Here is a 62,508-nt window from a genome sequence, read left to right as displayed (position 1 = left end):
CTCAGAAAAAAATTGGAGACCTGCACAAGTCTAGTTCATCCTTGGGAGCCATTTCCAAACGCCTAAAAGTACCAGGTTCATCTGTACAAACAATAGTATGCAAGTATAAACACCATAGGACAACGCAGCCGTCATACTACTCAGGAAGGAGACGCATTTTGTCTCCTAGAGATGAACGTACTTTGGTGCGAAAAGTGCAAATCAATCCCAGAACAACAGCAAAGGACCTTGTGAAGATGCTGGAGGAAACAGGTACAAAAGTATCTATATCCACAGAAGAACGAGTCCTATATCGACAGAACCTGAAAGGCCGCTCAGCAAGGAAGAAGCCACTGCTCCAAAACCGCCTTAAAAAAGCCAGACTACGGTTTGCAACTGCACATGGGGACAAAGATCGTACTTTTTGGAGAAATGTCCTCTGGTCTGATGAAACAAAAATAGAACTGTTTGGCCATAATGACCATCATTATGTTTGGAGGAAAAAGGGGGAGGCTTGCAAGCCGAAGAACACCATCCCAACCGTGAAGCACGGGGGTGGCAGCATCATGTTGTGGGGGTGCTTTGCTGCAGGAGGGACTGGTGCACTTCACAAAATAGATGGCATCATGAGGGAGGACAATTATGTGGATATATTGAAGCAACATCTCAAGACATCAGTCAGGAAGTTAAAGCTTGGTCACAAATGGATCTTCCAAATGGACAATGACCCCAAGCATTCTTCCAACGTTGTGGCAAAATGGCTTAAGGACAACACAGTCAAGGTATTGGAGTGGCCATCACAAAGCCCTGACCTCAAACCTATAGAAAATTTGTGGGCAGAACTGAAAAAGTGTGTGTGAGCAAGGAGACCTAAAAACCTGACTCAGTTACACCAGCTCTGTCAGGAGGAATAGGCCAAAATTCACCCAACTTATTGTGGGAAGCTTGTGGAAGGCTACCCGAAATGTTTGACCCAAGTTAAACAATTTAAAGGCAATGCTACCAAATACTAATTGAGTGTATGTAAACTTCTGACCCACTGGGAATGTGATGAAAGAATAAAAGCTGAAATAAATCATTTTCTCTACAATTATTCTGACATTTCACTTTCTTAAAATAAAGTGGTGATCCAAACTGACCTAAGACAGGGAATTTTTACTAGGATTAAATGTCAGGAATTGTGAAAAACTGAGTTTAAATGTATTTCGCTAAGGTGTATGTAAACTTCCGACTTCAACTGTATATTCTAGGTACTAGGTCTCCCTCTTTCCCTATTTGACACTCATCATACTGGTGCACACTCACTGTACTTCATTTAGGCCTACAGTATGTTTTTAAAATGTTTTTTAAAAGGCATTGTTCGTCTGTAAAATAAACCGTGTATATATAGCGCTGTTAAGGTCATCAATGGATTATAAAAGTATGGATCAGCAGCTCAGACATCTTTTTAAAAAAACTAGCTGTAATCCAGGCCCTAAGAATATGTTGTGGAGCACTCAGGACCTCTCCAGGACAAGTGATGCTGGGAGAGAAGCTGTTAAAGTGAAGAAGACAACATCCAGCCATTATCATATTGGGTAAATCTACAAGGACATGAGGTTACACATGCTACATCAAAGGTGTCACACCCTGATCTGTTTGATCTGACCTTGTGATTGTCTCCACACCCTCCATGGATTTGCTCATCTTCCCCGTTATTTATACCTCTTTATGTTCTCGGTTTGTCTGTTACCAGTTCGTCTTGTTTGTCAAGTCAACCAGCATTTTGTCTCCGCTCCTGCTTTTCCCCAGTCTCTCTTTTTCTGCCCCTTGTTGCCGTAATAAACAATATTACTTCAACACAGTCTGCATTTTAGGTCTTACCTGAAACGTTATACTTGCAGTGCTTCTGCCATTAAGTCTTGGAGGCCCAAAAAACTTCTCGGCTGCAGATATAACGATGTCCAGCTTCTTGGACTTCTTGGACACTTGTACTTAATAACTGTGACTATAAATGTTACAAAATCCAACTTCTACACAATAAGTGTATCCAGATCACTTGATTGACGTATAACATTTGCAACTTGTTGTGGTACATCCAGTGCCATATCTTCTCCTGAACTGTGACCTCTTTCCCCTTCAATGCTCTTCACCAGGACATATACAGGATGCTACCCTCCACAACACTATGTCACCAGGACATATACAGGATACTACCCTCCACAACATAACCTTCACTATGTCACCAGGACATATACAGGATACTACCCTCCACAACATAACCTTCACTATGTCACCAGGACATATACAGGATGCTACCCTCCACAACACTATGCCACCAGGACATATACAGGATGCTACCCTCTACAACACTATGTCACCAGGACATAAACAGGATGCTACCCTCTACAACACTATGTCACCAGGACATATACAGGATGCTACCCTCCACAACACTATGTCACGAGGACATATACAGGATACTACCCTCCACAACATAACCTTCACTATGTCACCAGGACATATACAGGATACTACCCTCTACAACACTATGTCACCAGGACATATACAGGATGCTACCCTCCACAACACTATGTCACCAGGACATATACAGGATACTACCCTCCACAACATAACCTTCACTATGTCACCAGGACATATACAGGATACTACCCTCTACAACACTATGTCACCAGGACATATACAGGATACTACCCTCCACAACATAACCTTCACTATGTCACCAGGACATATACAGGATGCTACCCTCTACAACATAACCTTCACTCCAAAGCAAAACTACAAACCTACAACCTGATTATGGACGGAATTACCAAGAATGTTTCCTACACCCAAGGATTTTTCTTCCGAAGCTATGCAGCAAATGCTCTGGGAAACAAACCGAAACCTGAAAACAACCTGGACCTGAGTGAGTAATGTTTAGTCTAAAGCTCTTCTTTTTTTATTACTTTCAAAAGCTAAGAAGAAAAATACATTACAATGATATATTTTACTTTAGAAGGACTGAATGCTAAGGCTACCAAGCTATGCTAAGACAAAGAGATACAACTTCAATTAGCACTGACGTGTGAAGCGAAAGGTGTCGAAGCCTTTGAGCCCAACAAATGGACAGGCAACCCCACCCAGATCCAGAGGCCTTGAAGCCCCCTCCTGCTGTTCAGTCCATCCACTGGCATTGTCTACAAGAAATCTGCCTCCAGAAATAAAAGCTTCTCCCAAGTGGGTGTGACACCTATTCCCGTTGCACTGCTGCACTGCTGCTTGGATCCACCTGGTGATCTTTTCACCGTCTTCTCTGGTTGTCTTCCTACCTCTCACTGGCTTTGTATTCATGTTACCTGATGAAATTGCTGTACAATATGATCTTGCTGCCATCTGATGCACATTCAGATGTCATAAATCAGCACTGCAGAGCTCTCCCTGTCCTCTGCCGTGCCCTGATTGTATTACTGCTGATGATATCTGGAAATGTGCATGAACACCCTGGCACATCTACTGTTGCTAGCCCCAATTCTGACTTTGTGCTCTGATATCTGCTTCACTGATTTCTGCTCTCGTAAAAGCCTGGGTTTTCTGCTGGTTAACTCTAAAAGCTTATTACCTAAAATGGATCAATGGAAAGTGTGGGTTCACAGCTCCAATCCAGATGTGTTGGTCATTACTGACACCTGGTTAAGGAAGAGTGTTTTGAATACTGATGTTAACCTTTCTGGTTATAACCTTTTTCAGCAAGACAGATCTTCCAAAGGTGGTGGAGTGGCAATCTTTACCAAGGATCACCTTCAGTGCTCAGTTGTCTCCACCAAGTCTGTCCCCAAACAATTTGATTTGCTGGTTTTAAGTATTAAACTTTCAAATAGCTCTTTGTTGACTGTTGCTGGGTGCTATCGTCCTCCATCAGCACTGGCCTGTACCCTACCTGCCCTAAGCTCTCTCCTGGCTCCTTACACTAAGTCTGAATTTGTCCTGCTAGGTGATCTAAACTGGGACATGCTTAAACCACCTGACCAAGTCCTAAAGCAATGGGACTCCCTAAATCTTTCTCAGATTATCACCAATCCCACAAGGTATGACTCCAAACACCCAGAAAAGACTACTCTCTGTGGTGTTATCCTCACAAATAATCCTGATAGGTATCAGTCTGGTGTTTTCTGTAATGACCTGTTTTGATGATGTAATGTTAATGATCACTGTTTTACAGCCTGTGTTCGTAATGGCTGCTCAGTGAAACGTCCTGTCCTGATTTGTCATAGACAAGCTGATCTTAACCGTTATAGGCCTATTTCTATTTTTCCCTGTTTATCAAAAGGGTTGGGAAAATGTGTCAATAATCAACTGACTGGCTTTCTTGATGTCTACAGTATTCTCTCTGGTATGCAATCTGGGTTCCTGTTCAGGTTATGGATGTGTCACTGCAACCTTAAAGGTCCTCAATGATGTCACCATTGCCCTTGACTCTAAACAATGTTGTGCTGCTGTTTTTATTGACTTGGCCAAAGTTTTTGATATGGTAGACCGTTCCATTCTTGTGGGCCGGCTAAGGAATATTGGTGTCTCTGAGGGGTCCTTGGCCTGGTTTGCTAACTACCTCTGTCAAAGAGTGCAGTGTATAAAGTCAGAACATCTGCTGTCTCAGCCACTGCCTGTCACCAAGGGAGAACCCCAAGGCTCGATCCTAGGCCCAACGCTCTTCTCAATTTACAACAATAACATAGCTCAGGCAGTAGGAAGCGCTCTCATCCATTTATATGCAGATGACACAGTCTTATCTCAGCTGGCCCCTCCCCGGATTTTGTGTTAAACGCTCTACAACTAAGCTTTCTTAGTGTCCAACATGCTTTCTCTGCCCTTAACCCTGTTCTGAACACCTCCAAAACAAAGGTCATGTGGTTTGGTAAGAAGAATGCCCCTCTCCCCACAGGTGTGATTACTACCTCTGAGGGTTTAGAGCTTGAGGTAGTCACCTCATACAAGTACTTAGGAGTATGGCTAGACGGTACACTGTCCTTCTCTCAGCACATATCAAAGCTGCAGGCTAAGGTTAAATCTAGACTTGGTTTCATCTATCGTAAATCGCTCCTCTTTCAGCCCAGCTGCCAAACTAACCCTGATTCAGATGACCATCCTACCCATGCTAGATTACGGAGACATCATTTATAGATCGACAGGTAAGTGGGCTCTTGAGCGGCTAGATGTTCTTTACCATTCGGCTATCAGATTTTCCACCAATGCTCCTTACAGGACACATCACTGCACTCAATACTCCTCTGTAAACTGGTCGTCTCTGTTTACCCGTCACAAGACCCACTGGTTGATGCTTATTTATAAAACCCTCTTAGGCCTCACTCCCCCCTATCTGAGATATCTACTGCAGCCCTCATCCTCCACATACAACATCCGTTCTGCCAGTCACATTCTGTTAAAGGTCACCAAAGCACACACATCCCTGGGTCGCTCCTCTTTTCAGTTCGCTGCAGCTAGCGACTGGAACGATCTGCAACAAAACACTCAAACTGGATAATTTTATCACAATCTCTTCATTCAAAGACTCAATCATGGACACTCTTACTGACAGTTGTGGCTGCTTTGTGTGATGTATTGTTGTCTCTACCTTCTTGCGCTTTGTGCTGTTGCCTGTGCCCAATAATGTTTGTACCCTGTGTTGTGTTGCTGCCATGTTGTGTTGCCGCCATGTTGTTGTCGTCATGTTGTGTTGCTACCATGCTGTGTTGTCACGTGCTGCTGCCATGCTGTGTTGTCGTCTTAGGTCTCTCTTTATGTAGTGTAGTGTCGTCTCTCTTGTCGTGATGTGTGTTTTGTCCTATATTTTTATTCTATTTATTTTTAATCCCCTGTCCCCGCAGGAGGCCTGTTGGTAGGCCGTCATTGTAAATAACACTTTGTTCTTAACTGACTAATTCAATGCAAAATCAACCAATCAGCGCATATTATGCAATTTCGACCAATTACTGCACTGTTACCGTGGAAAATGGCCCAATTCAACCACACATCAACAACGTTTTTCCCCCTGGCCTGTGAGGGGGGGGGGAAACATCGCAAAATGTATCGCAGAATTTCATAAAAGCTGCCGCAAAAATCAAGCATTTTTGGCTGCAGAAATCACAAAAACTTTTTTGCGAAATCCTGGAGGGACTGCCTTTTGTTCTTTAGATACACACGATATCAACACCATACCACTCCTGGTTACAATTTATTTTATTTATTTTCATTTAACCTTTATTTAAACAGGAAGGGCTCATTGAGATTTAAAATCTCTTTTTCAAGAGCGTCCTGGCCAAGATAGGCAGCACCAAGTCATTACAAAAATTACAGACAAACAACATGAAAAACCACAAGTAATCTAGTAAAAACCATAGAATTCACAAGAGTATAACAAAATCATAAAACAGCAAATTAAAAACATTGACAGGTCAGGGAATCAGTCACAAGATCATTCATCAGTGATTTAAAAACATCAATCGGGACGAGTTCTTCCAGTTTAACAGTATTTTGTAAGGCGTTCCAAGCCGATGGCGCAGAGTAAATAAAATCCCTTTTGCCAAATTCAGTTCGGACATTTGGAACAGCTAGCAGGATAAAGTCCAGCGAACGAAGAGACTACCCACCACATGTCTGAACAATAAAAATGCCCAAATAAAAAGGTAGTAAACCCAAAATGGCTTTGTAAATAAAAGTATACCAGTGACTGAGCCTACGAGTGACTAGACTATGCCTACACGATATCAACGCCATACCACTCCTGGTTACTATGCCTACACGATATCAACGCCATACCACTCCTGGTTACTATGACTACACGATATCAACGCCATACCACTCCTGGTTACTATGACTACACGATATCAACGCCATACCACTCCTGGTTACTATGACTACACGATATCAACGCCATACCACTCCTGGTTACTATGACTACACGATATCAACGCCATACCACTCCTGGTTACTATGACTACACGATATCAACGCCATACCACTCCTGGTTACTATGACTGCATCCACTTTCCCCAACGCCTTCTTCACCATCCTCGTGACTTTATAAGGGTTTCCCAAATAAACATCCCACACGCCGCCATACACGTGGCCTCCGGTTGTGAGGCAGGTTGGACGTTGGAGGTGGCTTATAGTAGAGAAATTAACATTACATTATTTGGAAACAGCTCTGGTGGACATTCCTGCACTCAGCATGACAATTACGTGCTCCAACAACTTGAGAAATCTGTGGCATTGTGTTGTGTGACAAAGCTGCACATTTTAGAGTGGCCTTTTATTTGTCCCCAGTACAAGGTGCACCTGTGTAATGACCATGCTGTTTAATCTGCTTCTTGATATGCCACACCTGTCAGGTGGATGGATTATCTTGGCAAAGGATAAATGCTCACTAACAGGGATGTAAACAAATTTGGGTACATAATTTGAGAGAAGTTTTTTTGTGGGTATGGAAAATGTCTGGGATAATTTATTTCAGCTCATGAAACATGGGACCAACACTTTACACGTTGTGTTTATATTTTGTGCAGTATAGTTAACGTAAGTTCAATCACAAAGGCTGATCTGAGTGCATCTCCTCAGTTTCATTCAGTAGTACAATACAATTCACATTGCTTTTTTTTTTTTTCGTTGGCACAGTGCAAATTTCTATCTGTGATGTTTAAATGTTTTCGAGAGCGAGTACATCGTCTCCTTCCTGAGAGTGGCGTTGATCATGAACTACTTCTCCTGGGGTGAGCCTGATGTTCCGCATGCCACGCCTCATCTCTAAAACAATGGGGAAAAGATAGACATATTTGATGAGTTTACTGACCTGTCTGTCCACAGGCTTGATTGTGCTGTAACCTTCTACAACTGGATTACACTGGCACCGGATGTTCTGAGGGATGCACTGCTGTTGGACTGGAAAAACCCAAATAGACATTTCATCAGTACTGTATCACAGCCTTTTTTTTTATCTAGACAGAAAAAAAGCATTTGGACAATGTGACAACTGGTCACTCAACATCCAATCTTCATGCCTTATTGTTTGTTCTTGCTTCCCAATCAACAGTCCGGGATCTTCCTCTTCTGACACGGTGGATGAATTGGCTTTTCTGGTAAATACAGGGTCATTTCTCTTTTCCCACCGGAGACTGAAAGCTGCAGATCCGAATGTTGTAACTGGGTTTCCGGTCCACCCATCTGAAAAGACACATTTGTTATTTACTTTTACTAGCTAGCTAAGTTGATTAATAAAATGGTAACATCTATATTAAAAAAATACCATAACCCACAGATTTGACTTGAGTGACAGTAAAATAGACAGAGTTTTGGTCTATCTGCACATCTAAAATCTTACTATGTGGATTGGGACATTTCTACTGGGACGGAGGAATGTTCTGGAATACTCAACCAGATGATCAGGACCAGTCTGTTACTATTTGCCCGAAAAGAGGTTTAGTATTTCTATTGAGCTATGCGACTGTACTTATAATTCTCAAGAGGAAAGTTAAAACCCTCAGCCGTGAGGTCACTGAGGAGGACCAACAGTGTTTAAAGGGGGATCATATGAATGGGACTGACATGCAGGGATGTAACAAAGGATTTTGGGCCACTGGCCAGCAGACAACGATTTCTACATTCAGGTCATAAATCTGTGGCATGCGATGTTTGTAAAAGCAAAATATCACAGCTGTGTCAGGCTAGTTTGGCACATTGTCTACTATCCAGTCTGAAAAGTACTAGCCTCGGGCTAGATTCATTTCCATCCCTGTTGACATTTCGATCTGACTGAACAGGTCATTTGATTAGTCATGTACAACAGATGCAGCCGTGGAACAAAACCATTTATTTTGTGAGCTAGCTAGTCAACTTTAGCTAATGTAGCTAACTAGCCAACCAAGGTGCCTAACTACCTAGCCTTCCAGGCGATATTTAGTTAGCTAACTAGTTAACATTAGCTCACCATTCGTGTAGTCAGACTTTTCTAAGTGGTGACATACTAGCTAACCAACTAACCTTGCCATGGTGCCGGCCTAAAGTTAGTTAGCAAGTCTGACTACACGAACGGTGAGTTAACGTTAACTAGCTAGTTAAATATCCCTTCTGTGGTGGGCTAACGCTAGCTAGCATTTCACCATGTGAAAGAGTAGCTGGCTAGCTCACTGAAGACTTGTCAATAAAAATGTCCCAACTGTCATTCTTCTGGCCTATTCTGGTTTTCTTTTTACTTGTAAAAAGAAGGTAATGTGAGTTGTACACGTAAATGCAGTTGGTGGCTATTTAGCCAATTTTCACCTAGTTAACCACAGATCTTTGACCTAACTAAAATGCCTTTTTTAGTAGCTAGCAAACAGGGATTACCTTAATCACACAGCTCCAGCGATGCCTCTCACTTACAGAGGTTGGGGAAAAAAACGATAAAATCGGAGTTGATAGCACAGTACCATCCTTGCTTCTGATCGACGGAGAGACCTAAGGTTAACTAGTTCGCTACAAAGGCAGAAGGTAATTAAAAATATGTAAAACATGTTAAGATAGCTAGCTAGGTCATTTGAAAAATGCTCAAAACAACACCACACAAGAAACACGATATCAATTATTTACAGGAGAAACTAAAAAGGATATAATACCTACGCTACTTGCTAGGATACATGATACTTTATCGATGAGTTTGCTTGGAGAAATTTGTCTTGAGGGATGACATCAAATCTTGTGACAAGAAGTGTAGTTCTGTGTTAGCCACATTAGCAGCTAATTAGTCTTGTTTTGGGGGGGGGGGGTTAATTACAGGTGAATATATTAAATTACTTTGTCCGATAGAGATTTTCGCGGTTATCAAAACGTCACGCCGGGGGTAAGCCTACACGAAACACAGACCTTATATGAAGTAGTACTAAAATCCCCTATGGGAAAATGAATGGTGAAAAAAAAAAACGATTGGAACCATTTCCGGGTTTGACCACTAGGTTTTATTGGTAGTATGATTCATACTGTGGTACTCAATTGGCTACGAGGTAGTGAGACGATAATATTGGATAGGATTTATACCTTCCCTTTCTCTGGTCCACACTCCAGTCCAGTTGATGGCGCTAATGCACCTTAAAGTTGGTTGCCAACCACCATAAAAAACAAATCCACAGAATAAGACGACAAGGTAGATACTTCCAACTCCGGTTACTGGATAGTAGTGCTGTCAAGCGGGTGTGAAGGGCACGGTGTCTCGGTGTTGTGGCAGTTCAGCCCTCCACGTTGAGTAGTAGACTGTATGTGTCAAGGTGACATCTGGACGGTGATCAATATGAGTTATTTCTTGTGTAGGCTGCTATCCTACTTGAAATAAAATCATGGGAGGGGGGGGGGGGGAATTGGCACGTTAGCGAACGCCGGCGACACAGCCGTGGTATCACGGTCCTCTCTCATGTCAACATGTTCATACAATGCCGGTGCACACTGGTCGCCGGCTTATCGACTCGCCGTGCAGCCCAATCAGACACGCAAAACGGTATTGAGGCAACCAATCTGCAACTCAATTCTGTCATCATGAAGTGCTTTGAGGGGCTAGTCAAGGATCACCTCACCTGTCACCCTAGACCCACTTCAGTTTGCATACCGCCCCAACGGGTCCACAGACGATGCATTCGCCATCACACTGCACACTGCCCTATCCCATCTGGACAAGAGGAATACCTATGTAAGAATGCTGTTCATCGACTACAGCTCAGCCTTCAACACCATAGTACCCTCCAAGCTCATCATTAAGCTGGAGGCCCTGGGTCTTGACCCCGCCCTGTACAATTGGGTCCTGGACTTCCTGATGGGCCGCCCCCAGGTGGTGAGGGTAGGTAACTACATCTCCACCCCGCTGATCCTCAACACTGGGGCCCCACAAGGGTGTGTTCTCAGCCCTCTACTGTACTCCCTGTTCACCCACGACTGAGTGGCCATGCACGCCTCCAACTCAATCATCAAGTTTGCAGACGACACAACAGTAGCAGTCTTGATTACCAACAATGACGAGACGGCCTATAGGGAGGTGGTGAGGGCCCTCGGAGTGTGGTGTCAGGAAAATAACCTCTCACTCAACGTCAACAAAACAAAGGAGCTGATAGTGGACTTCAGGAAACAGCAGAGGGAGCACCGCCCCATCCACATCCACATCGACGGGACAGAAGTGGAGAAGGGGAACGATTTAAGTTCCTCGGCGTACACATCACGGACAAACTGAAATGGTACAACGGCGCCTCTTCAACCTCAGGAGGCTGAAGAAATGTGACTTGTCACCTAAAACCCTCACAAACTGTTACAGATGCACAATTGAGAGTATCCTGTCGGGCTGCATCACCAACTGGTTCGGCAACTGCACTGCCCACAACCGCATGGCTATCCAGAGGGTAGTGAGGTCTGCACAACGCATCACCGGGGGCAAACTACCTGCCCAACACCACCCGATGTCACAGGAAGGCCAAAAAGATCATGAAGGACAACAACCACCCGAGCCACTGCCTGTTCACCCCGCTATCATCCAGAAGGCGAGATCAGTACATTTGCATCAAAGCTGGGACCGAGAGACTGAAAAACAGCTTCTATCTCAAGGCCATCAGACTGTTAAATAGCCATCATTAACACAGAGAGGCTGCTGCCTATATACATAGACTTGAAATAATTGGCCACTTTAATAATGTTTACATATCTTACATTACTCATCTCATATGTATATACTGTATTTTATACCATCTATTGCATCTTTCCTATGCCGCTCTGTCATTGCTCAGCAAACAGCTGGAGGCAGGGCTTTCTCCTATAGAGCTCCATTTTTATGGAATAGTCTGCCTACCCATGTGAGAGACGCAGACTCAGTCTCAACCTTTAAGTCTTTACTGAAGACACATCTCTTCAGTAGGTCCTATGATTAAGTGTACTCTGGCCCAAGGGTGTGAAGGTGAACGGAAAGGCTGGAGCAACGAACCGCCCTTGCTGTCTCTGCCTGGCCGGTTTCCCCTCTTTCCACTGGGATTCTCTGCCTCTAACCCTATTACGGGGGCTGAGTCACTGGTTTACTGGTGTTCTTCCATGCCGTCCCTGGGAGGGGTGCGTCACTTGAGTGGGTTGAGTCACTGACGTGGTCTTCCTGTCTGGGTTGGTGCCCCCCCTTGGGCTATGCTGTGGCGGAGATCTTTGTGGGCTATACTCGGCCTTGTCTCAGGATGGTAAGTTGGTGGTTGGAGATATCCCTCTAGTGGTGTGGGGGCTGTGCTTTGGCAAAGTGGGTGGGGTTATATCCTACCTGTTTGGCCCTGTCTGGGGGTTTCATCGGATGGGGCCACAGTGTCTCCTGACCCCTCCTGTCTCAGCCTCCAGTATTTATGCTGCAGTAGTTTATGTGTCGGGGGGCTAAGGTCAGTCTGTTACATCTGGAGTATTTCTCCTGTCTTATCCGGTGTCCTGTGTGAATTTAAATATGCTCTCTCTAATTCTCTCTTTCTCTTTCTTTCTTTCTCTCTCTCGGAGGACCTGAGCCCTAGGACCATGCCTCAGGACTACCTGGCTTGATGACTCCTTGCTGTCCCCAGTTCACCTGGCCGTGCTGCTGCTCCAGTTCCAACTGTTCTGCCTGCAGCTATGGAACCCTGACCTGTTCACCGGACGTGCTACCTGTCCCAGACCTGCTGTTTTCAACTCTCTAGAGACAGCAGGAGCGGTAGAGATACTCTCAAAGATCGGCTATGAAAAAGCCAACTGACACTTACTCTTGTGTTACTGACTTGTTGCACCCTCGACAACTACTATGATTATCATTATTTGACAATGCTGGTCATTTATGAACATTTGAACATCTAGGCCATGTGCTGTTATAATCTCCACCCGGCACAGCCAGAAGAGGACTGGCCACCCCTCATAGCCTGGTTCCTCTCTGGGTTTCTTCCTAGGGTTTTGGCCTTTCTAGGGAGTTTTTCCTAGCCACCGTGCTTCTACACCTGCATTGCTTGCTGTTTGGGGTTTTAGGCTGGGTTTCTGTACAGCACTTTGAGATATCAGCTGATGTAAGAAGAGCTATATAAATACATTTGATTTTAAAATTTTTTTTTTTTATATATATATTCTTATTCCATTCCTTTACTTAGATTTGTGTGTATAAGGTAGTTGTTGGGGAATTTTTAGATTACATGTTAGATATTACTGCATCGTCGGAACTAGAAACACAAGCATTTCGCTACACCTGCAATAACATCTGCTAACCATGTGTATGTGACCAATACAATTTGATTTGATGATACACAGTAGGAAGCCCAATCAGGTACGCAAAACGGTCTTGAGTGGCAACAAATCTGCCCAATCAGATTATTCGCTTTCTATACACCCACCCTTTCGACACACCCACTCGACACACCGGTCGCCATATTGGGCTGCAGCTAACCAGAGTTGAAGGACAATTGCCGCGTTCAGCACCCCTGGGAACTCGGAAATCTCATTTCCGATTTCAAAGCGTTCAAAACAACTGGATACTCGGGGGAAGAGAAAAAAGAAAAACGAGCTCCAAAACTGGGAAAAAAATAGTTTGAAAGATCATCCAAATTGGGATTTCAAGTCGGAAACTCGGGCATCTTCCTAGAGCTCCGTCCTAAAGATCACTGGCGTCATGATTTGACCTCATTCCCCCCCCCCCCCGAGATCCCAGTTGTCTTGAACGCAGAACATTTTCAGCGGCGTCATTATCTCGTGCCGTGACGTCATCAGAGGAACCCCTCCCCGTGTGATGCCGCATTCAAGACAACTTGGGAACTTTGAACTCGGAAATCCCCAACATTCGGATTTCATGGCAACTGAGAAACTCGAGTTACGACTGTGAAAAGTAGTTGAGTGACATTTTTTTTTAACGGTCATCCAACTCGGAAACTCTGGCATTCCTTGAACTCCAACTTTCCTACTTAAAAGATCACTGAAGTCACGATATTACCTCGGTTTTTTTTTTCTTCCCCCCCGAGAACTCAGTAGTCTTGAACGCACCGTGACTATTATCGGAAAGTCGGGGATTGTGAGTGTGCACTCTGGTGTCTTGAGTTTTTGTGTGTTTTTTTTTTTAAATTTATCAAGTCAGTTTGTGTTTTAATCGTACGCCGCAAGGTGTTGAAATATACTTTCGCACTTAGTGCCATAGTTGTTTATTAATAACCTACACCATTTGAAACGGCTTGAAATCTGTTTGAATCTACCTGGAATAGGCGGACGGACCACCGAGATGGGTTTAAGCTAACGTTAGCCAAGCCTAAAGCAGCTAACTAACCGGCCTAATTTATTTAGCCACTTCAACCTGGACTACTATAACGTTATCGTGAACATTTTTGTTTTTTTTATCGGACTTATTTTCAAAACTCACTGTCCTTTTTTGTTGAGGATCCAAACTTCACTTTCGGAGACCAACTACCTACCTGTAACCCAGGAAGGAGAGACCGACCGACAGAGAGAGAGAGAGAAGGAAAGTTCTGTCCCAGTATGTTGTCCAACACCGGGACCCAGCCTCTGTTTCCCCCGGCTCAGGGCCCAGCTAACCCGGTGGGTCAACCTAACCCAGTCCCTTCGGGTCACCTCTCACAGTTCCATGTGAAACCGACCCTACAGATCAAGAAAAACGCAATAACGGACGAGTATAAAGTGACCAGTCAAGTACTGGGACACGGTATCAATGGAAGGGTGCTGGAGATCTTTCACAAGAAGAGCGGAGATAAATACGCCCTCAAGGTAATATCAATAAATTAAACGGGTTAGTTTGTTATACATATCTAGTAGTCTGTTGAATAAGACATTATTTTAGTTACACTTTCAATGTCCCGCTATAGTTTTGTTGAAACAGTGCGACTCTTGTCATTTTTGTTGTTATTGTTATTGTTGTTGTTGTTGACAGTAACTAACTGACATGTTTGTTGTACCCAGTTGTAACTGAGGAGTAAACGATCAACATTTTAAATGTAGGTGTGTTGAGGACAAAAGCAGCTTTTCCTTCTCATTATTCTCTCCTGTTTTGTTAACCTTTTTTATTTAACTAGGCAAGTCAGTTAATTAAGAACAAATTGTAATGATGGACAGCAGATCTGATAGGTCTTATTGATCACTCTGCTCTCTCAAAACTGCTGTGATGTCATCACTATACAAAAAATATTTTTTCATTTTACAAAGTTAAAGTTTAAATGAAAACGCTGGTGTTCTGAACGACAAGTTGAAAATTGAGGAGGGGTTGGGGACCCTGTCACCACGGCCACTGCCCTTTTTAAAATTTATTTTTAATTTTAAATACATCACTCATTGTTTCAAGCCACACAATCGCCATACCCAACAAACAGTGCAAATGTAAGTCTGTTCGAGAATGTTGCAGAACATTTTAAGGTTAGACAACAATTAGGCCTAGTTCAATCCGGTGTTTTAGTGACGGGCTTGAGAAAATACCTGCACATCAAGTAGTTGTCCGGGACCAGTTGGAGAAGGCTGATGTAGGTTCGGCTAGTGTTGTTTCTAACCAGACCATAAACGCTGTTATGAAGTCATAGTTCTAGTAGTTCATGGTTATCTGATCCAGCTACTGGTCGTCCAGACTAAAGGCCACAATCATTTGATATAGTCCTGACAGTAGAAAGACAGAAGTAGTAAATTCTAGCTATGAATTATTTCATTACACGGTTAGAACAAGTCCTGCCATGCCAGCTTGTCTCCCGACAGTAGCTGACTTCAACAGGGAGCTACATTACACTGAATCACTGTCTGGTGACATCCCCAGGCATGTAGAACAGACTGACTGGTGTGTGTGTGAGACACTGTCTGCTCATAACCTCGTCATGAAACAGGCTTCCCTAAAACGAGAAGCCCGGGGAAGTTCCCTGGCAGAAATCAGCTGAAAAAGGGTTGGAACTCGGTGTAAATCAATGACTCCTCAAAGCACGTCAAACCAATCAAATGCCTTGCTACAGCTCGCCGGGTTAGCGCTGTAGGGGCTACAGCTCGCCGGGTTAGCGCTGTAGGGGCTACAGCTCGCCGGGTTAGCGCTGTAGGGGCTACAGCTCGCCGGGTTAGCGCTGTAGGAGCTACAGCTCGCCAGGTTAGCGCTGTAGGGGCTACAGCTCGCCGGGTTAGCGCTGTAGGGGCTACAGCTCGCCGGGTTAGCGCTGTAGGGGCTACAGCTCGCCGGGTTAGCGCTGTAGGGGCTACAGCTCGCCGGGTTAGCGCTGTAGGGGCTACAGCTCGCCGGGTTAGCGCTGTAGGAGCTACAGCTCGCCAGGTTAGCGCTGTAGGAGCTGCAGCTCGCCAGGTTAGCGCTGTAGGGGCTACAGCTCGCCGGGTTAGCGCTGTAGGGGCTACAGCTCGCCGGGTTAGCGCTGTAGGGGCTACAGCTCGCCGGGTTAGCGCTGTAGGAGCTACAGCTCGCCGGGTTAGCGCTGTAGGAGCTACAGCTCGCCGGGTTAGCGCTGTAGGAGCTACAGCTCGCCGGGTTAGCGCTGTAGGGGCTACAGCTCGCCGGGTTAGCGCTGTAGGGGCTACAGCTCGCCGGGTTAGCGCTGTAGGAGCTACAGCTCGCCGGGTTAGCGCTGTAGGGGCTACAGCTCGCCGGGTTAGCGCTGTAGGGGCTACAGCTCGCCGGGTTGGCGCTGTAGGGGCTACAGCTCGCCGGGTTGGCGCTGTAGGGGCTACAGCGAGGACTAAATGTCAACAAAACAATCACTGCTGACTAAACATTTTGGAATGTTTGCAATGCGCTGGTTTTCACAGCATTTCTCTTGTTATTTGAAGATCAACTGGAGCAACAGGAGGAATTGTATACAATGCTGGCCATATATTCATTTTTTTTTCATTTTAACATTTCTGGAATGATATTTGACTGTAAAGGCTAGCATGAGGGACCAGAAGCAAGCCACAGTTTGGTTTGTTTTGAGTAAAGTCTGCTTAACCTACCTAGGTATAACTAGCTACCCGAGAGTTACTAGCTAGTTCAATTCCTCTCACGATTATAAAGCCAACAACGTTTGTAATAAAACAGTATTATATTTACCTAAACGTGAGGCCAGTATCTAGCTCAGGGATGGGTAACTCCAGTCCTCGGGGGGGGGGGGGATTCCTGTTGGAACGTTCCACAAATTATACCCACCCAGGTTGAAGTCATAAACAGCGCAATGCTTGAAGCACAGCGAAGGGCTGTTTTGAATGAATGCTTACGAGCCTGCTGCTGCCTACCACCACTCAGTCAGACTGCTCTATCAAATCATAGACTTAATTATAATATAATAAACACACAGAAATACGAGCCTTGGGTCATTAATATGGTCGAATCCGGAAACTATCATCTCGAAATCAAACGTTTTTTTTCTTTCAGTGACATGGCCAAAAATACAGATTACCGATTGTTATGAAAACTTGAAATCGGCCCTGATTAATCGGCCGTTCCGATTAATCGGTCGACCTATAATCTAAACTCATGTATAATGAAAATATTTTTCAAATATTGTCATTTTTAAATATATATAAATGCAAGTTGTGATTAAAAAGAATGGCAACAGAATACAATTAAATTTCAGACGCAGCTCACTATTTTTAGACCAGGCCTGCGGGCGACTCATGTGGTCCCTGGGGGCGACCTGGTGCCCGCGGGCACCGTGTTGGTGACCCCTGGTCTAAACAATAACAGATTATGGAGTTGGCTATCATTACTAAATCATCATTTCAGATGAACAAATAAAACTCCGTACCAGCGGTGGCCAACCACTTATCCCTGATCTACTGGGGGGAGCAGACTTCTATTCCAGACCAGTAATAGATCTACTGGGGGAGCAGACTTCTATTCCAGACCAGCAATAGATCTACTGGGGGGAGCAGACTTCTATTCCAGACCAGTAATAGATCTACTGGGGGAGCAGACTTCTATTCCAGACCAGTAATAGATCTACTGGGGGAACAGACTTCTATTCCAGACCAGTAATAGATCTACTGGGGGAACAGACTTCTATTCCAGACCAGTAATAGATCTACTGGGGGAAGCAGACTTCTATTCCAGACCAGTAATAGATCTACTGGGGGAGCAGACTTCTATTCCAGACCAGTAATAGATCTACTGGGGGAGCAGACTTCTATTCCAGACCAGTAATAGATCTACTGGGGGAGCAGACTTCTATTCCAGACCAGTAATAGATCTACTGGGGGAGCAGACTTCTATTCCAGACCAGTAATAGATCTACTGGGGGGAGCAGACTTCTATTCCAGACCAGTAATAGATCTACTGGGGGGAGCAGACTTCTATTCCAGACCAGTAATAGATCTACTGGGGGGAGCAGACTTCTATTCCAGACCAGTAATAGATCTACTGGGGGGAGCAGACTTCTATTCCAGACCAGTAATAGATCTACTGGGGGAACAGATTTCTATTCCAGACCAGCAATAGCACACTTGATTTTCAACTCATTTGATTTGCTAAGTTGTATCAGGTGTGTTATTGCTGGGCTGAAACAGAACCCTGCACCCAGCAGACCTCCAGCCCACACGTATAACCCATGGTACATAGGTAGGCCTACACGTATAACCCGTGGTACATAGGTAGGCCTACACGTATAACCCATGGTACATAGGTAGGCCTACACGTATAACCCATGGTACATAGGTAGGCCTACACGTATAACCCGTGGTACATAGGTAGGCCTACACGTATAACCCATGGTACATAGGTAGGCCTACACGTATAACCCATGGTACATAGGTAGGCCCACACGTATAACCCATGGTACATAGGTAGGCCCACACGTTTAACCCATGGTACATAGGTAGGCCCACACGTTTAACCCATGGTACATAGGTAGGCCTACACATATAACCCATGGTACATAGGTAGGCCTACACATATAACCCATGGTATATAGGTAGGACTACACATATAACCCATGGTATATAAACTCAGCAATAAAGGAAACGTCCTCTCACTGTCAACTGCGTTTATTTTAAGCAAACTTAACATGTGTAAATATTTGTATGAAATATTTAGCTTCTGGGCCTGAGTAACAGGCAGTTTACTTTGGGCACACTTTTCATCCGGACGTGAAAATACTGCCCTCTACCCAAGAGCTAAACCCTTTACAATGAGTTGAGGTAGGCCTACTACACATGATACACATATAACCCAGCCCAGGCTAGCAGTGAGTTAATGGAGCTAACATGATACACATATAACCCAGTGCAGGCTAGCAGTGAGTTAGTGGAGCTAACATGACGCAGCCCAGACTCCCACGCTAGCAGTGAGTTAGTGGAGCTAACATGATACAGCCCAGACTCCCAGTACAGGCTAGCAGTGAGTTAGTGGAGCTAACATGATACAGCCCAGACTCCCAGTACAGGCTAGCAGTGAGTTAGTGGAGCTAACATGATGCAGCCCAGACTCCCAGTACAGGCTAGCAGTGAGTTAGTGAGCTAACATGATGCAGCCCAGACTCCCAGTACAGGCTAGCAGTTAGTTGGTGGAGCTAAGATGATGCCGCCCAGACTCCCAGTACAGGCTAGCAGTGAGTTAGTGGAGCTAACATGATGCAGCCCAGACTCCCAGTACAGGCTAGCAGTGAGTTAGTGAGCTAACATGATGCAGCCCAGACTCCCAGTACAGGCTAGCAGTTAGTTGGTGGAGCTAAGATGATGCCGCCCAGACTCCCAGTACAGGCTAGCAGTGAGTTAGTGGAGCTAACATGATGCAGCCCAGACTCCCAGTACAGGCTAGCAGTGAGTTAGTGGAGCTAACATGATGCAGCCCAGACTCCCAGTACAGGCTAGCAGTGAGTTAGTGGAGCTAACATGATGCAGCCCAGACTCCCAGTACAGGCTAGCAGTGAGTTAGTGGAGCTAACATGATGCAGCCCAGACTCCCAGTACAGGCTAGCAGTGAGTTAGTGGAGCTAACATGATGCAGCCCAGACTCCCAGGCTAGCAGTGAGTTAGTGGAGCTAACGTGATGCAGCCCAGACTCCCAGGCTAGCAGTGAGTTAGTGGAGCTAACATGATGCAGCCCAGACTCCCAGGCTAGCAGTGAGTTTGTGGAGCAGGCAGGGTGCAGCCCAGACTCCCAGGCTAGCAGTGAGTTGTTGGAGCAGGCAGAGTGCAGCCCAGACTCCCAGGCTAGCAGTGAGTTAGTGGAGCTAACATGATGCAGCCCAGACTCCCAGGCTAGCAGTGAGTTTGTGGAGCAGGCAGGGTGCAGCCCAGACTCCCAGGCTAGCAGTGAGTTGTTGGAGCAGGCAGAGTGCAGCCCAGACTCCCAGGCTAGCAGTGAGTTAGTGGAGCTAACATGATGCAGCCCAGACTCCCAGGCTAGCAGTGAGTTAGTGGAGCTAACATGATGCAGCCCAGACTCCCAGGCTAGCAGTGAGTTAGTGGAGCTAACATGATACAGCCCAGACTCCCAGGCTAGCAGTTAGTTAGTGGAGCTAACATGATACAGCCCAGACTCCCAGGCTAGCAGTTAGTTAGTGGAGCTAACATGATACAGCCCAGACTCCCAGGCTAGCAGTGAGTTAGTGGAGGAGGCAGGGTGCAGCCCAGACTCCCAGGCTAATAGTGAGTTGTTGGAGCAGGCAGAGTGCAGCCCAGACTCCCAGGCTAATAGTGAGTTTGTGGAGCAGGCAGGGTGCAGCCCAGACTCCCAGGCTAGCAGTGAGTTGGTGGAGCAGGCAGGGTGCACTATGATAAGGGGTCTGCTGCTCTGATGTAGACAGGTTTGACACATTCTTCATAAGTACCGAAACTAACAGATTTTAGTATCTAAAAAGTACAGAAGTTTCGGTAGACCGTGTGTGTTTGTGTGTTGATGGATGGGGACTACAGCTCTTATGCCAGAGAGTGTGTCACAGACTGCCTGGAGAGCTGCTGGTAACATCACTGCTCTGCCCATCCAGGTAAGCTCTGCTGACACCTGATGGGATATCTGTCAAAGCAGTGAAACAGATATCAGCTACACACCAGGTTTATTACACTGCAGATTAGTATCCATCAGAGAAAGGGAAGAGAGAGAGACTGAGAAAGGGAAGCGAGAGACTGAGAAAGGGAAGCGAGAGACTGAGAAAGGGAAGCGAGAGACTGAGAAAGGGAAGCGAGAGAGACTGAGAAAGGGAAGCGAGAGAGACTGAGAAAGGGAAGCGAGAGAGACTGAGAAAGGGAAGCGAGAGACTGAGAAAGGGAAGCGAGAGACTGAGAAAGGGAAGCGAGAGACTGAGAAAGGGAAGCGAGAGACTGAGAAAGGGAAGCGAGAGACTGAGAAAGGGAAGCGAGAGAGACTGAGAAAGGGAAGCGAGAGAGACTGAGAGAGGGAAGCGAGAGAGACTGAGAGAGGGAAGCGAGAGAGACTGAGAGAGGGAAGCGAGAGAGACTGAGAGAGGGAAGCGAGAGAGACTGAGAGAGGGAAGCGAGAGAGACTGAGAGAGGGAAGCGAGAGAGACTGAGAGAGGGAAGCGAGAGAGACTGAGAGAGGGAAGCGAGAGAGACTGAGAGAGGGAAGAGAGAGATATGTGTTTATGTGATACGGCATGGACCGAGGAGAAATCAAAGGCCTCGGACTAAGAACCAAACTCTACATTAGAGATGCTTCCGGTAGCCTACTACAGCAGACAGCTACAACATGTTGGAATAAACCCGGAAAATCAACAGGAAATGGTGGCCGATGTTCGGTGGTCAGCCACCATCTTCTAATGAATGTTGGGTCTATTTTCTTGTTGAGGGAGTAAGTGTTTCTCTTGACAGCTCCACCCGTCTTCACTAAACACTCTGCTTTCACTTCCTCTCCTCTCCGTCGTGTGTGTGTGTGTGTGTGTGTGTGTGTGTGTGTGTGTGTGTGTGTGTGTGTGTGTGTGTGTGTGTGTGTGTGTGTGTGTGTGTGTGTGTGTGTGTGTGTGTGTGTGTGTGTGTGTGTGTGTGTGTGTGTGTGCGTGTGTGCGTGCACAGAGGGACAGGGCTTCTGTTAGGGGAAAATGTGGTGCCGGAACAACGTGACCTGTAAGATTGACAGAAGTCACTTGTTGATTATGGTAATGCTTTTATTAATGAAGCATCTAATAAAACGGCATTTTCAAACATTTGCCAAAATGCAATTTGCGTGAAAACACCATTCTGGACAGGGCACCTGGGAAAACACCATTCTGGACAGGGCACCTGGGAAAACACCATTCTGGACAGGGCACCTGGGAAAACACCATTCTGGACAGGGCACCTGGGAAAACACCATTCTGGACAGGGCACCTGGGAAAACACCATTCTGGACAGGGCACCTGGGAAAACACCATTCTGGACAGGGCACCTGGGATAACACCATTCTGGACAGGGCACCTGGGATAACACCATTCTGGACAGGGCACCTGGGAAAACACCATTCTGGACAGGGCACCTGGGAAAACACCATTCTGGACAGGGCACCTGGGAAAACACCATTCTGGACAGGGCACCTGGGATAACACCATTCTGGACAGAGCACCTGATAGCAGTTCCATATGTGACAGAGACGAAAATATATATTAGAAACTTAGAAAGAGGGGGAATCCATTAACTTCTATGGGCTAGGTGGGACGACAGCGTCCCACCTGCGGGACACAGCCAGTGAAATATCAGGGTGGAAAATTCAAAAACAACAAAATGTCATAATTTAACTTTCTCAAACATAGAACTATTTTACACCATTTTAATGATAAACTTCTCGTTAATCTAACCACATTGTCCGATTTCAAAAAGGCCTTACAGCGAAAGCAAAACATTAGATTATGTTAGGAGAGTACATAGACAAAAATAATCACACAGCCATTTTCCAAGCAAGGACATGTGTCAATAAAACCCAAAACACAGCTAAATGAAGCACTAACCTTTGGCGATCTTCATCAGATGACACTCCTAGGACATTATGTTATACAATACATGTATGTTCTGTTCAATAAAGTTCATATTTATATCCAAAAACAGCATTTTACATTGGCGAGTGAATGTCCCCCACAGACACTGTAGCTTCGATAGAGAATCAAAAGAAGAACTACAATTCTGACTTTCCACTTCCTGCTTGGAATTTTCTCAGGTTTTTGCCTGCCATATGAGTTCTGTTATACTCGGACACCATTCAAACAGTTTTAGAAACTTCAGAGTGTTTTCTATCCAGATCTACTAATAATATGCATATTCTAGTTCCTGGGCCCGAGTAGTAACCTGTTTAATTTGGGTACATTTTTCATCCGGCCGTGAAAATACTGCCCCCTAGCCCAGACAGGTTATCAACAACTATGATGGGTTGGTAATATGACCAGGATTGTGCATTTTGACTTCTGGACAACAAAAGAAAGTTGATATGAAAACCAATAGAACAGGAGAGAAATGATATAGTGGTGGGTCCAGTAAATGGAAATACATTTGCCAAAGTTATATAATTACTGTCTGTCTATACAGAAATACATTTAAATCATTCTTAATATTTCACCAGAAAGCATAACTTAGTCACAGAGGAATCGAGGATCATTAGCTTTTTAAAATGGCTCGAGATTGTTTCATATCACATGCTCGTAGGCCTATTTAGGAAGGTCGTAATTTGGGCAGCACGAAAAAGGGCAAAAGCTGCTTTTATTGAGTTGCGGCCGTCAGTGGAAAAACATCTCAAATATGTGTGAGGATAAGATGTCTTGAGTAAAATTTTAAATGATGAGAGAAGAAGAAGAAGGGGAGAGGTATGTGGTGAAGTCTCAATCCAAAATGGCTCAGCTGTCTCCCGCCAATTCTTGCGCGTTCATTTTCAATTACTGCATTGTTTGCCCTTCAACTGTTTATTTATTTTTTTATTTTTGAGCAATTCCCCATTTACATATGTCCCCAGTAGTAAAGGTACCGTTAATCCCCGTCATTTGGTTACATTCATTTCTGTTATTGCATATATTAATTACAGTCATTTACCGTTGTCATTCTCAGTGGAAGCGTTGTTTGCAGCAGTTCACAACCTGCTACACTTGTGAGAAACGCACATTTATTTTTTAATTTTTTTGGTGTATTTCATAACCATCATGTAGGAGATTTGTCAGTTTCCTCATGGTCTTTTTGTTTGGAGTGTTCCGCGTGAGAATGTGTCTGGTTTCTCTTTCCTGATAACGTTGAGGGAGAAGCGCGTACCTGTGCACCTCGACCTGCTGCTCGGAAATGTAGGAAAGTGTTTTTTTTTTTTGTTTTTTTTCTACATCAATTGCCAATATTACAAAACTCTTAGGGATCCCTTCACCCCTATTCCCGCTCGAATCCCATTAACGGGATTGCTTTGACAACATCCAGTGAAATTGCAGCGCGCCAAATTCAAAAGCAGAAATACTCATAATAAGAATTCATAAAACATACAAGTGTTATACGTCAAAATACAGTTTAACTTCTTGTTAATCCAGCCGCGGTGTCAGATTTCAAAAAGGCTTCACGGCCAAAGCAGACCATGCGATTATCTGAGGACAGCACCCCGCATACAAACACATGAAAATCAGATTTCAACCAGGCAGGTGCGCGACAAAAGACAGAAATAACGATATAATTCATGCCTTACCTTTGAAGATCTTCTTCTGTTGGCACTCCAAAATGTCCCAGAAACATCACAAATGGTCCATTTTGTTCGATAAATTCCTTCTTTATATCCCCAAAATGTCCATTTATTTGGCGCGTTTGATTCAGAAATACACCGGTTTCAACTCGCCCAACATGCCTACAAAGTATCTAATAATTTACCGGTAAACTTGGTCCAAACATTTCAAACAACTTTCCTAATCCAAATTTAGGTACCCTAAAACGTAAATAATCGATCAAATTTAAGACGGGATATACTGTGTTCAATACCGGATAAAAACAACGTGAAGCGCGTTCCAGGTCATGCGCACCAAAAGACTTGGGTCCATCTGAGTGACACATGGAAAGAATAGGACTACTTCTTCATTTCTCAACAAAAAAAAATCATCAACCAATTTCTATAGACTGTTGACATCTAGTGGAAGCCATAGGAACGACAACCATATTCTTATTAAAAAGGGCTTCCCATAGAAAACTAATGGAAAACAGATTGACCTCAAAAAAAATGTTTCCTTGGATGGATTGTGCTCGAGGTTTCGCCTGCCAAATCAGTTCTGTTATACTCACAGACATTATTCAAACAGTTTTAGAAACTGCAGAGTGTTTTCTATCCAAATCTACAAATAATATGCATATCCTAGCTTCTGGGCCTGAGTAGCAGGCAGTTTACTTTGGGCACGCTTTTCATCCGGACGTCAAAATACTGCCCCCTAACCTTTTTAAAACTATAGTAACTCACAAGCTATTTGAAAAAACTTTTCAACAATCTCCCCCCTCAATAATGACCAATCCTCGGTGTGAAAGAGCAATGGAAGTTCTACAGGCCTAGGTAGGGATGGTAGTGTGCAATGGACATAGAAATATGTATATCAGGAATTGGCAACTCATTCTGAGAAATAATCATCTTATCCAGGTAGGCCCCTTGATTTTAACCTCTAAACCAGTGGTCACCAACTGGTCAATCGCCATCGACTGGTTGATGTCCAAGGCATTCCTAGTCGATCACCAAACATTTCTGTAAAAAAAAAAAAAAAAAAAAAGAACAATGATGAAGCCTAGCGTTCCTATTATCTGTTTTGTGCTGTTGGCAATAGGTAATTGATTCAGCGGCCTTGGCGCCAGGGAGCGAGGCAGCCTCACCACAGCCCTCTCCCTCCCCTCAGACTGACCATCAGATGCAGGCCATCAGTCACTCAGATGTGTCTCACAAGTAAAACAACATATTATATATTACCAGTGAAATAATTTACCTAAAATGTTTTAATATAATTTCTATATGGTCTGAGAAGAACAACATTGGCAGGGCAATTCATGCATAGCCAATATGCAGTGAAAACGTATTGGGCCTACTACTGTACAAACCTCATTGCTACAGAACTGTTTTTAATTTGTTAATGTTGCGTAGGCTTATGTTATTTAAGTCATTTAAAAAATATATATATATCTGAGCGGTAGATTTCAGCTTGCATTTTGACTCAGTGATCTGAACTCAAAAGGATGGTGACCTCTGATCTAAACAAAGTTAACAGGCTATGTTGTTCAAACAGTTGGAGGACAGTATTATAAACATGACAAAAGCTGCGTCTATATTAGGTTTTGATTGGCCAATGCATGTTTAAGTGAGTTTCCCTCTCCCCCCCCACTCTTTTCTCGAAGGGGGTGGGGTTTCCGTCTAGAAATACAGTTTTGACTGCTCCTACAGTTTTGTTTTGGTACTTCAGTTTAACTGACGCTCGGCCCAGAAAGACAATTACCATAGACGGCCACGTAGAGAAGTCACATTTGAAAATTCCTAATAAGACACTTTAGTCATCACCTTTGTGCACAAAACATCCATTGAATCATTCAAATAATTGTGACTCATTTCAGGAACTTCACAGGAGAGGCATTTGAATGTAAAATATGCTTTTTGGCAAATAATTCTGACGTTTGATTGCAAATATTGGGGGGGGAGTTGAAAGAGAGCACAGAAGGCTGTTGTAATCTGGAGACAGGTGTTATATACATCTTCAAACTAAGAGCAACCACGGCATCCGTGACAGAGAGGGAGAAGTGTTCATCCATTTATACTGGTAAGAGAGTCTAGCTAGCTACATTTTCAGATATTACACGTTTCTAATTTAGTCAATGTCATTTTCATTGCAAGTTAAAGGGTACTGTTAGCTAGCTAGCTAACTTTAGCTGGATGGCTCACTAGCAAAAATTACGTGTATGATTCGTGTATCTCAGAAATCCATTTGCATTGCTAGTTGTAGCCTAATGTTAGCTTGCTAGCTAACGTTGAACCTACAGTAGTTGGTTAGCTTTAGCTACCTGTAGTTTCATGCATGGTGGCTAGCTATGACAATCAGTTTGTATTGCTAGTAGTATGTGTTGGGGTTATTTCTGCGTTCAAAATAACTGAAAACTCGGAATTGGGAACTCGGTAATCTCTGACTTCAGTGCGTTCAAGACAACTGTGAACTCCAGCTCCGACTGGGGAAAAATCGTTTCGAACAGTCGTCCGACTCGAAATTCTAACATGTGTACTGGAGCCGTGACTTTCCGACCCGGAAGATCACTGACGTCATGATTTAACCTCGTATTTCTCCAAGTTCTCCAGTTGTCTTGAAAGCACCGTTAGGTTCATTGTTTAGCTAGCTAGCTAGCTAGCTACGTGTCTAAACAAAAGACTCCACTTCAACAGATGATTACAGGACTCATCAAGTTAGCCAGGTGTGTCTGGGGGGTGATTACAGGACTCATCAAGTTAGCCAGGTGTGTCTGGGGGGGGGGGGGTGATTACAGGACTCATCAAGTTAGCCAGGTGTGTCTGGGGGGGGGGGGTGATTACAGGACTCATCAAGTTAGCCAGGTGTGTCTGGGGGGGGGGGGGGGGTGATTACAGGACTCATCAAGTTAGCCAGGTGTGTCTGGGGGGGGGGGGGTGATTACAGGACTCATCAAGTTAGCCAGGTGTGGCTGGGGGGGGGGGGGGGGGGGGTGATTACAGGACTCGTCAAGTTAGCCAGGTGTGACTGGGGGGGGGGGGGGGGGGGTGATTACAGGACTCATCAAGTTAGCCAGGTGTGACTGGGGGGGGGGGTGATTACAGGACTCATCAAGTTAGCCAGGTGTGTCTGGGGGGTGATTACAGGACTCATCAAGTTAGCCAGGTGTGGCTGAGGGGTGGGTATAGCGTTTCCTTCACATGACCCATCCTTCAAATTCCAGAAAGTTGTCAACAGTGACACTCAAATCTCAGAGAACGATTGAATTATATGACCACTTCCTTCCATTTGAATATTCGAGAAAGGTGATGTTGATTTTAGGTAAAAACAATATTTTGTTTTTCAACTAGCTAGTTAGCCACCGTAACTAGCTAGTTAGCTACTCAAACCAACGCTCATAATACTGCGACAGATTCATCAATAAGTAGTAGAACGTTATAGCAGATATCTGTTCTTACCTTGATTGTCGGTATTATCTACTCTTTGACCATATCTCTCATACTCCCACCACAAATAATACAAACTGGGTCCTGATTGGATCATCCTCATCGTGGTACTCCAGACCTCCGGGTCCTGATTGGATCATCCTCATCGTGGTACCCCAGACCTCTGGGTCCTGATTGGATCATCCTCATCGTGGTACTCCAGACCTCTGGGTCCTGATTGGATCATCCTCATTGTGGTACTCCAGACCTCCGGGTCCTGATTGGATCATCCTCATCGTGGTACTCCAGACCTCTGGGTCCTGATTGGATCATCCTCATCGTGGTACTCCAGACCTCCGGGTCCTGATTGGATCATCCTCATCGTGGTACCCCAGACCTCTGGGTCCTGATTGGATCATCCTCATCGTGGTACCCCAGACCTCCGGGTCCTGATTGGATCATCCTCATCGTGGTACTCCAGACCTCTGGGTCCTGATTGGATCATCCTCATCGTGGTACTCCAGACCTCCGGGTCCTGATTGGATCATCCTCATCGTGGTACTCCAGACCTCTGGGTCCTGATTGGATCATCCTCATCGTGGTACTCCAGACCTCCGGGTCCTGATTGGATCATCCTCATCGTGGTACTCCAGACCTCCGGGTCCTGATTGGATCATCCTCATCGTGGTACTCCAGACCTCCGGGTCCTGATTGGATCATCGTAGCCAGAGCAGTGTGCGGGGGTGTCTTCTTTTTGTGTTCAATTCTCTACCATAAGCCGTCTCCAATGTTTTTTTGTTTTTTTTGTTGAGAATATGGCAGTACGTCCAACCGGCCTCACAACCGCAGACCTGGTGTTACCACACCAGCCCAGGACCTCCACATCCGGCTTCTTCACCTGCCGGCCCTGCCACCTGGACAGCTGATGGAACTTTGGAGTATTTCTGTCTGTAATAAAGCCCTTTTGTGGGGGAAAAACTAATTCTGATTGGCTGGGCCTGGCTCACAAGTGGGTGGACCTATGGCCAGAAGGTGTGCATTGTTGTGATTCTGAACAGTCATATAGCTAGCAATAATGACAAGAAGCTGCCTTGTGGGAGGAATGGTTGGTGTCTGGTTTCAGTTCGTTGCGTCTTGTTATTGTTACCATGTCTTGTTTTTGAGGTGTTTTGACTGTCGTCATATCAATGACGACTGTAAAAATGTATTTGAGAGACAAACATTTCTCATTGTGCAAATGTATTTATGTTTTCAATAAACATTCGGACACTAAATATAGTTTTACATGTCAACAATCCTAAGCCAACCAAGTCTTGTTTTTCCCCCATGGTTGCACAAGCGTTAATTTGGTTGCTAAACTTCTCTAGCAACAATGCAAAAAGAATTAACGGCTGGGTCGTGTCTGTAGCAACATGACCAAAATAATGAAGGACCAGGTTTTTGTACTGTACTTCAACAGCAGATGTACCAACATTGGATGGGTTGATTAGGAAAAAATGTGGCCTTAACACACACATGTACACACCGCACACGCCCAGTTTAACTGATTTAGCGTGTGTGTGTGTGTGTGTGTGTGTGTGTGTGTGTGTGTGTGTGTGTGTGTGTGTGCAGGGCACAGAGGTACAGATCTTTTGGATTTTTTTGAAAATTATATATACACAAAAGTATGTGGACACCCCTTCAAAGGAGCAACAACGGCTCAACCGCGAATTGGTAGGCCGCACGAGCTCACAGAACGGGACCGCCAAGTGCTGATGCGTGTAGAACGTCAATATCATCTGTCCTCGGTTGCAAAACTCACTACCGAGTTCCAAACTGCCTCTGGAAGCAACGTCAGCACAAGAAATGTTAGTCGGGAGATTCATGAAATGGCTTTCCATGGCCGAGCAGCCGCACACAAGCCTCAGATCACAATGCGCAATGCCAAACGTCTGCTGGAGTGGTGTAAAGCTCGCCGCCATGGGACTCTGGAGCAGTGGAAACGCGTTCTCTGGAGTGATGAATCAAGCTTCACCATCTGGCAGTCCGATGGACGAATCTGGCCAACTGTAAAGTTTGGTGGAGGAGGAATAATGGTCTGGGGCTGTTTTTCATGGTTCGGGCCCCTTAGTTCCAGTGAAGGGAAAACTTAACGCTACAGCATACAATGACATTCTAGACGATTCTGTGCTTCCAACTTTGTGGCAACAATTTGGGGAAGGCCCTTTCCTGTTTCAGCATGACAATTCCCCCATGCACAAAGCGAGGTCCATACAGAAATTGTTTGTCGAGATCGGTGTGTAAGAACTTGACTGGCATGTACAGAGCCCTGACCTCGACCCCATCGAACACCTTTGGGATGAATTGGAACGCCGACTGCGAGCCAGGACTAATCACCCAACATCAGTGCCCGACCTCCCTAATGCTCTTGTGGCTGAATGGAAGCAAGTCCCTGCAGCAATGTTCCAACATCTAGTGGAAAGCCTTCCCAGAAGAGTGGAGGCTGTTATAGCAGCAAAGTGGGACCAACTCCATATTAATGCCCATGATTTTGGAATGAGGTGTTTGACGAGCAGGTGTCCACATACTTTTGGTCATGTAGTTTTTATTTATTTATTTATTTATTTATTTACAGTTGAAGTCGGAAGTTTACATACACACTTAGGTTGGAGTCATTAAAACTTGTTTTTCAACCACTCCACAAATTTCTTGTGAACAAACTATAGTTTCGGCAAGTCGGTAAAGGACATCTACTTTGTGCATGACGCAAGTAATTTTTCCAACAATTGTTTACAGACAGATTATTTCACTTATAACTCACTGTATCACAATTCCAGTGGGTCAGAAGTTTACATACACTAAGTTCACTGTGCCTTTAAACAGCTTGGATAATAATTATTCAGCAATAAAATTGCCCTTTTTTATAATAAAAGCATAATCACATTTGCTGTCACTTTTGATAATGGTGTTTTCCGCTAATGGAACATTTTGCGCTTACAGTCTACTGCCATGTTTATCAACATTTTAAGTTTAACGGTCTGATCTGTTGCATCAGCCACATTGCGTAAAAAAAAAATTTTTTTTTTGGGATGCAAGTGGTTGTATTCATTTGGGATCTATCCTATCCCACAACTGTCCCAGACTATGTTCGGAATATTGATTTTCGCACAGTACAAAAGTAATCTATTCTATGGGGGATAGTAGATTGACATAGGGCTAGTGCTTTTGCCATTCGTTAGGCCTACTCATCTTGTTGGCTGACGAAAAGTAAATGTGGACAGTTCTTCCAATATGCTCCTCGGAATTGGATAATGCTGCGCGCAGTTGCGTCCCCGATGTGTCTGTCTTCACTTGTAGCCTGTGAGGAAAGACCCAATCAGGTGACGGAGCAGCACTCCGGGAAAAGCGCACAACGGCCACTGGCCGCAAAAGGGCATGGATTTCTTTATTTATTTTTTTTTATTTTTTTAGGGTGCGTTATGGCCACAAAGAGGGGATGCCGCCGTGAAATTCGAGTCTGTATCAAGTGTCAAATTGTGACTCAGTGATTGAATGAAGTAAGCAGAGCCTTTTTTTTTTTTTTTTTTTTAAAGCTACTTTTTTTTTCAAATCATCGTTAGTCGCATCAGGCAGCCTAAAAAATAAATTAGAAATGTCTAAACATATAGCCCAATGTTTGTAGAACAACTTTCTATTTTATTCAACTTTGTTCAATTGTATTCTTCATACTAGAAAATGATATAAAATAATACCAGGGAATTCTAAGCCAAATTTTGTCTGCTAAATGAACTAGTGTAGCCCACAGCCACATGGCACAGTCAGATCAGGACCTGCTAAATGAACTAGTGTAGCCCACAGCCACATCAGGACCTGCTAAATGAACTAGTGTAGCCCACAGCCACATCAGGACCTGCTAAATGAACTAGTGTAGTCCACAGCCACATCAGGACCTGCTAAATGAACTAGTGTAGCCCACAGCCACATCAGGACCTGCTAAATGAACTAGTGTAGCCCACAGCCACATCAGGACCTGCTAAATGAACTAGTGTAGTCCACAGCCACATCAGGACCTGCTAAATGAACTAGTGTAGTCCACAGCCACATCAGGACCTGCTAAATGAACTAGTGTAGCCCACAGCCACATCAGGACCTGCTAAATGAACTAGTGTAGCCCACAGCCACATCAGGACCTGCTAAATGAACTAGTGTAGCCCACAGCCACATGGCACAGTCAGATCAGGACCTAACATCAGGACAACTCAGAGGATGCTATTCTGTTCTTCTGAAATAGACTACATTTTCTTCATATGTTTCTTTAGACCTGTCTAAAATAAATAATGGATTTATTGTGATGGTGTAGGATATATTACATGGATTTATTGTGATGGTGTAGGTAGACTATATTACATGGATTTATTGTGATGGTGTAGGATATATTACATGGATTTATTGTGATGGTGTAGGATATATTACATGGATTTATTGTGATGGTGTAGGTAGACTATATTACATGGATTTATTGTGATGGTGTAGGTAGACTATATTACATGGATTTATTGTGATGGTGTAGGATATATTACATGGATTTATTGTGATGGTGTAGGTAGACTATAGTACATGGATTTATTGTGATGGTGTAGGTAGACTATAGTACATGGATTTATTGTGAAGGTGTAGGTAGACTATATTACATGGATTTATTGTGATGGTGTAGGATATATTACATGGATTTATTGTGAAGGTGTAGGTAGACTATATTACATGGATTTATTGTGAAGGTGTAGGTAGACTATATTACATGGATTTATTGTGATGGTGTAGGTAGACTATATTACATGGATTTATTGTGATGGTGTAGGTAGACTATATTACATGGATTTATTGTGATGGTGTAGACTATAGTACATGGATTTATTGTGATGGTGTAGGTAGACTATATTACATGGATTTATTGTGATGGTGTAGGTAGACTATATTACATGGATTTATTGTGATGGTGTAGGATATATTACATGGATTTATTGTGAAGGTGTAGGTAGACTATATTACATGGATTTATTGTGAAGGTATAGGTAGACTATATTACATGGATTTATTGTGATGGTGTAGACTATATTACATGGATTTATTGTGAAGGTGTAGGTAGACTATATTACATGGATTTATTGTGATGGTGAAGGTAGACTATATTACATGGATTTATTGTGATGGTGTAGGTAGACTATATTACATGGATTTATTGTGATGGTGTAGGTAGACTATATTACATGGATTTATTGTGATGGTGTAGGTAGACTATATTACATGGATTTATTGTGAAGGTGTAGGTAGACTATATTACATGGATTTATTGTGATGGTGTAGACTATAGTACATGGATTTATTGTGATGGTGTAGGTAGACTATATTACATGGATTTATTGTGATGGTGTAGGTAGACTATATTACATGGATTTATTGTGATGGTGTAGGTAGACTATATTACATGGATTTATTGTGATGGTGTAGGTAGACTATATTACATGGATTTATTGTGATGGTGTAGGTAGACTATATTACATGGATTTATTGTGATGGTGTAGGTAGACTATATTACATGGATTTATTGTGATGGTGTAGGTAGACAATATTACATGGATTTATTGTGATGGTGTAGGTAGACTATATTACATGGATTTATTGTGATGGTGTAGGTAGACTATATTACATGGATTTATTGTGGTGGTGTAGGTAGACTATATTACATGGATTTATTGTGGTGGTGTAGGTAGACTATATTACATGGATTTATTGTGAAGGTGTAGGTAGACTATATTACATGGATTTATTGTGATGGTGTAGGTAGACTATATTACATGGATTTATTGTGATGGTGTAGGTAGACTATATTACATGGATTTATTGTGATGGTGTAGGTAGACTATATTACATGGATTTATTGTGAAGGTGTAGACTATAGTACATGGATTTATTGTGAAGGTGTAGACTATAGTACATGGATTTATTGTGATGGTGTAGGTAGACTATATTACATGGATTTATTGTGAAGGTGTAGACTATAGTACATGGATTTATTGTGAAGGTGTAGGTAGACTATATTACATGGATTTATTGTGATGGTGTAGGTAGACTATAGTACATGGATTTATTGTGAAGGTGTAGGTAGACTATATTACATGGATTTATTGTGATGGTGTAGGTAGACTATAGTACATGGATTTATTGTGAAGGTGTAGGTAGACTATATTACATGGATTTATTGTGAAGGTGTAGGTAGACTATAGTACATGGATTTATTGTGAAGGTGTAGATAGACTATATTACATGGATTTATTGTGATGGTGTAGACTATAGTACATGGATTTATTGTGATGGTGTAGGTAGACTATATTACATGGATTTATTGTGATGGTGTAGGTAGACTATATTACATGGATTTATTGTGATGGTGTAGACTATATTACATGGATTTATTAGACTTTTTAAATGTAGATGTTCCTAAGGTCTGCATCAGTGGCTTGTAGACTGTGTGTGGAAGCCTGAAGATGTTAAATGTGTTCATGTTAATTAACGGTCAATTACCGTAAGACTGACAGTTATTTGCATGACAATCACCATCTGACGAAATTTCGTGACCGCCACAGCACTAGCTGTAAACGTAACAAAAGGTGGAAAAAGTCAAGGGGTCTGAATACTTTTGCTCAACTAAAGGTTTTGAGATTATGCTGCGGGACTTGGAGGTAATTTGTGGTTTAATACGGTACCCTGCGTCACTGCTTCATTGCTCCAGACCACCACAAGGGGGAGTTAGAGCACTGATTATGCTTTTAGATCCCAAGGTGCTACTGTGTCTCTAACTGAAAATGAATGGGCGACATAAACCAAATAGAATTGTGCACGACTTCAGTATTACTTACTAAAACTGTTGTTACACTAAGGTTTTTATTCTAAGAGAAACTTAGACTACAATTAAGGTATGGAAATGTTAGGATTATTTTGCTCTTACTGCAGTACTGTAGCCTACTCCCAACCAGTCGTGTTGTACAGCGCCCGAGTGGCGCAGCGGTCTAAGACACTGCAGTACTGTAGCCTACTCCCGACCAGTCGTGTTGTACAGCGCCCGAGTGGCGCAGCGGTCTAAGACACTGCAGTACTGTAGCCTACTCCCGACCAGTCGTGTTGTACAGCGCCCGAGTGGCGCAGCGGTCTAAGACACTGCAGTACTGTAGCCTACTCCCGACCAGTCGTGTTGTACAGCGCCCGAGTGGCGCAGCGGTCTAAGACACTGCAGTACTGTAGCCTACTCCCGACCAGTCATGTTGTACAGCGCCCGAGTGGCGCAGCGATCTAAGACACTGCAGTACTGTAGCCTACTCCCGACCAGTCGTGTTGTACAGTGCCCGAGTGGCGCAGCGATCTAAGACACTACATCGCAGTGCAAACCGCCCTGCTACAGATGCTGTTTCAATACCCGTGCCGGCCGCGACTGGGAGCCATGTGGCGACTCTAAATAATAACAAACTGACTTTATTTACAAATTAGTAACAATGTCTCACCCCATGTTCAACAATGGCCTTTATCTCGCTCACTTTACGTTATTTGAAAACCAAATAATCTCCAAAATATATATATTTTTTTTTTATACAAATTAATTATTAGTAATTTAGAATGATATAAAAGCCCGTTGGATTTTCTCACAGATGTATTATTAACCCTGGTATTAGCGGGACAATATATATTCGTCATGGCTCCCGAGTGGCGCACAATGGGATTTCAGTTTTCCAGCTGTATCCACTGAGATGGCACAATGGGATTGCCTTGCCGTTCTCCAGCTGTATCCACTGAGATGGCACAATGGGATTTCAGTTCTCCAGCTGTATTCACTGAGACAGCACAATGGGATTGCCTTGCAGTTCTCCAGCTGTATCCACTGAGATGGCACAATGGGACTGCCTTGCCGTTCTCCAGCTGTATCCACTGAGATGGCACAATGGGATTGCCTTGCAGTTCTCCAGCTGTATCCACTGAGATGGCACAATGGGATTGCCTTGCCGTTCTCCAGCTGTATCCACTGAGATGGCACAATGGGACTGCCTTGCCGTTCTCCAGCTGTATCCACTGAGATGGCACAATGGGATTGCCTTGCCGTTCTCCAGCTGTATCCACTGAGATGGCACAATGGGATTGCCTTGCAGTTCTCCAGCTGTATCCGAGGGCCTGGGGTACGGGAATGGGCCGCAGAGCCACGCACAGAAGACGGACCTAGCCCATGGGGAAGAGAGGATGAGGAAGGGGGAGTGTACCCCCACCCCGCCACACTGGGTAGCACAGAGCAACGCTTTAAGGGGCAGTGAGTGCACTAATAATGGTACTGTGCACTAATAATGGTACTGTGCACTAATAATGGCCTCGGCATCTACATAAAGCTGAGTGACTCAGTCATATAGCCTCAGCACCTACATAAAGCTGAGTGACTCAGTCATATAGCCTCAGGCACCTACATAAAGCTGAGTGACTCAGTCATATAGCCTCAGGCAGCTACATAAAGCTGAGTGACTCAGTCATATAGCAGCACCTACATAAAGCTGAGTGACTCAGTCATATAGCCTCAGGCACCTACATAAAGCTGAGTGACTCAGTCATATAGCCTCAGGCAGCTACATAAAGCTGAGTGACTCAGTCATATAGCAGCACCTACATAAAGCTGAGTGACTCAGTCATATAGCAGCACCTACATAAAGCTGAGTGACTCAGTCATATAGCCTCAGGCAGCTACATAAAGCTGAGTGACTCAGTCATATAGCAGCACCTACATAAAGCTGAGTGACTCAGTCATATAGCCTCAGGCACCTACATAAAGCTGAGTGACTCAGTCATATAGCAGCACCTACATAAAGCTGAGTGACTCAGTCATATAGCAGCACCTACATAAAGCTGAGTGACTCAGTCATATAGCCTCAGGCACCTACATAAAGCTGAGTGACTCAGTCATATAGCCTCAGGCACCTACATAAAGCTGAGTGACTCAGTCATATAGCAGCATCTACATCAAGCTGAGTGACTCAGTCATATAGCCTCAGGCAGCTACATAAAGCTGAGTGACTCAGTCATATAGCAGCACCTACATAAAGCTGAGTGACTCAGTCATATAGCAGCACCTACATAAAGCTGAGTGACTCAGTCATATAGCAGCACCTACATAAAGCTGAGTGACTCAGTCATATAGCCTCAGGCACCTACATAAAGCTGAGTGACTCAGTCATATAGCAGCACCTACATAAAGCTGAGTGACTCAGTCATATAGCCTCAGGCACCTACATAAAGCTGAATGACTCAGTCATATAGCCTCAGGCACCTACATAAAGCTGAGTGACTCAGTCATATAGCCTCAGGCACCTACATAAAGCTGAGTGACTCAGTCATATAGCAGCACCTACATAAAGCTGAGTGACTCAGTCATATAGCCTCAGGCACCTACATAAAGCTGAGTGACTCAGTCATATAGCAGCACCTACATAAAGCTGAGTGACTCAGTCATATAGCCTCAGGCAGCTACATAAAGCTGAGTGACTCAGTCATATAGCAGCACCTACATAAAGCTGAGTGACTCAGTCATATAGCCTCAGGCAGCTACATAAAGCTGAGTGACTCAGTCATATAGCCTCAGGCAGCTACATAAAGCTGAGTGACTCAGTCATATAGCCTCAGGCACCTACATAAAGCTGAGTGACTCAGTCATATAGCAGCACCTACATAAAGCTGAGTGACTCAGTCATATAGCCTCAGGCAGCTACATAAAGCTGAGTGACTCAGTCATATAGCCTCAGGCAGCTACATAAAGCTGAGTGACTCAGTCATATAGCAGCACCTACATAAAGCTGAGTGACTCAGTCATATAGCCTCAGGCACCTACATAAAGCTGAGTGACTCAGTCATATAGCCTCAGGCAGCTACATAAAGCTGAGTGACTCAGTCATATAGCAGCACCTACATAAAGCTGAGTGACTCAGTCATATAGCCTCAGGCAGCTACATAAAGCTGAGTGACTCAGTCATATAGCCTCAGGCAGCTACATAAAGCTGAGTGACTCAGTCATATAGCCTCAGCACCTACATAAAGCTGAGTGACTCAGTCATATAGCAGCACCTACATAAAGCTGAGTGACTCAGTCATATAGCCTCAGGCACCTACATAAAGCTGAGTTACTCAGTCATATAGCAGCACCTACATAAAGCTGAGTGACTCAGTCATATAGCCTCAGGCAGCTACATAAAGCTGAGTGACTCAGTCATATAGCAGCACCTACATAAAGCTGAGTGACTCAGTCATATAGCAGCACCTACATAAAGCTGAGTGACTCAGTCATATAGCCTCAGGCAGCTACATAAAGCTGAGTGACTCAGTCATATAGCAGCACCTACATAAAGCTGAGTGACTCAGTCATTCTAAGGCTTTGGATCAAAATAAAGAAGTACCAAACGGTCTTTCTGATAGTCTTTTTAATAAATAAATGTTTTGTATCCTGACCTGGACACCATGTACAATTTGGCTCTAGCCAATTAGCATAATTTATCTGAGATCGAAAAAAAAATATTTCAGGAATGTTAATCTTAACGGCTGTGATTGGTTGCAATTTCAGTTTAATCCTCCAGAAAATACATTTGTATTTGTATTGCTTTTAAATCTTTTTAATACATTTTTATCTTATTTAACACTTTGTTCTAGCTAGCTATTTGTGTAGGTAGCTATCAAGTAAACACAATGATAAGTGATCAATTTTTCATTTTGGAAGAGTCAGCTTTTTAACCCACCATGGCCCTTAATTTTTAATTGTTTTTACATTGTAGTAAAACAAAATCTCATTTGATATGCATTTTGACATAAAATTACTAGTTTTTTGAAAGTGGAATGACTCTGGTAACCTCGCTGTAATGACTGACTGCCACCCAGAGAGGGGGCCACTACACCACAAACAGAGATTCCTTTCTCTCTGCCACTGTATTACCACAGACCTTGGTTATACGGTTAATGTGGATGTCTCCTTGAGGTTTGGGTTAACTGTGATAAAATGAGAGTACTGTTGATAATGTGACCCTGCAATAAACTAGTGTCCTGTCCAGGGGGTGTCCTGGTACATCAAGCTGCCTCACTACAGAAACAGTGAGGCAGCTTGACTAGTCTCCTGTCCAGGGGGTGTCCTGGTACACCAAGCTGTCTCACTACAGAAACAGGAGATGGACTAGTGTCCTGTCCAGGGGGTGTCCTGGTACACCAAGCTGTCTCACTACAGAAACAGGAGATGGACTAGTGTCCTGTCCAGGGGGTGTCCTGGTACACCAAGCTGTCTCACTACAGAAACAGGAGATGGACTAGTGTCCTGTCCAGGGGGTGTCCTGGTACACCAAGCTGTCTCACTACAGAAACGGGAGATGGGATCCTTTTGAGCCTTTCTGGCTTTCTTTTCTTAATGATAACGTGTGTGTGTAGTGTGTGTGTGTGTGTGTGTGTGGGTGTGTGTGTGTGTGTGTGTGTGTGTGTGTGTGTGTGTGTGTGTGTGTGTGTGTGTGTGTGTGTGTGTGTGTGTGTAGATGCTGCAGGACTGTGCGAAGGCTCGGAGGGAGGTGGATCTTCACGGTAGGGCGTCGCCCTGTTCCACCATCGTGCGCATCGTGGACGTCTTTGAAAACCTCTACCAGGGCAGGAAGTGTCTGCTCATAGTCATGGAGTGGTGGGTCCTACGCTACATTTAAAAAAAATACACAAATGTGGGATAAAATAAAAAAAGAGAGGATTGTGAGGGAAATTCGAGAGAGACAGTGGTTTATATGTTTTCTTAAATATGTTTATTTTCTCTATTATGCTGTGTTGTAGTCTACTGTATCACTCAGGATGGATCTTTCCACTGCTGTAATGGGGTCATTAAACTAAACCAGACATCTCCCATAGTAGAATAATTGACCTATTTAGTTGGCTTGTTGTGTTTTCTATGTGAGATAAATATTCCTCACGAGGTGCAATCAAGTTGCGAGAGCCCGTAGGAGGGGGCGTCGTACAGAGCCCGCAGGAGGGGGCGTCGTACAGAGCCCGCAGGAGGGGGCGTCGTATAGAGCCCGCAGGAGGGGGCGTCGTATAGAGCCCGCAGGAGGGGGCGTCGTATAGAGCCCGTAGGAGGGAGCATCGTATAGAGCCCGTAGGAGGGGGTGTCGTATAGAGGGGGGCGTCGTACAGAGCCCGTAGGAGGGGGGCGTGGCGTGACAGAGCCCGCAGGAGGGGGGCGTCGTACAGAGCCCGCAGGAGGGGGCGTCGTACAGAGCCCGCAGGAGGGGGCGTCGTACAGAGCCCGCAGGAGGGGGCGTCGTACAGAGCCCGCAGGAGGGGGCGTCGTACAGAGCCCGCAGGAGGGGGCGTCGTACAGAGCCCGCAGGAGGGGGCGTCGTATAGAGCCCGCAGGAGGGCACGGCTAGGGATACCGTCTGGGCCGTCAGAGTAGCATGTTGTTATTGAAGCTGATAGTAAAGTCCTACTGTAGCATGTTGTTAAATGAAGCTGATAGTAAAGTCCTACTGTAGCATGTTGTTAACCTGTTGGGGATAGGGGGCAGTATTTGCACGGCCGGATAAAAAAACGTACCCGATTTAATCTGGTTACTACTCATGCCCAGTAACTAGAATATGCATATAATTGTTTGATTTGGATAGAAAACACCCTAATGTTTCTAAAACGGTTTGAATGGTGTCTGTGAGTATAACAGAACTCATTTGGCAGGCAGAAACCTGAGAAGATTCCAAACAGGAAGCGCTCTCTCTGACCATTTCATGGCCTTCTTGATCATCTCTATCCAAAACAGGGGATCTCTGGCATGACGTGACATTTTCTAACGCTCCCATAGGCTCTCAGAAGGCGCCAGAAAGCTGAATGGTGGCTTTGCAGGCCATGGCTGAAAAACATTAGCGCATTTTGTAAGTGGTCGATCTGAGGACAATGAGACTGGAGGCGCGTGCACGAGCCGACACCATGTTTACTTTCTCTCTCTTTGAACGTAAACAACCACTCCCGGTCGGAATATTATCGCTTTTTTACGAGAAAAATGGCATAAAAATTGATTTTAAACAGCGGTTGACATGCTTCGAAGTACGGTAATGGAATATTTAGAATTTTTTTGTCACAAAACGCGTCGGGCGCGTAACCCTTATTTACCCTTCGGATAGTGACTTGAACGCACGAACAAAACGCCGCTATTTCGATATAACTATGGATTATTTGGAACCAAACCAACATTTGTTATTGAAGTAGCAGTCCTGAGAGTGCATTCTGACGAAGAACACCAAAGGTAATCAAACTTTTCTAATAGTAAATCGGAGTTTGGTGAGGGCTAAACTTGGTGGGTATCTAAATAGCTAGCCCTGTGATGCCGGGCTATCTACTCAGAATATTGCAAAATGTGCTTTCACCGAAAAGCTATTTTAAAATCGGACATAGCGAGTGCATAGAGGAGTTCTGTATCTATAATTATTAAAATAATTGTTATGCTTTTTGTGAACGTTTATCGTGAGTAATTTAGTAAATTCACCGGAAGTGTTCGGTGGGAATGCTAGTCACATGCTAGTCACATGCTAATGTAAAAAGCTGGTTTTTGATATAAATATGAACTTGATTGAACAAAACATGCATGTATTGTATAACATAATGTCCTAGGTGCGTCATCTGATGAAGATCATCAAAGGTTAGTGCTGCATTTAGCTGTGGTTTGGGTTTATGTGACATTATATGTTAGCTTGAAAAATGGGTGTCTGATTATTTCTGGCTTGGTACTCTGCTGACATAATCTAATGTTTTGCTTTCGTTGTAAAGGCTTTTTGAAATCGGACAGTGTGGTTAGATTAACGAGAGTCTTGTCTTTAAAATGGTGTAAAATAGTCATATGTTTGAGAAATTGAAGTAATAGCATTTCTAAGGTATTTGAATAACGCGCCACGGGATTCCACTGGCTGTTGAGTAGGTGGGACGATTTCGTCCCACTGGCCCAGAGAGGTTAAATTAAGCTGATAGTAAAGTCCTACTGTAGCAGGTTGAGTTAAATGAAGCTGATAGTAAAGTCCTACTGTAGCATGTTGAGTTAAATGAAGCTGATCCGTTTCTCCTAAACCAGCTCTGTTGACTTTTGTTCTATTTCCACTAACGAGGCGTGAGAGATATCAAACCACCAAACTTCTTCTACCTCTCTCTCTCTCACACACACACACACACACACACACACACACACACACCGTGTGCACATTCTCATAGTGTGGCTGATCTCTGTAACTTGGGGATGGTGTTTTTTGTGGTCACAGCATTTACAGCAGTAGCAGCGGTTTTCAATAGCTTTCCATGACCGTCACAGCGTTCAATGTTAGAAGAAAATGCACTACATTTTCAATGCATTTTTCTTAATTGTGTTTTTCAGGTTGTCTGTTCACATGACTGGTGCAGTTAATTAAGATGGTCTGTCTGTCTGTCTGTCTCACTGTCTAGCTGTCTCGCTGTGTCTGTCTAGCTGTCTGTGTCTGTCTGTCTCGCTGTGTGTGTCTGTCTGTCTGTCTCGCTCTGTGTGTCTGTCTGTCTGTCTCGCTCTGTGTGTCTGTCTGTCTGTCTCGCTCTGTGTGTCTGTCTGTCTGTCTCGCTCTGTCTGTCTGTCTGTCTGTCTCGCTCTATCTGTCTGTCTGTCTCGCTCTGTCTGTCTGTCTCGCTCTGTCTGTCTGTCTCGCTCTGTCTTTCTGTCTGTCTGTCTCGCTGTGTGTCTGTCTGTCTGTCTGTCTCGCTGTGTGTCTGTCTGTCTGTCTGTCTCGCTGTGTGTCTGTCTGTCTGTCTCGCTCTGTCTGTCTGTCTGTCTCGCTCTGTCTGTCTGTCTGTCTGTCTGCGCCTCGCTCTGTCTGTCTGTCTGTCTCGCTCTGTCTGTCTGTCTGTCTGCCTCGCTCTGTCTGTCTGTCTGCCTCGCTCGTCTGTCTGTCTGTCTCGCTCTGTCTGCCTCGCTGTCTGTCTGTCTGTCTGTCTGTCTGCCTCGCTGTCTGTCTGTCTGTCTGTCTGTCTGTCTGTCTGTCTGCCTCGCTGTCTGCTGTCGCTGTCTGCCTCGCTGTCTGTCTGTCTGTCTGTCTGTCTCGTCTGTCTGTCTGCCTCGCTGTCTGTCTGTCTGTCTGCGTCTCGTCTGTCTGCCTGTCTGCCTGTCTGCCTCGCTGTCTGTCTCATTTCTTCTACCGTCTATTTTTTTCTCCTGTTTCTCTTTCTGATTGACTGAGACCCCTCGCCCTCTCTGGCAGCTTTCCACTAAACTAACCCCAGCTAGATGGGAGGGGGGTGTTGGGGTTAGTTTAGTGGAAAGCTGCCAGACACGAGATGTTCTCACACACACGCTTGGTTTTGTTTCAGACCCTTCCACCTGTAGCGTGCAGAGCGGGGTGTGTGTGTGGTGGGGGGGGGGCTACCGCATCGGGGGGGACGAGATTAGATTTACTATAATTTGTGTATAACAAGTGTGTGTGTGTGTGTGGGGGGGGGGGGGGGGGGGGGGGGACAGCATGGATGGGGGAGAGCTGTTCAGTCGTATCCAGGACAGAGGAGACCAGGCCTTCACAGAGAGAGGTAGGACACACATAGACACAGAGGTAAAAACTTGATCTGTTTGCTAACTGTGTGTGTGTGTGTGTGTATTTCAGAGGCCTCTGATATCATGAAGAGTATAGGAGAGGCCATTCAGTTCCTTCATGCCATCAACATCGCTCACAGAGATGTCAAGGTACCTGACCCCTAACCCTCATCCTCTAACCCCTCAGCCTCAAACCCCTCAGCCTCTAACCCCTCCTGATATCGCTGACTCTAAAATATGATTATATAACCATCTCTCTTTCTCTCCTCTCCTCTCTCTCTCCCTATCCCTCTCCCTCCCTCTCCCTCCCTCTCTCTCCCCTCTCTCTCTCTCTCCCCTCTCTCTCTCTCTCTCCCCTCTCTCTCTCTCTCTCCCCTCTCTCTCTCTCTCTCCCCTCTCTCTCTCTCTCCCCTCTCTCTCTCTCTCTCCCCTCTCTCTCTCTCTCTCTCCCTCTCTCTCTCTCTCTCTCCCTCTCTCTCTCTCTCTCTCCCCTCTCTCTCTCTCTCTCCCCTCTCTCTCTCTCTCTCCCCTCTCTCTCTCTCTCCCCTCTCTCTCTCTCTCTCTCTCCTGTAGCCAGAGAACCTACTGTATTTATCTAAGAGGCCTAATGCGCTGCTGAAACTGACAGACTTTGGTTTTGCTAAAGAGACGACCTCACACAACTCCCTGGTCACCCCCTGCTACACACCATACTATGTTGGTAAGGACCCACCCAGACCCACTCACACCCAGACCCACACCCAGACCCCCACTCAGACCCACACCCAGACACAGAGCCACACCCAGACCCCCACTCACAGACCCACACCCAGACACAGACCCACACCCAGACACAGACCCACACCCAGACACAGACCCACACCCACTCACAGACCCACTCACAGACCCACTCACAGACCCACACCCACTCACAGACCCACTCACAGACCCACACCCACTCACACAGACCCACTCACAGACCCACACCCACACCCACTCACACAGACCCACTCACAGACCCACACCCACTCACAGACCCAGACCCACACCCACTCACCCAGACCCACTCACAGACCCACACCCACTCACAGACCCACACCCACTCACAGACCCACTCACAGACCCACTCACAGACCCACACCCACTCACAGACCCACTCACAGACCCAGACCCACACCCACTCACACAGACCCACTCACAGACCCACACCCACTCAGACCCAGACCCACTCACAGACCCACACCCACTCACAGACCCACACCCACTCACCCAGACCCACTCACAGACCCAGACCCACTCACAGACCCAGACCCACACCCACTCACACACACCCAGACCCACACACAGACCCAGACCCACACCCAGACCCAGACCACTCACAGACCCAGACCCACACCCACTCACATAGACCCACACCCAGACCCACTCACAGACCCAGACCCACACCCACTCACACAGACCACACCCAGACCCACTCATAGACCCATACACACTCATCTTGCTTGAACGAAACAGAATAGGATAGTTTAAAATCTTGAATTATCTCTGTCTCTTCAAAGGTGCTTTATGTGAAACATATGTTTACAAAGCAAATGAAATAAACAGAACAAAAAACAACAATTACAAATGAACAGTGAACATTACACGTGTTGTATTATCAGCCAGTGTTTTAACAATGTTGCAAACTAGTTGTATTACTAATAGTAAGGGAAGATAAATATAGGTGATGGGTATCTCTCTCTCTCCCTCTCTCCCTCTCTCCCTCTCTCGCTCCCTCTCTCTCTTCTCTCCCTCTCTCTCTTCTCTCCCTCTCTCTCTGTTTCTGTCTCTCTCTCCCTCTCTCTCTCTCTCTCTCTCTCTCTCTCTCTCTCTCTCTCTCTCTCCCTCTCTCTCTCCCTCTCTCTCTCCCTCTCTCTCTCCCTCTCTCTCTCCCTCTCTCTCTCCCTCTCTCTCCCCCTCTCTCTCTCTCTCTCTCTCTCCCTCTCTCTCCCTCTCCCTCTCTCTCTCAGCTCCAGAGGTGTTGGGACCAGAGAAGTATGACAAGTCATGTGACATGTGGTCGCTAGGCGTCATCATGTACATCCTGTAAGTAACCTGTTAACTTTACACTCCGACCCCCATACAGTGGCAAGTCACAGTATCCACCCCCCTTGGCATTTTTTGGATACATTTTTTTGGAGGGGGGGGGGGTTGTATCATTTGATTTACACAACATGCCTAACCACTTTGAAGATGCAAAATATGTTTTATTGTGAAACAAACAAGAAATAAGACGCAAAAACAGGAAACTTGTGCGTGCATAACTATTCACCCCCCCAAAGTCAATACTTTGTAGAGCCACCTCTCTTGGGGTATGTCTCTATAAGCTTGGCACATCTAGCCACTGGGATTTTTACCCATTCTTCAAGGCAAAACTGCTCCAGCTCCTTGAAGTTGGATGGGTTCCGCTGGTGTACAGCAATCATTAAGTCATACCACAGATTCTCAATTGGATTCAGGTCTGGGCTTTGACTAGGCCATTCCAAGACATTTAAATGTTTCCTCTTAAACCACTCGAGTGTTGCTTTAGCAGTATGCTTAGGGTCATTGTCCTGCTGGAAGGTGAACCTCCGTCCCAGTCTCAAATCTCTAGAAGGCGGAACCAGATTTCCCTTAAGAATATCCCTATATGTAGCACCATCCATCATTCCTTCAATTCTGACCAGTTTCCCAGTCCCTGCTGATGAAAAACATCCCCACTGCATGATGCTGCCACCACCATGCTTCACTGTGGGGATGGTGTTCTCGGGGTGATGAGAGGTGTTGGGTTTGCGCCAGACATAGTGTTTTCCTTGATGGCCAAAAAGCTCAATTTTAGTCTCATCTGACCAGAGTACCTTCTTCCATATGTTTGGGGAGTCTCCCACATGCCTTTTGGCAAACACCAAACATGTTTGCTTATTTTTTTCTTTAACCTCTTACATCTAGACGTTCCGCTAGCGGAACACCTGCTCCAATATCCAATGATGGGCGTGGCGCGAAATACAAACTCCTCTAAAATACAAAAACTTCAATTTTTCAAACATATGACTATTTCACAGCATTTTAAAGATAAGACTCTCCTTTATCTAACCACACTGTCCGATTTCAAAAAGGCTTTACAACGAAAGCAAAACATTAGATTATGTCAGCAGAGTACCAAGCCAGAAATAATCAGACACCCATTTTTCAAGCTAGCATATAATGTCACAAAAACCCAGAAGACAGCTAAATGCAACACTAACCTTTGATGATCTTCATCAGATGACGCACCTAGGACATTATGTTATACAATACATGCATGTTTTGTTCAATCAAGTTCATATTTATATCAAAAACCAGCTTTTTTTACATTAGCATGTGACGTTCAGAACTAGCATACCCCCCGCAAACTTCCGGGGAATTCGCTAACATTTTACTAAATTACTCACGATAAACGTTCACAAAAAGCATAACAATTATTTTAAGAATTATAGATACAGACCTCCTCTATGCCCTCGATATGTCCGATTTTAAAATAGCTTTTTGGTGAAAGCACATTTTGCAATATTCTAAGTACATAGCCCAGGCATCACGGGCTAGCTATTTAGACACCCGGCAAGTTTAGCACTCACCAATATCAGATTTACTATTATAAAAGTTTCATTACCTTTTGTTGTCTTCGTCAGAATGCACTCCCAGGACTGCTACTTCAATAACAAATGTTGGTTTGGTCCAAAATAATCCATCGTTATATCCGAATAGCGGCGTTTTGTTCGTGCGTCCCAGACACTATCTGAAATGGTAAATCAGGGTCGTGCGCATGGCGCAATTCGTGACAAAAAAAATCTAAATATTCCATTACTGTACTTCGAAGCATGTCAACCACTGTTTAAAATCCATTTTTATGCCATTTTTCTCGTAAAAAAGCGATAATATTCCGACCGGGAATGTCCATTTAGCTAAACTGAGGAAAGTAAACAAAGCTTTCGGTCGACGCGGGCACGAGCCTGAGTCTCACAGTACTGTAACCAGCCACTACCCAAACGCGCTACTTTTTTTCAGCCAGAGCCTGCAAAGCCACGATTCAGCTTTTTACCGCCTTCTGAGACCCTATGGCAGCCGTAGGAAGTGTCACGGGACAGCTAAGATCCTCACTCTTCAATAAACAGAGACAAGAAGAACGACACCTTGTCAGACAGGCCACTTCCTGCCTGAAACCTTGTCAGGTTTTTGCCTGCCAAATGAGTTCTGTTATACTCACAGACACCATTCAAACAGTTTTAGAAACGTTGGAGTGTTTTCTATCCATATGTAATAAGTATATGCATATTCTAGTTACTGGGTAGGATTAGTAACCAGATTAAATCGGGTATGTTTTTTATCCAGCCGTGAAAATACTGCCCCCTAGCCATAACAGGTTAAGCAATGGCTTTTTTCTGGCCACTCTTCCGTAAAGCCCAGCTCTGTGGAGAGTACGACTTAAAGTGGTCCTATGGACAGATACTCCAGATACTTCCCTCATTAAAATGCTAATCATTTTATAACATTTTTGACATGCGTTTTTCTGGATTTTTTTGTTGTTATTCTGTCTCTCACAGTTCAAATAAACCTACCATTAAAATTATAGACTGATCATTTCTTTGTAAGTGGGCAAACGTACAAAATCAGCAGAGGATCAAATACTTTTTCCCCCCCCACTGTATATACTGAGATCAGGTGACGGATCAGGTGAGACTTAGATTGCACACAGGTGGACTTTATTGAACTAATTATGTGACTTCTGAAGGTAATTGGTTGCACCAGATCTTATTTAGGGGCTTCATAGCAAAAGGGGGTGAATACATATGCACTCACTACTTTTCAGTTTTTAACAGTTTTACATTTTTTTGAAACAAGTTATTTTTTTCTATAGCATTATTATAGGGTTTTAAGCCTTTACACTCCTGTATATATCTGTATCATTATTATAGAAGCCTTTACACTCCTGTATATATCTGTATCATTATTATAGAAGCCTTTACACTCCTGTATATATCTGTATCATTATTATAGGGTTTTAAGCCTTTACACTCCTGTATATATCTGTAGCATTATTATAGAAGCCTTTACACTCCTGTATATATCTGTAGCATTATTATAGAAGCCTTTACGCTCCTGTATATATCTGTAGCATTATTATAGAAGCCTTTACACTCCTGTATATATCTGTAGCATTATTATAGGGTTTTAAGCCTTTACACTCCTGTATATATCTGTATCATTATTATAGGGTTTTAAGCCTTTGCACTCCTATATATATCTGTATCATTATTATAGAAGCCTTTACACTCCTGTATATATCTGTATCATTATTATAGAAGCCTTTACACTCCTGTATATATCTGTATCATTATTATAGAAGCCTTTACACTCCTGTATATATCTGTAGCATTATTATAGAAGCCTTTACACTCCTGTATATATCTGTATCATTATTATAGAAGCCTTTACACTCCTGTATATATCTGTAGCATTATTATAGAAGCCTTTACACTCCTGTATATATCTGTAGCATTATTATAGAAGCCTTTACACTCCTGTATATATCTGTATCATTATTATAGAAGCCTTTACACTCCTGTATATATCTGTAGCATTATTATAGAAGCCTTTACACTCCTGTATATATCTGTATCATTATTATAGAAGCCTTTACACTCCTGTATATATCTGTATCATTATTATAGAAGCCTTTACACTCCTGTATATATCTGTATCATTATTATAGAAGCCTTTACACTCCTGTATATATCTGTAGCATTATTATAGAAGCCTTTACACTCCTGTATATATCTGTATCATTATTATAGAAGCCTTTACACTCCTGTATATATCTGTATCATTATTATAGAAGCCTTTACACTCCTATATATATCTGTATCATTATTATAGAAGCCTTTACACTCCTGTATATATCTGTAGCATTATTATAGAAGCCTTTACACTCCTGTATATATCTGTAGCATTATTATAGAAGCCTTTACACTCCTGTATATATCTGTATCATTATTATAGAAGCCTTTACACTCCTATATATATCTGTAGCATTATTATAGGGTTTTAAGCCTTTACACTCCTGTATATATCTGTAGCATTATTATAGAAGCCTTTACACTCCTGTATATATCTGTAGCATTATTATAGGGTTTTAAGCCTTTACACTCCTGTATATATCTGTAGCATTATTATAGGGTTTTAACCCTTTACTCTCCTACCTGTCCTATGTGTTTCCTAAACGGGTTGTGTGTTTCTCAGCGGGTTGCGTGTTTCTCAGCGGGTTGTGTGTTTCTAAACTGAATATTGAATGATTCTAGTCTCATCTCTCCTTCCTTCTAACCTTGGTTTTACTGTAACGGTCTGGCCATCTCTCTCTCTCCTCCCCCTCCTCCCCCGTCCTCCCCCAGGTTATGTGGTTATCCTCCATTCTACTCTAACCACGGTCTGGCCATCTCTCTCTCTCCTCCCCCTCCTCCCCCGTCCTCCCCCAGGTTATGTGGTTATCCTCCGTTCTACTCTAACCACGGTCTGGCCATCTCTCTCTCTCCTCCCCCTCCTCCCCCGTCCTCCCCCAGGTTATGTGGTTATCCTCCGTTCTACTCTAACCACGGTCTGGCCATCTCTCCTGGGATGAAGAAGAGAATCAGGATGGGACAATATGAGTTTCCAAACCCAGAGTGGTCCGACGTATCGGAGGAGGGTAAGTGTGCCTTTTATACTTAAATGTCCTTGTATAGTGGGCTTTTATAGTGTCCTTGTACAGTGTCCTTGTACAGTGTCCTATCAGTCTGATGGCTTGGGGGTAGAAGCTGTTCAGCAGTCTGATGTCTTGGGGGTAGAAGCTGTTCAGCAGTCTGATGTCTTGGGGGTAGAAGCTGTTCAGCAGTCTAATGGCTTGGGGGTAGAAGCTGTTCAGCAGTCTGATGGCTTGGGGGTAGAAGCTGTTCAGCAGTCTGATGGCTTGGGGGTAGAAGCTGTTCAGCAGTCTGATGGCTTGGGGGTAGAAGCTGTTCAGCAGTCTGGTGGCTTGGGGGTAGAAGCTGTTCAGCAGTCTGATGGCTTGGGGGTAGAAGCTGTTCAGCAGTCTGATGGCTTGGGGGTAGAAGCTGTTCAGCAGTCTGATGGCTTGGTGGTAGAAGCTGTTCAGCAGTCTGATGGCTTGGGGGTAGAAGCTGTTCAGCAGTCTGGTGGCTTGGGGGTAGAAGCTGTTCAGCAGTCTGATGGCTTGGGGGTAGAAGCTGTTCAGCAGTCTGATGGCTTGGGGGTAGATGCTGTTCAGCAGTCTGATGGCTTGGGGGTAGAAGCTGTTCAGCAGACTGATGGCTTGGGGCTAGAAGCTGTTCAGCAGTCTGATGGCTTGGGGGTAGAAGCTGTTCAGCAGTCTGATGGCTTGGGGGTAGAAGCTGTTCAGCAGTCTGATGGCTTGGGGGTAGAATCTGTTCAGGAATATTTTGGTCCACACTTGGCGCTCTGGTACGTGGTAATTCACATAGTGTACTTCGCCATCCTGCATTTCCACAATGTAAATGTACCTTTAGTATTTGCTCAGTTCTATTTTGTGTGTGTGCCTGCGTAGCCAAGCAGCTGATCAGGACCCTGCTGAAGACCGAGCCCACACAGAGAATGACCATCACAGAGTTCATGAACCATCCATGGATCAACGTGAGTTTCTCTCTCCTCTCCACTCCTCTCTCCTCTCCCCTGCCTCTCCTCTCCTCTCTCTCCTCTCCCCTGTCTCTCTCTCTCCTCTCCCCTGTCTCTCTCTCTCCTCTCCCCTGTCTCTCTCTCTCCTCTCCCCTGTCTCTCTCTCTCCTCTCCCCTGTCTCTCTCTCACTCTGTCCCATTGTCTCTCTCTCTCTCTCTCTCTCTCTCTCTCTCTCTCTCTCTCTCTCTCTGCATATAAATGGATGAGAGCGCTTCCTACTGCCTGAGCTATGTTGTTGATGTAAATTGAGAAGAGCGTGGGGCCTAGGATCAAGCCTTGGGGTACTCCCTTGATGACAGGCAGTGGCTGAGACAGCAGATTTTTCTGACTTTATACACTGCACTCTTATAGAGAGGTAGTTAGCAAACCAGGCCAAAGACCCCTCAGAGACACCAATACTCCTTAGCCGGCCCACAAGAATGGAACGGTCTACCTTATCAAAAGCTTTGGCCAAGTCAATAAAAATAGCAGCACAAAAACCGGCTGAATATAAGACTGTATCATGGAGCGGTAGGATGTTTTGTTAAACAGAAAACATATTCCCTTTCTTTTAATCTTACCAGTCCATTTTCAAGTATTGATGAAGCTATCGTGATTTGGCAGGAATGTAGCTTGTCTACAGTTTGGTTAGTGTATTCCATCAGTTGGATACGTTTTTATTGGAAGACAATTCTGCAGAGGGAGGGAGGTACGATCGGATGGAACTGTTGTGAGAAACGGAGGGAAAAGAGAATGTAGGGAGAAGAACTGTCATCACTTGGTATATTTTCAGTTGTGAGTCGCTATTGGTCAGGAACACTAGAGTCAACGTTTCGAGAAAACAAAACGTCACCTGTCTGGAGCAGATTCCGCCTGCTGTGTGACAACGATAGAACTTCATTGCCCCCTAGTGGTCAAAAATATTGTATGTGTAGTTTTATAAAAATGATCATATCGGGGCCGAAGGCAATTCCACAAGCTGTGCCACAACCGCCCGTGACCGGGAGTCCCATATGGCGCCACACAATTGGCCCAGCGTCGTCCGGGTTAGGGGAGGGGTTTGGCCAGGTGGGCTTTACTTGGCTCAACGCGCTCTTGCGACTCCTTGTGGCGGGCTGGGCATCTGCAGGCTGACTTTGGTCGTCAGTTGAACGGTGTTTCCTCCGACACTATTGGTGCAGCCGGCTTCCGAGTTAAGCGGTTTGGCGAGTCATGTTTCAGCATGACTCGACCTCAGCCTCTCCCGAGCCCGTTGGGGAGTTGCAGCGATGAGACAAGATCGCAATTGGATATCACGAAATTGGGGAGAAAAAGGGGGGTAAAATACAAAATATATATAATATATAATATTATATATATACACTACCGTTCAAAAGTTTGGGGTCACTTAGAAATGTCCTTGTTTTTGAAAGAAAAGCTCATTTTTGGTCCATTTAAAAAAAAAACATCACATTGATCATAAATACAGTGTAGACATTGTTAATGTTGTAAATGACTATTGTAGCTGGAAACGGCTGATTTTTTTATGGAATATCTACATAGGCGAACAGAGGTCCATTATCAGCAACCATCACTCCTGTGTTCCAATGGCACGTTGTGTTAGCTAATCCAAGTTTATAATTTTAAAAGGCTAATTTATCATTAGAAAACCCTTTTGCAATTATGTTAGCACAGCTGAAAACTGTTGTCCTGATTAAAGAAGCAATAAAACTGGCCTTCTTTAGGCTAGTTGAGTATCTGGAGCATCAGCATTTGTGGGTTCGATTACAGGCTCAAAATGGCCAGAAACAAAGTACTTTCTTCTGAAACTCATCAGTCTGTTCTTGTACTGAGAAATGAAGGCTATTCCATGCGGGAAACTGAAGATCTCGTACAACGCTGTGAACTACTCCCTTCATGGAACAGCGCAAACTGGCTCTAACCAGAATAGAAAGAGGAGTGGGAGGCCCCGGTGTACAACTGAGCAAGAGGACAAGTACATTAGTGTCTAGTTTGAGAAACAGACACCTCACCAGTCCTCAACTGGCAGCTACATTAAATAGTACCCACAAAACACCAGTCTCAATGTCAACAGTGAAGAGGCGACTCAGGGATGCTGGCCTTCTAGGCAGAGGTTGCAAAGAAAAAGACATATCCCAAACTGGCCAATAAAAATAAAAGATTAAGATGGGCGAAGAGAACACTGACACTGGACAGAGGGAAAAAGTGTTACGAAATATAAGTTTGAGGTGTTCGGATCACAAAGAAGAACATTCGTGAGACGCAGAAAAATGAAAAGATGCTGGAGGACTGAACCATCTGTCATCATGGTGGAGGCAATGTGATGGTCTGGGGCTGCTTTGGTGGTGGTAAAGTGGGAGATTTGTACAGGGTCAAAGGGATCTTGAAGAAGGAAGGCTATCACTCCATTTTGCAACGCCATGCCATACCCTGTGGACGGCGACTAATTGGAGCCAATTTCCTCCTACAACAGGACAATGACCCAAAGCACAGCTCCAAACTATGCAAGAACTATTTAGGGAAGAAGCAGTCAGCTGGTATTCTGTCTATAATGGAGTGGCCAGCACCGTCACCGGATCTCAACCCTATTGAGCTGTTGTGGGAGCAGCTTGACCGTATGGTACGTCAGAAGTGCCCATCAAGCCATTCCAACTTGTGGGAGGTGCTTCAGGAAGCGTGGGGTGAAATCTCTTCAGATTACCTCAACAAATTGACGACTAGAATGCCAAAGGGTCTGCAAGGCTGTAATTGTTGCAAATGGAGGATTCTTTGACGAAAGCAACGTTTTGAAGGACACAATTATTATTTCAATAAAAAATCATTATTTATAACCTTGTTAACGTTTTGACTATATTTCCTATTCATTTTGCAACTAATTTCATGTATGTTTTCATGGAATTTGTCTTTATTTGTACTATTTTCTACATTGTAGAATAATAGTGAAGACATCAAAACTATGAAATAACACATATGGAATCATGTAGTAACCAAAAAAGTGTTTAAAAAAATACTAATACATTTTACACTTGAGATTCTTCAAAGTAGCCATCCTTTGCCTTGATGACAGCTTTGCACACTTGGCATTCTCTCAACCAGCTTCATGAGGTAGTCACCCGGAATGCATTTCAGTTAACAGGTGTGCCTTGTAAAAAGTTAACCTCTTGGGGCTAGGTGGGACACTAGCGTGCCACCCGTGGTGCACTCCATCAACAGCAGGTGCATTTCAAGAGCGGCAAATTTGAATCCAAATAAATGTCAAAATTCAAATTTTTCAAAAATACAACTATTTTACACCATTTCAAAGATAAACATCTCCTTAATCTAACCACGTTTTACGATTTCAAAAAGGTTTTACGGCGAAAGCATAAATTTAGAGTATGTTAGGACAGTACATTTACAAGAGTTGTGTGTAATGTTTTGTCAAGTCAAAGACAGGGTCACCAAAACCATAAAACCAGCTAAAATGATGCACTAACCTTTTACAATCTCCATCAGATGACACTCCTAGGACATTATGTTAGACAATGCATGCATTTTTAGTTCTATCAAGTTCATATTTATATCCAAAAACAGCGTTTTACTATGGCATTGATGTTGAGGAAATCGTTTCCCTCCAATAACCGGCAGTCAAGTCAGCGTCACAAATTAAATAATTAAAATTAGAAAACATTGGTAAAATATTATATTGTCATTTAAAGAATTATAGATTTACATCTCTTGAACTCAATCAACTTGCCAGATTTAAAAATAACCTTACTGGGAAATCACACTTTGCAATAATCTGAGCACTGCGCCCAGAAAAATACGCGTTGCGATACAGACTAGACGTCATGTTGGGGAGATCTAAAATCGAAAATACTATGTAAATAATCCATTACCTTTGATTCTCTTCATCAGATGTCACTTCCAGGTATCACAGGTCCATAACGAATGTAGTTTTGTTCAAAAAAGCTCATCATTTATGTCCAAAAATCTCCGTCTCGTTAGCACATGATGTAAGCCAGCCGGACTTCTCGTCATGAACGAGGGGAAAAAATATATTTCCGTTCGTTCAAACATGTCAAACGTTGTATAGCATAAATCATTAGGGCCTTTTTTAACCAGAACATGAATAATATTCAAGGTGGACGAATGCATACTCTTTTATAACGTATTGGAACGAGGGTACCCAACATGAACTCGCGCGCCAGGTGTCTAATGGGACATCATCGTTCCATGGCTCTTGTTCGGTCAGATCTCCCTCCAGAAGACTCAAAACACTTTGTAAAGGCTGGTGACATCTAGTGGAAGCAATAGGAAGTGCCAAAATATTCCTAAACCCCTGTGTTTTTCAATGGGATAGGTTTAAAGTCAATACAACACATCAGGTATCCACTTCCTGTCAGAAAATGTCTCAGGGTTTTGCCTGCCAAATGAGTTCTGTTATACTCACAGACACCATTCAAACAGTTTTAGAAACTTTAGAGTGTTTTCTATCCATATATAATAAGTATATGCATATTCTAGTTACTGGGTAGGATTAGTAACCAGATTAAATCGGGTACATTTTTTTTATCCAGACGTGCAAATGCTGCCCCCTAGACCCAACAGGTTAATTTGTAGAATTTCTTTCCTTAATGTGTTTGAGGCAATCAGTTGTGTTGTGACAAGGCAGGGGTGGTATACAGAAGATAGCCCTATTTGGTAAAAGACCAAGTCCATGTTCAGGCAAGAACAGCCCCCGAGTGGTGCAGCGGTCTAAGGCACTGCATCTCAGTGCTAGAGGCGTCACTACAGACACCCTGGTTCGAATCCAGGCTCTATCACAACCAGCCGTGATTGGGAGTCCCGTAGGTCGGCGCACAATTGGCCCAGCATTGTCCGGGTTTGGCCGTTGTAGGCTGTCATTGTAAATAATAATTTGTTCTTAACTGACTTGCCTAGTTAAATAAAGGTTACATTTAAAAAAAGGTTAAAAAAAATGTACAAAGAGAAACTACAGTCCATCATTACTTTAAGACATGAAGGTCAGTCAATACGGAACATTTCAAGGACTTTAAAAGTTTCTTCAAGTGCAGTCGCAAAAACCATCAAGTGCTATGATGAAACTGTCTCTCATGAGGACCTCCACAGGAAGGAAGACCCAGAGTTCCCTCTGCTGCAGAGGATAAGTTCATTAGAGTTACCAGCCTCAGATTGCAGCCCAAATAAATGCTTCAGAGTTCAAATAACAGACACATCTCAACATCAACTGTTCAGAGGAGACTGTGTGAATCAGTCCTTCATGGTTGAATTTCTGCAATGAAACCACTACTAAAGGACACCAATAAGAAGAGACTTACTTTGGCCAAGAAACACGAGCAATGGACATCAGACCAGTGGAAAGTGAGTCCAAATTTGAGACACATTTTTTTTGCATTCTGCAGCGATACGCCATCACATCTGGTTTGCGCTTAGTGGGACTATCATTTATTTTAGAACAGGACAATGACCCAACACACCTCCAGGCTGTGTAAGGGCTATTTGACCAAGAAGGAGAGTGATGGAGTGCTGCATCAGATGACCTGGCCTCCACAATCACCAGACCTCATCCCAATTGAGATGGTTTGGGATGAGTAGGACCGCAGCGTGAAGGAAAAGCAGTGCTCAGCATATGTGGGAACTCGTTCAAGACAGTTGGAAAAGCATTCCTCGTGAAACTGGTTGAGAGAATGCCGAGAGTGTGCAAAGTTGTCATCAAGGCAAAGGTTGGCTACTACTTTGAAGAATATCTGATATTTTTTATTTATTTTGTTAACACTTTTTGTTTACTACATGATTCCATATGTGTTATCTCATAGTTTTGATGTCTTCACTATTATTCTACAATGTAGAAAATAGTAAAAATAAAGAAAAACCCTTGAATGAGTAGGTGTGTCCAAACTTTTGACTGGTACTGTATATATCTTATTGATTTAACGGAAAATGATTAACATTTTCCATTTGTCACATCCCTAGTGTGTGTGTGTGTCTCTCATCCCTAGCGTGTGTGTGTGTGTGTGTGTGTGTCATCCCTAGCGTGTGTATGTGTGTGTGTATCTCTCATCCCTAGTGTGTGTATCTCTCATCCCTAGCGTGTGTGTGTGTGTATCTCCCATCCCTAGCGTGTGTGTGTGTCTCTCATCCCTAGTGTGTGTGTGTGTATCTCTCATCCCTAGTGTGTGTGTGTGTGTGTGTGTATCTCTCATCCCTAGTGTGTGTGTGTATCTCTCATCCCTAGCGTGTGTGTGTGTGTATCTCTCATCCCTAGTGTGTGTGTGTATCTCTCATCCCTAGTGTGTGTGTGTATCTCTCATCCCTAGTGTGTGTGTGTGTATCTCTCATCCCTAGTGTGTGTGTGTGTGTGTGTGTATCTCTCATCCCTAGTGTGTGTGTGTGTGTGTGTGTGTGTATCTCTCATCCCTAGTGTGTGTGTGTGTGTGTGTGTGTATCTCTCATCCCTAGTGTGTGTGTGTGTGTATCTCATCCCTAGTGTGTGTGTGTGTGTGTGTGTATCTCATCCCTAGTGTGTGTGTGTGTGTGTGTGTGTGTGTGTATCTCATCCCTAGTGTGTGTGTGTGTGTGTGTGTGTGTGTGTGTGTGTGTGTGTATCTCATCCCTAGTGTGTGTGTGTGTGTGTGTGTGTGTGTGTGTATCTCATCCCTAGTGTGTGTGTGTGTGTGTGTGTGTGTGTGTGTGTATCTCATCCCTAGTGTGTGTGTGTGTGTGTCTCATCCCTAGTGTGTGTGTGTGTGTGTGTGTGTGTGTATCTCATCCCTAGTGTGTGTGTGTGTGTGTGTGTGTGTGTGTGTGTGTGTGTATCTCATCCCTTGTGTGTGTGTGTGTGTGTGTGTGTGTGTGTGTATCTCATCCCTAGTGTGTGTGTGTGTATCTCATCCCTAGTGTGTCTCTCTCTCTGCAGCAGTCGATGGAGGTTCCCCAGATTCCTCTCCACACCAGGCGCGTTCTGATCGAGGAGAGAGATGCCTGGGAGGACCTCAGGGTGAGACTGAACACTATTCCCTATGTAGTGCACACTATTCCCTATGTAGTGCACACTATTCCCTATGTAGTGCACGCTATTCCCTATGTAGTGCACGCTAGTCCCTATGTAGTGCACGCTAGTCCCTATGTAGTGCACGCTAGTCCCTATGTAGTGCACGCTATTCCCTATGTAGTCCACGCTATTCCCTATGTAGTCCACGCTATTCCCTATGTAGTGCACGCTATTCCCTATGTAGTCCACGCTATTCCCTATGTAGTCCACGCTATTCCCTATGTAGTGCACGCAATTCCCTATCTAGTGGGATGTTGTTCCAGAAAGTTGTCTGATGAACTTCCTGTCTGTGTGTCTGTCAGGAGGAGATGAATAGCGCCTTAGCGACCATGAGAGTGGACTATGAGCAAGTCAAAATCAAGACCATGGAGGAGTCCTCCAATCCCCTTCTGATGAAGAGGAGGAAGAAGATACAGTCCTCAGCCAATCACACAGTCCCAGACACACAGACACCTGCCCTATGAGACACACTCAGCCAATCACACAGTCCCAGACACACAGACACCTGCCCTATGAGACACACTCAGCCAATCACACAGTCCCAGACACACACACGCGCACACACACACACACACAGTCCCAGACACACAGACACCTGCCCTATGAGACGCGCACACACACACACACACTCATACACACACACAGTCCCAGACACACAGACACCTGCCCTATGAGACGCGCACACACACACACACACTCATACACACACACAGAGTCATACACAGATATACGCACTCATATATACACACACACACACACACACACACACACACAGATATATACACACACACACACACACGTACACACACACACACACAGAGATATATACACACACACACACACACACACACACACACACACCGTGTACACACACACTCATACACGCGTTGTGAAATGGAAGCAATAAGGTTTATCGACTCACTGGGGAATGCATGGATGGATTTTCTTAAAGCATAGAAGTTTATATTTCATGACCAGTTTTAATGTTTTTAAAAAGCATTTATTTAGATTTAATCAATGTTTTTACCTAATCAACCACTCTGCTATGTTCACCTTTTAAAACCAGCCAAGAGGTTATGATAGGAGAGGAAGGGAACGTGTGAGTCCCATCAGACTGCCTTATATCAGTTACAGAGAGCTAAACAAACCATGTGTGTTTATTGAAATGACTTGTGGGAATGTAAACACACACCTACACACTTACACACACCCGGCCACGTCCCATTCAGAGGTGTATGATGTCACCTCCCCCCGGCCACGTCCCATTCAGAGGTCTATGTAGTCACCTCCCCCGGCCACGTCCCATTCAGAGGTCTATGATGTCACCTCCCCCGGCCACGTCCCATTCAGAGGTCTATGAAGTCACGTCCCGGCCACGTCCCATTCATGAACCACTGTCCCACGGTACAGGGTGAAAAGTTGAGTACAGTTCACTTGGCCTCTACCCAGCTTGCTGGCTTTCATCCAAAATCCTTAAAACCACTTCCCTCTACCCCCTATGCACTTGTGGAGAGCTGATTCGCCCAGGGTACAAGTGTTTAAGGGCAGATACACGGCAGCCATGTTTCATAATGGAATGCAGCCGGAGGCCATCTCAGCCCGGTGACGTTCTCTGGGGTTTGTAGTCTTTTCAGTTGTAGTTCTTATCCTGGCTGCTACAATGTTAAGAATCCCTTTTTGCTCAGTCTTTTACTGATGTTCTTCATCAGACTTTGTACTGTGTGAATGCTATGCTGAGGGCTTCACCCCAAAACTACCTTCTAGATCATTTTGATACTGCTTTGATTTTGTGTATAAAATATAGTGTTGCAGAATCTTATTGTCACTTTGTGTCTCTCTGCGTGTGTGTGTGTGTGTGTGTGTGTGTGTGTGTGTGTGTGTGTGTGTGTGTGTGTGTGTGTGTGTGTGTGTGTGTGTGTGTGTGTGTGTGTGTGTTCCTGCATCCTATCACTGTGGGTCACAAGTAGTGCTGCTAGCTGCGTCACTACAGACCCGGGTTCGATCCCAGGCTGTGTCACAGCCGGCCGTGACCGGGAGACCTATGGGGTGTCGCACAATTGGCCCAGCGTCGTCCGGGTTAGGGGAGGGTTTGGCCCGGCCCGGGATGTCTTTGTCCCATCGCGCTCTTGCGTCTCCTTTTGGCAGGCTGGGCGCCTGCAAGCTCAGTTTACGGTGTTTTCCTCCGACACATTGGTGCGGCTGGTTTCCGGGGTTAAGCGAAGCAGTGCGTCAAGAAGCAGCGCGGCTTGGTTGGGGACGTGTTTCAGAGGACGCACGGCTCTCGACCTTCACCTCTCCCAAGTCCATACGGGAGTTGCAGTGATGAGACAAGACTGTAACTACCAATTTGGATACAATGAAATTGAGGAGAAAATGGGGTAAAAATAATTTGGGCACTTTTTATTGGGAATTTGTGACACAGAAACAGCAAGCCTCCGTATATCTCACTGAGAGGTGTGGTGACATTCTGGTTCCCCTGGTCTACGGGACTTTGAACGTGGCACTGTCATAGGATGCCACCTTGCCAACAAGTCAGTTCGTAAAATGTCTGTCCTGCTAGAGCTGCCCCCCGGGTCAACTGTAAGTGCTGTTATTGTGAAGTGGAAACGTCTAGGAGCAACAACGGCTCATTCGCGTAGTGGTAGGCTGCCACACAAGTTCACAGAACGGGAACACTGAGTTATAAAATGATTTTGGAATATATTTGACGAGCAGGTGTCCACATACTTTTGGTCATGTAGTGTAGAGTGACACACCTGACAGTCCCATCCGTTATGGCATCGTTGACCTGAATGTAGCAACAATCACCAAAATTGTTAAGAACAACAACAAAGAAAGTATTTTTTTTTAATATATAATAAATGCAACAATTTGAACAATAGATGAAGGTACTCTAAATGTTTTGAGTAAAAAAAATCAATCAGGTATTACCTGAATTATAGCACATAACATGTTGCTGGGCACGGACGAATAATCATTCTGGTATTTTGGTGGGAATTCGGGTATTAAATATATTTTCATGCTCTCGTATTTACATGGTATCAGGTATTTTTCTATATTTTGTGTGAAAATAAATACAATTTATAACGGCCTCATTTGCATAAATACAATGTGTGTATTTGCAGATATGAATACATTGTAGCTCAGTTGGTAGAGCATGGTGTTTGCAACGCCAGGGTTGTGGGTTCGATTCCCACGGGGGACCAGTACGGAGAAAAAAATTTATGAAATGTACGCACTAACTACTGTAAGTCGCTCTGGATAAGAGCGTCTGCTAAATGACTAAAATGTAAATGTAAATTAACATAAAGGACAAGGCTGCAACCACAAAAAAAAAACGTGCTTTGTCTAGGCCTACCTGCACTCACCTGTGATATCTAGACCTCATTAATTACTGTTGTCACATTCTGTTGTATAATTCAATAGCAGGACACCCTCAATAGATAGCAGGACACCCTCGATAGATAGCAGGACACCCTCGATAGATAGCAGGACACCCTCGATAGATAGCAGGACACCCTCGATAGATAGCAGGACACCCTCGATAGATAGCAGGACACCCTCGATAGATAGCAGGACACCCTCGGTAGATAGCAGGACACCCTCGGTTTAAAAATCAACAGGTTATAGATTACACCTATCTTTCTGGTGATGTAAACGTCAAGGCGTTAAATCCCTGACAAAGCTTTCGCGTTCTTATAGATGCAGCGGAAAGACCAATGTACTCTCCATCGAGCCCATTTCAGACATTACCGAGGTGTTTGACAGGTCATTACAAACATTTCCGCTGTCGTAAGGTTAACGGGGGGGGAAAAAAACGACAGGCACAAGCAAGAGTATGAAAGAGTCGCCAGGAGTAAAAGGAAAACAGACAATCCAGTGGAATTTAGGTATTGGATTGTCAGGAATTTAGGTGACATCAAACACAGGAACTAGATGAGTGAAGGAGACCGATCCTCAGGGGGAAGGGACATGTGCCTTGCTACCGGAATGAGGATGCATGTTCTACTCATTCTAACTCTATGCTGCTCCATGCTCACACTGGGGGACAGGAAACTCCTCTGGTTGGTTGGTCACACTGGGGGACAGGAAACTCCTCTGGTTGGTTGGTCACACTGGGGGACAGGAAACTCCTCTGGTTGGTTGGTCACACTGGGGGACAGGAAACTCCTCTGGTTGGTCACACTGGGGGACAG

The 62,508-nt window shown here is 44.4% G+C and overlaps 1 protein-coding gene and 1 long non-coding RNA gene across 6 annotated transcripts; one reads left to right on the top strand and one right to left on the bottom strand.

The window, feature by feature from the left end:
- Nucleotides 1-6,177: 6,177 nt before the first annotated feature.
- On the bottom strand, nt 6,178-10,316 carry LOC145862658 (uncharacterized). 3 transcript variants are annotated; one of them, XR_014382239.1, is made up of 4 exons: nt 9,610-10,316; nt 9,337-9,465; nt 8,013-8,175; nt 6,178-7,758 (listed from the first exon to the last, which is right to left on the bottom strand). It is a non-coding gene; the product is annotated as an uncharacterized LOC145862658 (long non-coding RNA). The 3 variants fall into 3 exon arrangements; XR_014382238.1 differs by having other exon boundaries at nt 9,606-10,315; XR_014382237.1 differs by having other exon boundaries at nt 9,337-10,312.
- Nucleotides 10,317-13,070: 2,754 nt separating this feature from the next.
- On the top strand, nt 13,071-60,126 carry LOC106583822 (MAP kinase-activated protein kinase 2). Of its 3 annotated transcripts, XR_014382236.1 has the most exons (11): nt 13,071-14,712; nt 39,526-39,665; nt 43,491-43,555; nt 43,630-43,709; nt 44,133-44,259; nt 45,548-45,623; nt 50,150-50,274; nt 51,151-51,236; nt 58,178-58,258; nt 58,615-59,584; nt 59,625-60,126. XR_014382236.1 is itself a non-coding variant. In XM_014168421.3 (10 exons), the coding sequence occupies exons 1-10, from the start codon at nt 14,467-14,469 to the stop codon at nt 58,774-58,776; spliced, it is 1,185 nt and encodes a 394-aa protein (XP_014023896.3). In that variant the 5' UTR covers nt 13,071-14,466; the 3' UTR covers nt 58,777-60,126. The 3 variants fall into 3 exon arrangements, 2 of the variants coding, with proteins under 2 accessions (XP_014023896.3, XP_014023894.3); XM_014168421.3 differs by having other exon boundaries at nt 58,181-58,258; nt 58,615-60,126; XM_014168419.3 differs by having other exon boundaries at nt 58,615-60,126.
- The last annotated feature ends 2,382 nt before the right edge of the window (nt 60,127-62,508 follow it).

The sequence above is a fragment of the Salmo salar genome, chromosome 22, assembly GCF_965601325.2.
Source record: "Salmo salar chromosome 22, fSalSal1, whole genome shotgun sequence".
NCBI lineage: Eukaryota > Metazoa > Chordata > Actinopteri > Salmoniformes > Salmonidae > Salmo > Salmo salar.
This window is presented reverse-complemented; position numbering and strand designations above follow the sequence as displayed.

Excerpts from the sequence above, each read along its gene's own strand:
- LOC106583822 (XM_014168419.3), top strand. The coding sequence starts at position 14,467 with ATGTTGTCCAACACCGGGACCCAGCCTCTGTTTCCCCCGGCTCAGGGC. Across the intron at positions 14,713-39,525 it reads GAGATAAATACGCCCTCAAG|ATGCTGCAGGACTGTGCGAA; the intron begins GTAATATCAATA and ends GTGTGTGTGTAG. Across the intron at positions 43,556-43,629 it reads CCAGGCCTTCACAGAGAGAG|AGGCCTCTGATATCATGAAG; the intron begins GTAGGACACACA and ends TGTGTATTTCAG.